Source organism: Lissotriton helveticus, chromosome 5_1, assembly GCF_964261635.1.
Source record: "Lissotriton helveticus chromosome 5_1, aLisHel1.1, whole genome shotgun sequence".
NCBI classification, from domain to species: Eukaryota; Metazoa; Chordata; class Amphibia; order Caudata; family Salamandridae; genus Lissotriton; species Lissotriton helveticus.
The window spans coordinates 255,918,639-255,990,727 of NC_136065.1; the positions used below are offsets into that span (position 1 = coordinate 255,918,639).

Sequence of the window (72,089 nt, forward strand, 5' to 3'; positions counted from 1 at the left end):
CAAGGGCATGTGATCATGTATACCACATGACTGGTATTGCAATTCGTGTGGCATCTCAGCTCCCATTTGAAGTCGGGTCGCAATTGTAGCTCTTTTGTGGCTCTAGTCAGGCTGCATACTGAACACGACCCGCATGGATAATGTCCCTTTACCTGTGGATTACCCCACGGGTTCATCGTATCTCTCGATTTTTTTGGAGCAGGTCTCGTGTGAACCAGAATGTTCTTTAGGTTGCGACTTCTTTTATTCGCGAACCTGGGTTTGGGCCAGCTTAAATCGCCTGATGTTAGAATTCTCCAGTTTTTGTTTATCATTTAGCCTCAGATATACACATGTTTTAAGGACTGTCCGGCTATAGCAGTTTTTGGGAATGAGTTGGAATGTCTCTAGTGGATATTTTAGGCCTCCCAATCCAAATAAACTTGGCCTTGATAATTTTTGGTTTTTCTAACCAGGTTACAGGACTTGCTAGATCCTTCCTATTTTATGCTATATTGTTAGCTAGGAGGCAAATATGTAAGCAATGGATAGAACCCACACACCCCGGCACTCCGACTGGCTGGCTTCGCTCTTTGAGACATCCAAGATGGACTGGTCTAGAGCATGCGGCAGAACATTTTTTGGGGAACTTTCTCCTGGGGCCTAATCCCTAGGGAGATATAGAATGATCTAAACATCCATATAAGTATCAGTGGGTCCTATGATTATGTCTCCATGGTCTTCGACTGCGTTGGGCAGGTCCAATTATCCCGTTGGCCAACGATGATAGTCAACAGGCTCATTCGGGCTCTTTAATTGTGAGCGCAGTGCCCGCTTAATGAACACCACACTCTGCAATGCAATAAGTCTCACTTTTTATAAAGTTTGACCTATTGGTATTGTAAAAGACAATGCCTTTTAATATTATAAGAGGCATTGCCATTTACAATGCCAATAGCTCAAAATCTCACAACTGCGAGACCTACTACATTGAAATGCTGGTTTCATTTGGCAGATTTAAATGCCACATTACTTTAACTTTATGTGGATCAATGCATCAACATAAAGCAACATGTTTCTCTCTTCCACTTGAATTTTGTTAAAGAACGGCACAAAGGAAGAAAAAAAGCAGACTAATGTTATCTTTCTGCTGTTAAATTTAGAAAAGTGACAACGTTTGATTGGAAAAATGATAGGATTGAATGATTTTTGCATTTTGTTGTGGACCATTCAGTGGCCATGTTGGATGGTAGTTTCCCCCTTGTGGGTGGGTGGGGGGCATATTTTAGCATTCACCATTTCAGTGCTTCCCTATAACATCTGAAAATGAACTGTGGAACTACACAGTTTTACATAACTTTTTTTTTATTTTAAATAAAAACTTTTTAAAAAGTCCTTACCCTAATTAACACTCAGCTAGAAAAATGTTCACTTATGCTCTCTTCAAGGTGTCTGAAATTGGAGAGAGACGCGAAGAATATATAAACAAACCTACAAATTATAAAAAGATAACCTACAAAGTATCAACAAAAATGTGTTTGACTAGAAGCTTCAGGTGGGTTTTAATTAATCAGATCAAGAATGGACTGTATTTCCTAGTGGTGTTTCTAGAGGGAGTGCAATTGTTCAAATTGTCTAGCTTCAGCAATGGACACTACTTACCTCCTACTGGACTTTGTTCTTCCTGCCGATGAAACACCCCCTGGCATCTTGAAACTCCAAGCATGACACATTTAGCGTGGTAATGATTTCCGCGTTGTCTGGTTCCTGGATACATGCAGAGACAAGTTCATTCCCACAGCCTCTCGATTTCAGCTTTGATGTCTCTGCAGCCCAGTAATAAACTTGTTTTGTCATATGCCTTTAGGTTATACACGGTTACCATTAATTATTTTGTACTTCTTAATTATGATCAATTATTGCCTCCAGATTCATTTGCATGCCATTGACCGTTATTTTTTATAACAAAAAAAACATAAATGAAAAAGTGTCCTGTGTCTCCTTTTCAACCAAACTGCAAAACCATTAACACAAAAATGCATACGCAGAGTAAAAGCCTACCCATAGCTATACATGCTGACCTGCACTTCTCATCTCCCTACAGTTTTGTTACATGTACCTGCCCCCACCATATGTGGTTATCCTAGTCATGTCTCTTCCATGCTTACATTGTCGCCCTCCATACCGCTCTCCAAAGCAAGAAAGCGCCATTCTTTCATCTTCAACTCTCTCGCGCCAAAAATAGACCTAGAGAACTGTTCAACATCATTAGAAACCAAACCAAACAAACCCTGAACCCCTAACCCGGTGGCCTCCAATAGCAAATGCGAAGAAATTTCCAACTTTTTCAATGGAAAAAAATTGCTAAAATAGACCACGCTTTCCTCGTTACTCCACCCTCGTTCACCCATGATTGCCACTCTTCTTCCCCCTCTCTCCATGAACACCTCCCCCACCCCCCCCAGAACCCATTTCCCTTCCCCCTAAAAGAAACCCTCATGGCTTAATTTCACCCTGTAACTGAACAAGAGGTCTACAACATTTTAACCAAATCCAAACCTTCCTCCCACACTAAAGACCCACTCCCTTCCGCACTCATTCAAGATTTCTAACATGTCATCGTCCCCTACTGGACAATCATCATCAACGCATCCCTCTCATCAGGGTGTGTGCCCATCTCCCTTCAACTCTGGCAAATCACTCCCATCCCCAAAAATCCCAAAGCTGACCCCAATGACTAATAATCTCTGCCCCATCTCCAACCTCCCCCTCCTCTCCAAAGCCCTGGAAAAATACACCCGCCTCCAACTGGACAAGTCAATCACATCAATGCGTTTGACCTACTTGACCCCCTTCAATCTGGCTTTCCCCAAAGGGTGCAGCACGGAAACTAAGCTTCTCAATATTGTTGATTATATTCACCTAGCACTGGACAAGGGCGAGACCTTACTTCTTATCCTTCTTGACATTTCTGCGGCATTTGAGACTGTTTACCACCTAACCCTTCTCAACACCCTCAAAAATCGCTTCGGCCTCAGTGACATTGTCCTTAATTGGTTCACGTCTTACTTTCAGCATAGAGCCCAACAAATTAAAATTCAAAATTGCCTCACCCGAGGAAGAAAATATATATTTTGATCAAGCCACTCCTGCCAGCATCAAGAATGGGTACAATCAACGATTTTAGATGTGGCTGGGCACAGGGATGAACGTGTGCCCTGGAAGCAGGAGGAGAGCTCACCTTGATAGGAACTAGGTGGGGCAAAAATGTAGTTGGCCATCTATGTAGAACCTGCCACTGCATTAGGCCAATCTTTGGATTGGACCACAAGTGATTCCAAATGTTTTGGTGAATCGGGCTTTTAAATCATAAATGGTGGACCCAATCTCTCCACGAAAGGAAATTAAACTTTGAGGTGTTAAAATCAAATACCAGGCAATTCCACTACATAGCTGGATGATGGATAACATGTGGTTAAATAACATTCAAGCTGAAAAATTGAACGGCCATTTAAATTGAAAGGGACATGGATTACCGAATGTTTAGGTGTAAACCCTTCACCAGTGCAGAGACACTGATCATTATATCAAACCATAAGCACAGATGAAACTAACAAGTCGGAGACTCATCAATATACTCACAAAAACCATGCCTTCACAGAATCCACCCAGCCATTCTGGTCATCCTCCAATGGCCAACACTGAGCTGGTTTCAAATGGGGGTGGGGTCGCACACTACTCATACACCGGCGGTGTCGCCCCTAAGGACTCTGGTCATTGTAGTAAAGTGTTCGCGATGCATCATCTGTCGATCTTCTGCTATCTTCGCTGTCTTCGCCATCCCTGGACACGTGTTTCGGGGTATTACCCCTCATCAGCAGGGATAGGCCGTGTACTAGGGTTGCCGATGGCTGCCAATATCTGCCAGGTATAGTACCACTCAGGCGCGTAGGTGCGGGATCCCAGGCTCGTCAGCCCGCTGCTCAAGGGAGCTTTAAAGTTACAAATGGGGGTGGGGGCGCACACTACTCACACACCGGCGGTGTCATCCCTAAGGACTCTGGTCAATGTAGTAAAGGGTTCGCGATGCATCATCTTTCGATCTTCTGCTATCTTCGCTGTCTTCGCCATCCCTGGACACGTGTTTCGGGGTATTACCCCTCATCAGCAGGGATAGGCCGTGTACTGGGGTTGCCGATGGCTGCCGATATCTGCCAGATAGAGTACCACTCAGGCGCGTAGGTGCGGGATCCCAGGCTCGTCAGCCCGCTGCTCAAGGGAGCTTTAAAGTTACAAATGGGGGTGGGGTCGCACACTACTCACACACCGGCGGTGTCGCCCCTAAGGACTCTGGTCAATGTAGTAAAGTGTTCGCGATGCCTCATCTTTCGATCTTCTGCTATCTTCGCTGTCTTCGCCATCCCTGGACACGTGTTTTGGGGTATTACCCCTCATCAGCAGGGATAGGCCGTGTACTGGGGTTGCCGATGGCTGCCAATATCTGCCAGGTATAGTACCACTCAGGCGCGTAGGTGCGGGATCCCAGGCTCGTCAGCCCGCTGCTCAAGGGAGCTTTAAAGTTACAAATAGGGGTGGGGTCGCACACTACTCACACACCGGCGGTGTCGCCCCTAAGGACTCTGGTCAATGTAGTAAAGTATTCGCGATGCATCATCTTTCGATCTTCTGCTATCTTCGCTGTCTTCGCCATCCCTGGACACGTGTTTCGGGGTATTACCCCTCATCAGCAGGGATAGGCCGTGTACTGGGGTTGCCGATGACTGCCAATATCTGCCAGGTATAGTACCACTCAGGCGCGTAGGTGCGGGATCCCAGGCTCGTCAGCCCGCTGCTCAAGGGAGCTTTAAAGTTACAAATGGGGGTGGGGTCGCACACTACTCACACACCGGCGGTGTCGCCCCTAAGGACTCTGGTCAATGTAGTAACGTGTTCGCGATGCATCATCTTTCGATCTTCTGCTATCTTCGCTGTCATCGCCATCCCTGGACACGTGTTTCGGGGTATTACCCCTCATCAGCAGGGATAGGCCGTGTACTGGGGTTGCCGATGGCTGCCAATATCTGCCAGGTATAGTACCGCTCAGGCGCGTAGGTGCGGGATCCCAGGCTCGTCAGCCCGCTGCTCAAGGGAGCTTTAAAGTTACAAATGGGGTGGGGTCGCACACTACTCACACACCAGCGGTGTCGCCCCTAAGGACTCTGGTCAATGTAGTAAAGTGTTCGCAATGCATCATCTTTCGATCTTCTGCTATCTTCGCTGTCTTCGCCATCCCTGGACACGTGTTTCGGGGTATTACCCCTCATCAGCAGGGATAGGCCGTGTACTGGGGTTGCCGATGGCTGCCAATATCTTCCAGGTATAGTACCACTCAGGCGCGTATGTGCGGGATCCCAGGCTCGTCAGCCCGCTGCTCAAGGGAGCTTTAAAGTTACAAATGGGGGTGGGGTCGCACACTACTCACACACCGGCGGTGTCGCCCCTAAGGACTCTGGTCAATGTAGTAAAGTGTTCGCGATGCATCATCTTTCGATCTTCTGCTATCTTCGCTGTCTTCGCCATCCCTGGACACGTGTTTCGGGGTATTACCCCTCATCAGCAGGGATAGGCCGTGTACTGGGGTTGCCGATGGCTGCCAATATCTGCCAGGTATAGTACCACTCAGGCGCGTAGGTGCAGGATCCCAGGTTCGTCAGCCCGCTGCTCAAGGGAGCTTTAAAGTTACAAATGGGGGTGGGGTCGCACACTACTCACACACCGGCGGTGTCGCCCCTAAGGACTCTGGTCAATGTAGTAAAGTGTTCGCGATGCATCATCTTTCGATCTTCTGCTATCTTCGCTGTCTTCGCCATCCCTGGACACGTGTTTCGGGGTATTACCCCTCATCAGCAGGGATAGGCCGTGTACTGGGGTTGCCGATGGCTGCCAATATCTGCCAGGTATAGTACCACTCAGGCGCGTAGGTGCGGGATCCCAGGCTCGTCAGCCCGCTGCTCAAGGGAGCTTTAAAGTTACAAATGGGGGTGGGGTCGCACACTACTCACACACCGGCGGTGTCGCCCCTAAGGACTCTGGTCAATGTAGTAACGTGTTCGCGATGCATCATCTTTCGATCTTCTGCTATCTTCGCTGTCATCGCCATCCCTGGACACGTGTTTCGGGGTATTACCCCTCATCAGCAGGGATAGGCCATGTACTGGGGTTAACGATGGCTGCCAATATCTGCCAGGTATAGTACCGCTCAGGCGCGTAGGTGCGGGATCCCAGGCTCGTCAGCCCGCTGCTCAAGGGAGCTTTAAAGTTACAAATGGGGGTGGGGTCGCACACTACTCACACACCAGCGGTGTCGCCCCTAAGGACTCTGGTCAATGTAGTAAAGTGTTCGCGATGCATCATCTTTCGATCTTCTGCTATCTTCGCTGTCTTCGCCATCCCTGGACACGTGTTTTGGGGTATTACCCCTCATCAGCAGGGATAGGCCGTGTACTGGGGTTGCCGATGGCTGCCAATATCTGCCAGGTATAGTACCACTCAGGCGCGTATGTGCGGGATCCCAGGCTCGTCAGCCCGCTGCTCAAGGGAGCTTTAAAGTTACAAATGGGGGTGGGGTCGCACACTACTCACACACCGGCGGTGTCGCCCCTAAGGACTCTGGTCAATGTAGTAAAGTGTTCGCGATGCATCATCTTTCGATCTTCTGCTATCTTCGCTGTCTTCGCCATCCCTGGACACGTGTTTCGGGGTATTACCCCTCATCAGCAGGGATAGGCCGTGTACTGGGGTTGCCGATGGCTGCCAATATCTGCCAGGTATAGTACCACTCAGGCGCGTAGGTGCGGGATCCCAGGTTCGTCAGCCCGCTGCTCAAGGGAGCTTTAAAGTTACAAATGGGGGTGGGGTCGCACACTACTCACAAACCGGCGGTGTCGCCCCTAAGGACTCTGGTCAATGTAGTAAAGTGTTCGCGATGCATCATCTTTCGATCTTCTGCTATCTTCGCTGTCTTCGCCATCCCTGGACACGTGTTTCGGGGTATTACCCCTCATCAGCAGGGATAGGCCATGTACTGGGGTTGCCGATGGCTGCCAATATCTGCCAGGTATAGTACCACTCAGGCGCGTAGGTGCGGGATCTCAGGCTCGTCAGCCCGCTGCTCAAGGGAGCTTTAAAGTTACAAATGGGGGTGGGGTCGCACACTACTCACACACCAGCGGTGTCGCCCCTAAGGACTCTGGTCAATGTAGTAAAGTGTTCGCGATGCATCATCTTTCGATCTTCTGCAGTCTTCGCTGTCTTCGCCATCCCTGGACACGTGTTTCGGGGTATTACCCCTCATCAGCAGGGATAGACCGTGTACTGGAGTTGCCGATGGCTGCCAATATCTGCCAGGTATAGTACCACTCAGGCGCGTAGGTGCAGGATCCCAGGCTCGTCAGCCCGCTGCTCAAGGGAGCTTTAAAGTTACAAATGGGGGTGGGGTCGCACACTACTCACACACCGGGGGTGTCGCCCCTAAGGACTCTGGTCAATGTAGTAAAGTGTTCGCGATGCATCATCTTTCGATCTTCTGCTATCTTTGCTGTCTTCGCCATCCCTGGACACGTGTTTCGGGGTATTACCCCTCATCAGCAGGGATAGGCCGTGTACTGGGGTTGCCGATGGCTGCCAATATCTGCCAGGTATAGTACCACTCAGGCGCGTAGGTGCGGGATCCCAGGCTCGTCAGCCCGCTGCTCAAGGGAGCTTTAAAGTTACAAATGGGGGTGGGGTCGCACACTACTCACACACCGGCGGTGTCGCCCCTAAGGACTCTGGTCAATGTAGTAAAGTGTACGTGATGCATCATCTTTCAATCTTCTGCTATCTTCGCTGTCTTCGCCATCCCTGGACACGTGTTTCGGGGTATTACCCCTCATCAGCAGGGATAGGCTGTGTACTGGGGTTGCCGATGGCTGCCAATATCTGCCAGGTATAGTACCACTCAGGCGCGTAGGTGCGGGATCCCAGGCTCGTCAGCCCGCTGCTCAAGGGAGCTTTAAAGTTACAAATGGGGGTGGGGTCGCACACTACTCACACACCGGCGTGTCGCCCCTAAGGACTCTGGTCAATGTAGTAAAGTGTTCGTGATGCATCATCTTTCGATCTTTTGCTATCTTCGCTGTCTTCGCCATCCCTGGACACGTGTTTTGGGGTATTACCCCTCATCAGCAGGGATAGGCTGTGTACTGGGGTTGCCGATGGCTGCCAATATCTGCCAGGTATAGTACCACTCAGGCGGGTAGGTGCGGGATCCCAGGCTCGTCAGCCCGCTGCTCAAGGGAGCTTTAAAGTTACAAATGGGGGTGGGGTCGCACACTACTCACACACCGGCGGTGTCGCTCCTAAGGACTCTGGTCAATGTAGTAAAGTGTTCGCGATGCATCATCTTTCGATCTTCTGCTATCTTCGCTGTCTTCGCCATCCCTGGGCACGTGTTTCGGGGTATTACCCCTCATCAGCAGGGATAGGCCGTGTACTGGGGTTGCCGATGGCTGCCAATATCTGCCAGGTATAGTACTACTCAGGCGCGTAGGTGCGGGATCCCAGGCTCGTCAGCCCGCTGCTCAAGGGAGCTTTAAAGTTACAAATGGGGGTGGGGTCGCACACTACTCACACACCGGCGGTGTCGCCCCTAAGGACTCTGGTCAATGTCGTAAAGTGTTTGTGATGCATCATCTTTCGATCTTCTGCTATCTTCACTGTCTTCGCCATCCCTGGACACGTGTTTCGGGGTATTACCCCTCATCAGCAGGGATAGGCCGTGTACTGGGGTTGCCGATGGCTGCCAATATCTGCCAGGTATAGTACCACTCAGGCGCGTAGGTGCGGGATCCCAGGCTCGTCAGCCCGCTGCTCAAGGGAGCTTTAAAGTTACAAATGGGGGTGGGGGCGCACACTACTCACACACCGGCGGTGTCGCCCCTAAGGACTCTGGTCAATGTAGTAAAGTGTTCGTGATGCATCATCTTACGATCTTCTGCTATCTTCACTGTCTTCGCCATCCCTGGACACGTGTTTCGGGGTATTACCACTCATCAGCAGGGATAGGCCGTGTACTGGGGTTGCCGATGGCTGCCAATATCTGCTAGGTATAGTACCACTCAGGCGCGTAGGTGCGGGATCCCAGGCTCGTCAGCCCGCTGCTCAAGGGAGCTTTAAAGTTACAAATGGGGGTGGGGTCGCACACTACTCACACACCGGCGGTGTCGCCCTTAAGGACTCTGGTCAATGTAGTAAAGTGTTCGCGATGCATCATCTTTCGATCTTCTGCTATCTTCACTGTCTTCGCCATCCCTGGACACGTGTTTCGGGGTATTACCCCTCATCAGCAGGGATAGGCCGTGTACTGGGGTTGCCGATGGCTGCCAATATCTGCCAGGTATAGTACCACTCAGGCGCGTAGGTGCGGGATCCCAGGCTCGTCAGCCCGCTGCTCAAGGGAGCTTTAAAGTTACAAATGGGGGTGGGGTCGCACACTACTCACACACCGGCGGTGTCGCCCCTAAGGACTCTGGTCAATGTAGTAAAGTGTTCGCGATGTACATCTTTCGATCTTCTGCTATCTTCGCTGTCTTCGCCATCCCTGAACACGTGTTTCGGGGTATTACCCCTCATCAGCAGGGATAGGCCGTGTACTGGGGTTGCCGATGGCTGCCAATATCTGCCAGGTATAGTACCACTCAGTGGTACCGGACCTGAGGATATTTTTTGGCAGCCTACGCAGCACCCCTACATATATGCCTATTCCCTGCTGACGAGGGGTAACAACCTCGAAACACGTGTCCAGGGATGGCCAACGCGACAGTGATTTTTTGCTCAAGACCCTGGCAGAGGCGCACCCGCTGATGCTTACTTCATGGACCACAATGCTTTGGGGCAACACGCTGATAGGACAAGCAGTGTGCGACCAATTGGATTTTCTTTTGTATTCAAGCTCCCTTGAGCTGGTGGGGCTGACGAGCCCGGGTTACGCACCTGCGTGCCACGAGTGGTACCGGACCTGAGGATATTTTTTGGCAGCCTACGCAGCACCCCTACATATATGCCTATTCCCTGCTGACGAGGGGTAACAACCTCGAAACACGTGTCCAGGGATGGCCAACGCGACAGTGATTTTTTGCTCAAGACCCTGGCAGAGGCGCACCCGCTGATGCTTACTTCATGGACCACAATGCTTTGGGGCAACACGCTGATATGACAAGCAGTGTGCGACCAATTGGATTTTCTTTTGTATTCAAGCTCCCTTGAGCTGGTGGGGCTGACGAACCCGGGTTACGCACCTGCGTGCCACGAGTGGTACCGGACCTGAGGATATTTTTTGGCAGCCTATGCAGCACCCCTACATATATGCCTATTCCCTGCTGAGGAGGGGTAACAACCTCGAAACACGTGTCCAGGGATGGCCAACGCGACAGTGATTTTTTGCTCAAGACCCTGGCAGAGGCGCACCCACTGATGCTTACTTCATGGACCACAATGCTTTGGGGCAACACGCTGATAGGACAAGCAGTGTGCGACCAATTGGATTTTCTTTACTGAGCTGGTTTCTACCACTTATCTATGCGAACAAATGGCTACCTTGTAAAAGTGTAAAACGGTTAATCTTGCATCAACTGCTGGAGACCTTTGTCCAAAGTACATAAAACTAAGACAAATCTTAATTTTGGCATCATTTAGATCATAGGCACACCTTGTATAGTTCTGGTTCGAATTAGCTTGAACATCAGTTTCACCTTGCTTTTACTCCAACCTCTGTTTTACTACCCTTCTGATATTCAGTGTAATTGTACATTTGCTATGGTGTTCGGGCTTATTTTGAGCATGGACCTATTTTCCAAATATTTTTCTTTAAATGTTAAAATACACATCGGACAAGATTTAGCTTAAATGCACTCATGTAGGTTTGTGCTACAATCAAACTCATGTTTGTGTGTGTTCCCAATATTCCAGCACTATGCTCCATACCATTTACAATAGGTTTTATTGATTTTGTTGAACTGTTCTAGTATAAGCAATGTGTACGCTCCTGTTTCTTCCCTGCAGAATTGACTTCATTTAATCATTTTGGGGGGCGGAGGGGGGGGGGGGGCGTTCTGTAGTAAGATAGCAGCTCTGTAAACCATCTGCTTTAGATAATGGCCTGAATGTATTTATGAATCTAAATCACTAGAAATCAACTCCCCTAAGCGAGACATGTCAGAAATTGACAGTTAGGGCTGATTATCGCTACTGCAGCAGGTCTAAGACGGATTGGTGCATGGCCTGTGTCCTTTTCTGGAGTTCCATAATAAGCAAAAGATGATGGATCGCAATCAGGCCAGAGTGACTGACTGTCAGTCGCTGAGATCAATTCAGGTATCCCATTCTGTCACTATTTTGTTTTTCTACGTGGCACACCCCAAGTGTGACCGGTATGGCCAGATGGCAGGATGGGGGTGCCGTGTTCACTTGGCCATTGGGCTCAGCCTGCACCTCACAGACAATGCTGAACATGGTCTGTGTTTGCGTGCAGTCCAGCCCAAAAATGCTTTGAATGTGGTTGGTCACAGCTATGGAACAAGCCCAGCAGGTGCGAAACATTTTCTTCAAAGGAGCTGTAGGCTAGACATTCCAGCTTTGCGGCAAGGGCAAAGGCCGATTTACACATTTCTTGTACTGGTCCAGGATCGTAGTGAACAAAATAAATAATGAATGAATGTTGTACTGGCTGAACACCCGCAATCAAAATCCAATCATGTTTTTTTGTCTGTCAATTTTGGACAGCAACATTTTGGTTTGGACCCTACATACAACTCAAGTTGTGTGTCCTGGTATGCATGTTATCTGTGCGGTGTTAACTCATATCTGGCAAATCGGCTCTGGTATTACCCTGTATTTTCTTAGGACTGTATTAATCAAAGTGCCATACTAAGATATTCCAATGCATCAGCTCTTTTGACATGCAACTTACCTGCAATATGTCGTCTTTGCTTGCCCATGTGTTTGCATGCCCTGTAGACTCTTTGATCACCTGTATTTATCTAGTGCCTGAACTCCTTTAGAATTTGCATTTTTATGGCTTCAGTAGATTTCTGGAATCAGACCTCAGGTAATGCCCATTTGCGGTAGATTGCTGGCAACCCTAAACTTTTTTAGGATGTTGGTTCCATGGTGAACCTATATGGCTCTGAAGGTGTAGAGGACCTTGAGACAGCCTTTACTTGTTGTAGTGTGCTTAAGGAGCTATGCAGTTCCAACTTTTACAAAAAGAGAGACCATCTGATCTACACAAAGAAAATAATTTCACATTGCACAAAAACCTGGAAACTTAGCAGGTCTTAAGATTTATTCAGGCAAAAATTGATGAGATGTGAAAACAATCTGTGGAAATAAATGGAATTTGAAATAATTTCATGACTAAAGGCAGACTGCAAAAGAAAACAACCCAAAAAAACCACTTTAAACATCTCAAATTCTATCACTTGTTCTCAAAACAAAATGGAGTTTCTGGTTTGTTTTACACTGAAGAGGTATTTTCAGCATGTCCATTTAATCATATAGTTTCACTTAATCCATTGGACTTCGATTAAATTGCCTAGATACGAGAGCAAAGCCTTGATAGGTCTTTAACCTGTAAGATACTGCGGTGACCTTACAACGCGGTGACAGTTTGATTGCTCATTAAAGTAGATTGCATTAAAATGTATAAAAAGTCTGAATCCCCCCTTCCTTATTTTGATTGGGGGGGAGGGGGGGAAGGGGATTCCATCGGTAAAATCTGAATCTTGACCATTGTTTGAAGAGACAATTGAGAATAAAAAAAACTAAATGATCCATAGCATTACAATATGAAATGGCATGAAATATTGTTAGATGTTAGGTCTTAAAAATCCAACTTCAGCCGCTCTGTCTTGTACCGGTTCTCAACAATCAGTGCAGCAAGTTCACTTTGGTCACTACTTGCTTGCAACCCATTATAGAATAGTGCTTCTCCCCTAGTGTGTAATATTTTAATTGGCTTGCCATGTTCTCAATGTTGCCGTTATCTGGATAGTAACCTTCCCTCAGCATCTCGTCCAAGAAACAGTTGATAATATGGCTCTTCTCCAGGAGGATGAACGGAACGATCTTGGAGCGATCCCAGAGAGGATGATGCTGCCGCAACGAAGATTCTATAATACTAACAAGCTCTTTCTGATTCCTGTGCTGCGACAAGTCCTCATTGGATGCATTCTGAAGGACATACTTGGTGATCCCGTTAGAACCAATGTTGCTAATCAATATGTAGATGGCATTAAGAAACTCGTTGCTCTGGTGCGGCTGAAAGTACCCATGGAGCACGTCAAGTAGAAGTGGAGACATTTTTTCCATCTCATCTAGGATGAACACTGGGATCTTCTCCTCTATTTCTGCTCGAACCACCATATCAGAAACATTCCCAGATAGGTCGATTTGGCAAGAACGCACATCTGTTTCAGCGGGGCAGTTGTGCCCAGTATAGTTCTGAAGCACAAACTCACCACCTATAACTGAACGAAAGTGCTTGGCCAGAAGCCGCCCCATGTGACTCTTTCCAACGCCACTTGGCCCATTTAGTGACATCACCAGTGGCTTGTTGTGAGTATGAGTGGCAAGGTAATCCTTCAAAAGGTCCATAACAGTGTCCACTGCCTGTTTCTGGCCAAATATGTCCCGATGCATGGTCTTCTCAAGACCATCCAGGTCATATTTCTGTACATTGTCGTCCAAGTTTTCAATGGCATTTAAAATTTGAAAGATGATAATGCCAATGAAGAGAAGCAGGCATCGTTTGGCCTTGCTCTTCTCTTCAATGGGAAGGTACCTTCGTGAATTACCTGGATACAGTACTGTTCTGGACTGCTTTCGTTTCTGTTTACGCTTCGGCTTAGGCACCGGCAACTGTGACATCTGCTCCAAGCTTGGGGTATCAAAACTAAAATGTTGTGACTTTTCAAAGCCAACAGTGTTAAAAAATGATGTTTTGTCCTTAGAGATTTGCTTTTGAAGTAGTCTTGCTTGCCTGGTCTCTAGTGACCTTCCCCCGGAGAGGTCGAGGTGAAGCTTGCTTTTCTTCAAATTCCTAATCTGGCGACGCAAACGGACCACAGGTCTTACAGGGTACGAGGCCAGGGACATTTTTCTGGAGCTTTCGGGCGCATCCGTGCAGGGCAGAACTTCCTCCATGTCTACGTTGTTGCCGGTAATTACAAAAGAACTGGCTTAGCTAGAGAAAAGTGTCAGAAAAGAGAAGTGTTACAAGTTGATCAGAAGTAAATACACCTTATATTCATTCATGCATTGGTTTTATCACATTTCAAACCACTTAAACAAAGTTGTCATCCCCCTAAAGCTTGAAACTAAGGTTTGGATTGGGTTAAATACAAAGCCACTGGAATTATGCCATTTTGCGGCATCTGCGTTTTCTGCATAGTTATAGAGTTGCTGCATGCTACTCAATCTTTCATTTGGTGCACAAACGTAAGCTTTACTTAAACAAGCATTTGCAATGCAATAGGTCTCGCATTTTTTTGATTTACAGCTGTTGGTCTTAAAAAGGACGATGTTTTTTACTTTTCAATTTTTTATTTGCAGTTGAGTAATTATATTTGCATAGTGCTATTGGTATAGAAAAGCAAAACTAAAAAACATTGCCATTTTTAACTCCAATAGCTCTAACTTTAATAAATGCGAGACCTTTTGCATTGCAAAGGCTTCTTTTCCAAGCCATGCTGCAGGGTGCAGTACCATATGTGGCTAAAAGATTCATATGGATTTACAACATAAATATGTCAGTTATTACAGTGTAAAAGAATGTAACTGCATATTTATAAAACACTGCAAAGAAAAGAAATAGATAGTGTAACCTAAATGGTTAGTATAACACAGATGACTTTTGGTACTGGGTGTTATAAAAGACAAATCACATATTACAGAACACACACATTATACAGCACCCCCAAAACCAACATTGTGCAGAATAAAGAAATATATATTATATATTCACATATAGATATATATATATATATATATATCGTAGATCCAACACGCTTCCGTTTACGAGAAACGTTACACGTACTCCAGGGGTATAAGCGGCAAAGATTTATTTAGCCCACAAACAAAGTGTAACAAACGCGTTTCGGACCAAAGTACTTCGTCAGTGTTTACAGTTTTAACCGCCTGACAGCATTATATATACGTCATCGGAATGTAACTGACAACGGACTAATACAGTAGTACATGTAAGTATGGCGGCCATTTCTAAATGGTTAACAATAGAAGTTTCACTGTTCCTTTCATACCATATCGAATATGAGAGCCGCCATTGCCGGTGCATTTTTATAGATATTGCCGTGTATCGGCATGTCACGGCATAATGCACGCACATCATTAATTAGCCCATTAATAAATACAGTCAGTTTAATGAGCACCCACACAAATGACTAAGCATGTGTATATGCAACAGCAGCAGGAATTAAATGGCTAAGGATATTCTCTAAATCATAGTCACAGGGCATTTGCTTTTTGTTATGCGCTGTTGACTTGATGCCACTCAGCCAAAAAAGAGAGAATAATGCTGTGTATTGGCTTTTTAAGAGAAACATGCCACAGTGCCTTCATCTTAATCATAATTACAAAACATTAAAATTCTTAGAAATTCTTTTCACCACTTCCTACAGGGCTGGAGAGGAAAAAGGGTTAACATGATTATTTTCATACGTTATGACATCATACAGTTCATTCAAAGTCTGGAATCCACTACAGGTCATAACCTTCCACACCATACCACATCGACAGGAACCATCAGCCGGACATAAGTTAAGCTAGATCGGACATGAATGCATTATTTGAAGTATACATTCCCCTTAATGTATGCTGATTCTACCTTCCTAAATGGGCAGTGAGTTCTTCCCCACTATTAAGACCCAGTGGGTGCTTTGTCTGCATATCGATAATATAACGGGACTCAAGTCTGCGGAGACTTAACAATATATCCCCCCCTCTGGGATTTTGGGGTATGTGATCCAGGCCAAAGTATTGTAGCAGCTCCCTGTTACTTTGATGTACTTTGGCAAAATGTCGAGCTACCGGATATGCAATATCTTTGTTCATAATGGCTCTCTGGTGTTCCAGGATACGCAGTTTCACATTTTTGATAGTGCTCCCGATATATTTGAGTCCAAAAGGACAGACAAGACAATATACAACATAGGGTGTTGTGCATGTAATAAACTCCTTAATGGGCTTCAGTTGGACCATTCCTGGAATCTTATATGAGAGTACCCGCTTGCTGTTTTCGCAGGCACGGCATTTCCCACATGGAAAGAATCCCTTCATGTCCTTAAGTGTCCCACTAACTTTTGGTTTTACTGGTGCAAGGTGGCTATGCACGATTTTGTCTTTGATAGATCTTAATTTTCTGAAGGTTATTAAGGGTTTCTGGGGGACATCATTCCCAATAACTGGATCAGTGCGGAGGATATGCCAGTTTTTTTTAGAGTAAATTTCTTAAGATGTTAGCTTGATCTGAGAAAGTCGTAATCATACGAAACTTATTGCTAATCTCAGATGATTGGTCTTTCTTACTCTTGCTCTCTAGTAATTGTTTGCGGGTCTTCTCTAACTCTGCCTGATCGTACCCCCTTACGCGAAATCTCATGACGCATTCTTCTGCCGCCTTTGCAAAATCAGAGTCTTGTGAGCAATTGCGTCTCAACCTGAGAAGTTCGCCGTAAGGTATACTCCGGATCAAACTTGGAGGGTGGCTGCTTTTAGCATGAAGTATGCTATTCCCGGCTGTCGGTTTTCTATATAGGGCCGTCTCCAACCTCTCCCCGTTCACGAAGACCCTCAAGTCTAGGTAGTGTACCTCCGTGGTACTGATGTCAGCTGTAAATTTCAAATTTAGATTATTTCTATTCAAGTCACTAATAAATACTTCAGCCAGTGCGGAGGAGCCCCTCCACACTAGGAAAAGGTCGTCGATATATCGATGCCATGCCACGATGTGTTCTGCCCACTTGGTGTTGTCTCCCGCTAGGACCACCTGCTCCTCCCACCAGCCAACGAAGAGATTTGCGTAGCTGGGGGCGAAGCAGGTTCCCATCGCGGTTCCTGAGGTTTGCTTAAAAAGCTCGTTCTGGAACAAAAATATATTGTTCCTGAGACATAACTCTAAAAGCTCAATCAACATGGTACTGTGTTCCATATACTTTGCGGGTCTTTTATTCAGGAAATACCTGACTGCCTCTATCCCTTGAGTATGCTGAATACAAGTATAAAGACTTGTGATATCTATTGTTATGAGCACATACGTGGTATCCCAAGTTATCAATTCCAGCTGTTCTATAAAGTGCTTGGTATCCCTTACATAGGACTTCAGGTCAACAACAAATTCGGATAAAAAGCAATCAATATAAATAGATAAGTTCTCCGTCAGTCCTCCTTTTGAGGACACAATAGGTCTCCCCGGGGGACAATTAAGATCTTTATGAACCTTGGGGAGCTGGTAGAATGTCGGGTTAACAGGCTCAGGATTACGAAGAAACAAAAATTCATTAGTGTCCAACATTAGTTTGTTGCGCCATTTAGTTAACAAATCATGGTAAGCTTTGATGCTAGACTGATATTCTTCTTTATTAGTTTTTAGATAATTCTCCACATCCTCCAATTGGCGTAGAGATTCACAACAATATTGCTCCCTTGTCAAGAGCACAACATTACCCCTTTTATCGGAGGGTTTTACGATAGTTGCTTCTTTTTCCGAAATGTTGGAAAGTGCAATGGATTGTCCCTTGCTTAAATGGTTTTTCATCTTTGATTTCTTGTTTTTTGATGTTGATGTAGTCCTGAGGTTCATGAGATTTTGAATGACAGCATCTGAAAAAGTATCAATAGCCTCATACTGTCATGTATTCCTATAGGTTCTGAATCGATCCCCCTATTCCTGACCCTATTCTGGTTAAACTAACTATCAAGTTAACTAACAGTCAGCCCATGAGGCAAGAACAGCCCCCATGATGCAGATACCGTTATCTGACGCAGTCACACTACTGCACAGGAACGTGTTATCTGATTAGGTCATAACGCTTGAGATCTAATTAGACAAGCGACATTCCTCCAGCCCCTGATAAGGCATACGACGTTCTCATAACAAATCAAACCTATGACAACCTGGAAAATCCGTGCGGCCATTGTTTTGATTTCACAGAGAACTTTAGTAAAGAATGTGCTAACGAGCAAGTCGTATGACATCTTTATTGACGTATCTATGTCCATCCTTACGTCAATCTCGGCACCTTTAAGGTATAAATATTGCCGATCTTGCCCTATGCAAACACACGCGTGGTGACAAGACGGAGCAGCCCTACTTGCCGAAGCCGAGAGCAGAAGCAGACCCCGCTGGCAGCAGCCCCGCCTTCCTGACGCGCTGAGAGACGCGCTGCTATCTCAAGCCGAGAGACCCAGCACCGGCGTTTCTGGGCAGCCCTCGCAGGCAGCCTGGAATATCGAGAGCAGAGAAAGAGATACCATTCCTCATTCATCCTAACTTCCAGGTACAGAACTGAATAACCCCTCACAGAGAATTCTTTAGTTATTCACTTGGCAAAAACAAACTTAACTTAAACTGTAACTTTCTATTCCCGCCCACGCATTAGACTTAGGTCAGGTACACGGGGTAGGCGTATTTAGAAACACCAGTTGAGTACGTTTAGTCAAATGTATATGTGTATGTAAATATATTTTAATCATTTTAAACATCATATGGCTCAGAAACCATATCAATGTTTTTACAGTATTATTTTATACTATTGCTTTTAATGTATGCACTTTACTTAACTATAAGTATTGCAATAATATCGATCCATTTCTCATGTATGAGAAAAGAGACTGATCAATAAATAACACCTTTTTATTGAACACGCCCGTCTCTTCCTTTTCTCTACAATCTGATGAGACTAAGAATGCACGTACTGACTGAGTAAAATAATTGCCTTGTGCTCACACGACTCTTGAGATTGACTCTTGATTAGGGGAGAGCAAAGTTGTCATGTTCTATGGTTGTCAGAAACTAAATCCCTTCTTGTCTAATCAGGGAAGTTAATTCCTCCTTGAACATTCGAGAAAGTTTCTAGCGAACTCTGAGCTACGCTGGCAAACCCAAAAATTAAGTCTAGTATCGACAGTAGTAGACCTAGTTAACGTCTGGTCTAGGCCTTTACTGCTGTAGGTATTATTCCAATGCGCAGAGCCTATTGGGAAAATAGGAGCTACACTACATGGCGCCCAACGCGTTTGGAAAGGGCGATAAAACTAACGTAAGACATTTAGAGTAACTCAGTCGTGCTTTCTCACTCAGACCCCTTTTTCCATTATACTCCAAAGACGTCTGGAGTGGGTGAAAGGTAATATCCTCCAAAACCTCGCAGGAGGGAACTCCTATGTATGGTTCTTGGTATAGTCAACGTTGAAGGATAAAAACATTCCCAAAATATTGTGCATCTAATCTCTGTTTCCATAAAGAAACCTGATCTGCAAACAAACATAATACCATCCTGTCTGTATAATGGCAGAGAGTGATGATGAAAGAGAGGCAGTTAGATTAGCAACTGAACTCGCAGATGCTGATGCTACCATGCAAGCAGCAGACCCGAATATAACACTCATTCCGGTCATTAAAAGGAGATCTATAACCTTAAAACTTATAGAAAATGGACTGACACCTAGAGGTGGCACAGTCATATTCGTAATCGAGGCACACGAATATCGGCAGACAGAGGTATACTATTCATGGATACATTTTCCAGCAGCAAATGCTGTAACAAAGTACTTCCACTATTACAAAGTAGAGGAACCTCCTGAAACGTACACTCCTTTCGAGGAGGTGGAAGTACCACTCAAATTCCAAGAGCATTTGCTCTTATTTGATGGCGCCCTAATACATAACAATCACATTACAAGGCTCGGTCCTTTAGGAAGACCAGGAGCAACGTGGCCGGTCTTAGCCGGATACACACCACATCCAGACATCGAAAGAATGCCTGCAGCAGAGCTGTTAATACAGCTAAAACAACTACTAAAAATTCATAGACAATTAGTTCAGTATGTAATGCGGACTTCAACAATTCAGCCAGCGATTAAACTTCCACAGCTGACCCCTCACCAGGGGAACACAAATAAAATTACACCACAGAACATCCAATCCTGCCTAGGTAAAGTTCCAGCTAAACGGGAACAGATACCATTCTGGTTGGCACAGAAAATTACCCAAATAGAGGCGGTGTTTCCTGACACCACCCCATTAGAAAAACACAGGATTCTGACTATATGTCTCCCAATGGGAATCGCACCACACATTGAGGACTGTGACACTTGGGGTACAGTCTTTGCTTCCATCTACACAAAAACGCACGGTGTTCCATCCATTTCGGTAATACCAGATGTGCTAAAACAAATTCAAGATGAATACGGTCCAGAACCTGCTTTAACCCTTGGTATGAAATTACTAAAAGACTTCAAGCAGGTCTCGGCTATATTATTAGCCAACATAAAAGGTGAGGCAGCAAACGTGGCGATCCGCCAGAGGTTAAAAGAGACAGATATAGCAGACCAACCAGCTGAAATTGCCAGAATCATAGAAAAATCCTATGAAGAACTAGGCAGAGATAGTCTAGGTGGAATACCAGTAAAACCGCAACTGACTACAAGTCCAGAAAAAATATTTTTTTATAATAATTCACCAAAAAAGAACTGGGATGGAAACAACCAATCCAATCCTAAAGAAAAGAAATTCCAGTCCCGAGGGAGGTCTCCCAGGCGAAGAGAGAAATCTCCAAACCAAAGACAGAGGTCACCGCAGAGTGACCCCTCTGGGAATAGATATAACCTTAGAAATAGGGATAATATTAAAAAACCTGATAGATATCAAGACATTGATACACGTCCCTCTCAATCTTTTCAGACTTCCTCGCAGAAATCGGAAAGAAGAGGACGATCAGAAGAGCACGCCAAGTCCAAAGACAAGGAACCTGCTCAGCCAAAAAAGAAATTACAATTTCCAAAAAAGAAGGTAGCCAGTATCAAGGTAGTTAAAAATGCCGAGAATACTGAGGACACAACTGAAAAACGGAGAATGGGCTCAGACAATGCTAGACAGCGCAGCAGAGGTGAGCATAGCTCGCAAAGTCCTTATGAATCATCTGGAGACAGTGGACACGAATGAATACCTTCAAGTGGAAACTGCAGACACCAGAGTTAGCAAGCCCCACAAGATATACGAGATAACATTACGTATAGAGGGAGATAAGACTAGGAAAATAAGGGGACTATTTTGGGATAACCTCTCCAAGGGCTATGATATCCTTCTAGCTGAAAAAGACTGGCCACCAGAGTTTGTCAGGGAGTGCCCTCATGGCGAAGAAGTAATTATGCCTGCCTTCTCGAATCAAATCCCGATTCATAAAAAATACACACTTGCTAGAAAGTGGGCAGTGGCCTTAGCACCTGCTTTATATAAAAATCATGTAGGATGGGATGAGGACTCCCCTCCTCACAAAATCCAGTTAAAATCACAACCTACTGCACAAAGGCAGTACCCAATTAAGCAAGAAGCTAAAAAACAGGTAAATGAAATACTAGATCAGCTAGAATACCAGGGGGTGATTGAAACTTGCACCTCACAAATGAACAATCCTTTGTTTCCGGTCTCCAAACCAGACAATTCATATCGTCTAGTTTTGGATTACCGACACCTTAACACATGTTGCAAAACCTTTGCAGTGCAAAACTCACACAGTGCTGCACTAATGAATAACATAGTGCGCAAAAAATACAAAACAACCTTGGACATCTCCAATGGATTCTTTGGTCAAAACATAGCACCAGAGAGCAGATATTTAACTGCATTCTCAGTAAATGGCACTCAAAAGCAATTCTGTCGGTTAGCCCAGGGGTACAAGAACAGCCCGGGGGTATTCTCAGCGAGAGTAACAGAATTACTACAACTATATGATGATGAAGCATTATCTTATGTCGATGACATTTACTTAACAGATGATGACTTGGAGACTCACTTGAAAAGGGTGAACACCATAATACTTGGGTTCGCTGCAGAGGGTTACAAATTCAACGTTAAAAAGTCCAGAATTGCCCATCTGACGGTCCTATTCTTAGGATATGAGTTATCAAGTGAAGGCAAAAGCTTGGCTGACAATTTCCTAGAGAAATGTGCCGTAATCCAAGCTCCTAAAACACTAAAAAACCTACAGTCAATTCTAGGTTTCCTAAATTTCGGAAGAACATACATTGCAAATTACGCAGAAAGGGTCAAACCCCTTTATGATCTAATTAAACCAGACTTTAAAAGATCCAATTGGACTCAAACACACACAGAAATTTTGAGATCCTTACAAACAGACATGCTAATTAAAACAAAATTAGAAACACGTGATAACACACGCAATCTTGTGATTCGAGTCATCCCAGGGAGATGCGGATTCACATACCTGACCTCTAATGAGGGAGAAAAGGTACCAATTGCATTCAAATCACACTTGTATACAGAAGCTGAACAGAAATTCAGTAATACAGAAAAAATCATTCGTGCAGTTCAAACCGCAATAGCTAGAGAAAAAGACATAGCTGACGGTAGACATATCACAGTCAGAACAGCAGAATCAGCCTTTGAGGCACTAACAACACCGTGTAATTTACCAACAACAACATTGAATCAGGAATGGATACAATGGGTGAATTCAATCACAACGGACAAAGTATACTACTACTTTGATCCAGAACTAGAAGAATTAAAAAATCTAAAATATGAAAAGACGTATCCTCTGCCAATCGACATTCTGCCTCTACGACATTACGCCTGTGTAATCTATACAGACGGACATGCTCAACCCTCCGTTTGGGGAGAACAAGCATACAACCCTACATGTGAGATTACAAAAGAAGTGTGGCGCGGAGGTAAACTAAGACCTCTATTAACAAAATCACACTCAGTAGAAACTAATTCAGAACTACAAACTGAAATAATAGCTTTAAAAATGGCGCTAGATAATGCGGATCGCGAATTCCCGACACTTATAGTGTCAGATTCATATTACTGCGTCAAAGCATATAACAAGGATTTGCAGACATGGATTCAGAACGGTTACAAAGATGACACAGATGCACCAATAAAGCAGAAACTGCTCTGAGAACAAGTAGCTCTTTTGAAAAAAGAACTACCAAAGACTCACGTGACACACTCACTGAGTCATCAGCGTGATGGCGTTCACGTTGTGGGGAATTCATTGGCTGAAACAGCCGCAGCGGCAGCCACTAAATCGGCTCCCGTAGATCGAAAAAAGCGTACATTAAAATACATTGACGGTGAAACAATGCTGGCGGTGAAAACGTCATCAAAAGGCGACTGCTCAGCGTTACCGATCAACTATCCACTCAATTATACATACATAATCGATGCGAACTCCGTCCCTTTTGCTCGAATCCCTGGAGTGGGGGATAGAGTGATTCCAAACATGGACAGGAGAAGCTTGTTAATCGCAGACGCACACATGGGCGAGGGTCTCAGACACCTTAAATTAAAAGATTCTCTGGAAGAATTACAATCACGGTACTGGTGGCCAGGCATGAGCCTGCACTACACCATGTTTGTAAAAAACTGCCCAAACTGCAACAGAGATCGCAGTGGGGAGAGAAACAGTTTAATACCTCGTCGTATCAAGGCAGATAATATTACCAGCAAAAAGAATGGCTTGCGATTAACATATACAGGCTAGTTTCCACTTATAATGTAGATCACCAGCACTCGGCTGACGTCCGGACTATTATACAAGATTTGCGAGTCTAAATGGCATATACGCTAAGAGCATGTTACGTTTGACCATTGTTTTCACTCAGGCATACCAGCCTGGGGGGAAACATGGCCAAATGAGCACAGTCCAGCGGGAATCTTCTCACTTCCTTCCTGAGGGTACTGGATGGTGTAAAGAAAAAACCAAGGCAGAAAGCAATCTATAATGGAAAGGATATTAGGTTCGGGAGCTGGGTGGGTCAAACATCTAATAAGTGTCCAACGTAGTCTAAATAACTTGCCAAGAAATTCTCTGAAGGGATTCAGTCCGTACGAATTATTATTCGGAACTAGGATGTTGATCTCTGACCTTGATAGTCAGACTTCAGTGGTTAAAGAAAAAAGCTTTGATGTCAAAGACCGTTTGGCTATTTTGCAGGACTTAAACAAAACAAGAAAAGACCTGAGCAACATACAGTTGAAACAACAGCCAACGACCACTGAAGAATCACCACCTGTCCCAGCAAGACCTGTCTGGATTCCAAAAGTCGGGGATCTAGTCAGGGAAAAGATCGCGGTAAAGAAGGAATTTGGGCCTTCCTACAGAAAAGCAGTTCCTGTCTTGTCTGTCAACGGGACAAGATCAGTTGTACTACCGCCACTTGCTGGTAAAAAGGAGAACCGAGTTGATCTACAAGTCGCAAGGACGACTGCAGAGATACATACATTATTATCAACTAATTCCCCCGTACATTTCGCGGAAATCCTGAGCGAAATCTTAAATATTTCTGATACCAATGGGATCTCAGGGGTATTTAAGACAGTATTTTCGATGGCATTAACACCATTCAAAGCCATACTGGGTATTTTTCCAGATTTCGTCCATTCGATTTTTGGCGGACTTCCCCTGATCCTGGGACTAATTGCAGGAATCCTATTCTTAGTCCTTATTTTTCGTTATGGCAACCCATGTCACAGATCAAACTCTCGCGACAATGGAAGATGCGATCCTAGCCATTGGATACCGGGACCGGATATCAAAAATCCTGGGACTCTCCCGGCTTAGAAACCTAAACATGACTTGGTTTCTATCATTTCGACCAATGTGGCAAAGGTGTGTTTTACCTGTACTAAGGTGTCTGCTATGCGGAGAAGAATGCGTGTTAGACACCTGTCTGACGCTACAATCGGATGCGCCAGTGGATGCAGATACACTGTTGGTTCCTACCAAGGTTCACGCTTTGTGCTGCCCTCAAAGGCTGCCAATCCTGATGACGGCATTCCTGGAATCTTCACCACTGCGATTGAAGAGTAGTGAAGTTCAAGATGAAAGCAGCATCGAACAGGTACGACCTTCTGTCAGCAATGCGAATCAGAATGTCAATGCAGACAATCATGCGCATGAATGCATGGTTACCCCTATTTCCGACTTAGTGGAACTTTCCCATGAAGCTGTTGACAGTTTTTTCGAAAGCCTGAATGATATGATGTTCTCTCCAGAACAGAAATAGAGACTTTTGAGCAAGCTCGCACACGGCGTTCCCTGAATTTGGCCTTCAACTTTAAAAATAAAGTCACATGAACAATTCTTCCCACCAGTTCACGGACAACAATTTTTTAGCAGCCGCAAATTATTTTTCACAAATTTTTCGGGACACTTATCTTCTGCTTAAAGTAAGAAACTATTCCTAGAGAACTAAGATTTCTATTTTTAGATACTTTATAAAACTTTAGTTGCCCGCTGGGATGTTCACAAATATTTTATTATGTGATGAGATGGTCTCGAACTTCCTTTCTGTATAGCTATATTAAGAGCCATTTCATGTGTATTTTTCAAATACCAAATTAGCAATAATGCATACAAATGCGTGTTTACTTTTGCATTTAATTCATAGCTTAAGTGCATACAATATATATGACTGCAATTTTTCAGTATATTTGAAAATTTCAAAATGCATTTATGTATTTTGGGGTGGTAAGGTATACACTATACTCTATAGTATGTTGTACTATGTTATACTATGCATAGATTAGTAAATATGTCCATAGTTAGCGTGGAGTGGGTGTCATGTATTCCTATAGGTTCTGAATCGATCCCCCTATTCCTGACCCTATTCTGGTTAAACTAACTATCAAGTTAACTAACAGTCAGCCCATGAGGCAAGAACAGCCCCCATGATGCAGATACCGTTATCTGACGCAGTCACACTACGGCACAGGAACGTGTTATCTGATTAGGTCATAACGCTTGAGATCTAATTAGACAAGCGACATTCCTCCAGCCCCTGATAAGGCATACGACGTTCTCATAACAAATCAAACCTATGACAACCTGGAAAATCCGTGCGGCCATTGTTTTGATTTCACAGAGAACTTTAGTAAAGAATGTGCTAACGAGCAAGTCGTATGACATCTTTATTGACGTATCTATGTCCATCCTTACGTCAATCTCGGCACCTTTAAGGTATAAATATTGCCGATCTTGCCCTATGCAAACACACGCGTGGTGACAAGACGGAGCAGCCCTACTTGCCGAAGCCGAGAGCAGAAGCAGACCCCGCTGGCAGCAGCCCCGCCTTCCTGACGCGCTGAGAGACGCGCTGCTATCTCAAGCCGAGAGACCCAGCACCGGCGTTTCTGGGCAGCCCTCGCAGGCAGCCTGGAATATCGAGAGCAGAGAAAGAGATACCATTCCTCATTCATCCTAACTTCCAGGTACAGAACTGAATAACCCCTCACAGAGAATTCTTTAGTTATTCACTTGGCAAAAACAAACTTAACTTAAACTGTAACTTTCTATTCCCGCCCACGCATTAGACTTAGGTCAGGTACACGGGGTAGGCGTATTTAGAAACACCAGTTGAGTACGTTTAGTCAAATGTATATGTGTATGTAAATATATTTTAATCATTTTAAACATCATATGGCTCAGAAACCATATCAATGTTTTTACAGTATTATTTTATACTATTGCTTTTAATGTATGCACTTTACTTAACTATAAGTATTGCAATAATATCGATCCATTTCTCATGTATGAGAAAAGAGACTGATCAATAAATAACACCTTTTTATTGAACACGCCCGTCTCTTCCTTTTCTCTACAATCTGATGAGACTAAGAATGCACGTACTGACTGAGTAAAATAATTGCCTTGTGCTCACACGACTCTTGAGATTGACTCTTGATTAGGGGAGAGCAAAGTTGTCATGTTCTATGGTTGTCAGAAACTAAATCCCTTCTTGTCTAATCAGGGAAGTTAATTCCTCCTTGAACATTCGAGAAAGTTTCTAGCGAACTCTGAGCTACGCTGGCAAACCCAAAAATTAAGTCTAGTATCGACAGTAGTAGACCTAGTTAACGTCTGGTCTAGGCCTTTACTGCTGTAGGTATTATTCCAATGCGCAGAGCCTATTGGGAAAATAGGAGCTACACTACAATACGGCATTTGTGGATTAAATTGTGAGGGTGCCCGGAAGTTTGTAATGGGGGATTGTTGCTCTATTCCTCTAAATTCACTGATAACGGATGGTGACTGCGTTTGTTCAGCTCTTAAATTGTCCAACGCATTGGCCGCATCTAGGTCTCTAATTGTCAATACATCCGTGGAGTATACCCCTGTCTTTTTTCCGGTTTTCTTTATTTCTCCAGTCGTCGGTTTTAATTTATGGAATTTATGCAATTTTATCTTTTTTGTCAATTTGAAGAGATCGATTCGCGTCTGAGTATACTCGATTTTGTTATTCGGACAAAATGTTAATCCCAATTGCAGAGTCTCTTCTTCTGCTTTGGTAAGTGTGTCTTTAGTCAAATTAATGATGGTTAGATTCTCACTCATATCTACCATCTGTTGCCCTTCTTCTTGCGAGTATTGTAGTTGGATGTCTTGGCCTTTCCTCTTCCTCTTCCAACCCCCTCTCCGGGTTCTTCGTCGCCCTCCGGCGGTTTGACCTTGCCCCCTCTGAGCCATGTTTTGCGGATAGGATCGAATTCCTGATGAAAAGGATTCTTCCGGTTCTCATTGGTCATGATAGGTCTCTCATCCCCTGATGGTTCTTCATCTGTTGCGCTGGATTTCGATGTAGCTGGTTCAACAGTTGGTGTTACATCCTTCTTCTTTTTCATAGCTGCTCTGGGGGCGTCAAATTTCTTTGCGAAAGTAAGTATCCTGCCAAGAGCATAACCCCGCTCGTCGCGCTCGAACCTCTCTTGTTTTCTCTGTCTTATCTTAAGTTCGTATTTAACCAGTCTTTTTTTCATTTCCTCTCGAAGATGTTCTTGTTTAGTTATATCAGTTTCCTTGGTGATCTCCTTCTCAATGGAGGCGATTTCATCTAATGCCTTCATCCGATCACTCCATGCGAATTTTACCAGGAGATCCAGCATAGCCTTGCATGATGCCGCCGTGAGTTCAGCCCATTGTTCCAACAGCATAGGGTCGGGGCTTTCATAGGCTGGGACAGTGTAGATTCTAAGCCCCCTTGGAACACTGTTGACGTCAATATAATTTTGCTGGGAGGTGGCCTCCCACCATTTTCTTATTTCCCTCTCGCTGCATCTCTCCAGTTTCATAAATAAATTCACCAAGGAACCTTGTGGTGTCATTGCCCCTCCACCTGTGTCAGGTGCGGTGGTTGAAGTGAGTGCTCTTTTTTTGAAAATATCCAATGCCGCCTCGCGGCGGTCCCTTTCGTCACACATCGCGTTTGTGGTTTATTCACTGTACACGGGAACACTCACCGTGTCAAAGTCAGCTTAACCCCCACGCCTTGCTAGGCAATAGGACAGTTCATAGATACTTCGCAGGGTAGAAGATTACGGATAGGCTTACCGGTGATGGACGTCGTGTGCCTCGCCTCCCGGCAGCTGCAAAATCATCTTCAATTCGTCCCTCCTCCTGTCCTTGCGTAGCGGTGCCCCGGTAAACAATAAGTCAAGGCTCCAGGTTTGCATCAGCAATCCTGGGGCACGCCCAGGCGGGTGCAGATTCCCGCGCTGATACTCGCGGTGAAAATCGTAGCTCCAACTCGCTTCCGTTTATGAGAAACGTTACACGCACTCCAGGGGTATAAACGGCAAAGATTTCTTTAGCCCACAAACAAAGTGTAACAAACGCGTTTCGGACCAAAGTCCTTCGTCAGTGTTTACAGTTTTAACCGCCTGACAGCATTATATATACATCATCGGAATGTAACTGACAACGGACTAATACAGTAGTACATGTAAGTATGGCGGCCATTTCTAAATGGTTAACAATAGAAGTTTCACAGTTCCTTTCATACCATATCGGATATGAGAGCCGCCATTGCCGGTGCATTTTTATAGATATTGCCGTGTATCGGCATGTCACCGGCATAATGCACGCACATCATTAATTAGCCCATTAATAAATACAGTCAGTTTAATGAGCACCCACACAAATGATTAAGCATGTGTATATGCAACAGCAGCAGGCATTAAATGGCTAAGGATATTCTCTAAATCATAGTCACAGTGCATTTGCTTTTTGTTATGCGCTGTTGACTTGATGCCATTCAGCCAAAAATGCGCAACAGATGAAGAACCATCAGGGAATGAGAGACCTATCATGACCAATGAGAACCGGAAGAATCCTTTTCATCAGGAATTCGATCTTATCCGCAAAACATGGCTCAGAGGGGGCAAGGTCAAACCGCCGGAGGGCGACGAAGAACCCGTAGAGGGGGTTGGAAGAGGAAGAGGAAAGGCCAAGACATCCAACTACAATACTCGCAAGAAGAAGGGCAACAGATGGTAGATATGAGTGAGAATCTAACCATCATTAATTTGACTAAAGACACACTTACCAAGGCAGAAGAAGAGACTCTGCAATTGGGATTAACATTTTGTCCGAATAACAAAATCGAGTATACTCAGACCAGAATCGATCTCTTCAAATTGACAAGAAAGATAGAATGGGATAAATTCCATAAAATAAAACCGACGACTGGAGAAATAAAGAAAACCGGAAAAAAGACAGGGGTATACTCCACGGATGTATTGACAATTAGAGACCTAGATGCAGCCAATGCGTTGGACAATTTAAGAGCTGAACAAACGCAGTCACCATCCGTTATCAGTGAATTTAGAGGAATAGAGCAACAATCCCCCATTACAAACTTCCGGGCACCCTCACAATTTAATCCACAAATGCCGTATGACGCTATTGATACTTTTTCAGATGCTGTCATTCAAGATCTCATGAAGCTCAGGACTACATCAACATGAAAAAACAAGAAATCAAAGATGAAAAACAATTTAAGCAAGGGACAATCCATTGCACTTTCCAACATTTCGGAAAAAGAAGGAACTATCGTAAAACCCTCCGATAAAGGGGGTAATAATGTGCTCTTGACAAGGGAGCAATATTGTTGTGAATCTCTACGCCAATTGGAGGATGTGGAGAATTATCTAAAAACTAATAAAGAAGAATATCAGTCTAGCATCAAAGCTTACCATGATTTGTTAACTAAATGGCGCAACAAACTAACGTTCGACACTAATGAAGTTTTGTTTCTTCGTAATCCTGAGCCTGTTACCCCGACATTCTACCAGCTCCTCAAGGTTCATAAAGATCTTAATTGTCCCCCGGGGAGACCTATTGTGTCCTCAAAAGGAGGACTGACGGAGAACTTATCTATTTATATTGCTTCCTTTTGATCCGAATTTGTTGTTGACCTGAAGTCCTATGTAAGGGATACCAAGCACTTTATAGAACAGCTCGAATTGATAACTTGGGATACCACGTGTGTGCTCATAACATTAGACATCACAAGTCTCTATACTTGTATTCAGCATACACACAGGATAGAGGCAGTCAGGTATTTCCTGAATAAAAGACCCGCAAAGTATATGGAACACAGTACCATGTTGATTGAGCTTTTAGAGTTCTGTCTCAGGAACAATATATTTTTGTTCCAGAACGAGCTTTTTAAGCAAACCTCAGGAACCGCGATGGGAACCTGCTTCGCCCCCAGCTACGCGAATCTCTTCGTTGGCTGGTGGGAGGGGCAGGTGGCCCTAGCGGGAGACAACAAGCAGAGAAGCAGCCCATCAACTGAGACCATCGGAGAAGACCCTCCTCCATGCAACGAACGGCACACCGCCTTGCAACTCAATCCTAACGACAAAAGAAGGAAAACACTCACCGGACCCTCGGGCAGGTACAGCCTGAGTCGCGCGAGGAAGAGGAGCTCAGCCACATCTAACGACAGCGGAATCCCGCTGGTCCGACAGATGACCGGCACCTCCATCCGCCACACCCCCCGACACCAGGACATCCACCGGATCTGCAGTTGAAGCATTCTCTGCACAGCGAGGAACAACCACGAACCACGAACAGAGGACCGAGAAAGCTGAAATAAACGCGGACCCCGACGGTCCCCATCTAGCTGCCCCCAAAATGGCGCTCAGGCCAGGACAACAACCAGGAAATGCCTAGCAACCCTGCCAATAAGCAGTAAGAGGGAGACTTCGACTATCCCTCCACCGGATATACAGAAGAAGCAATCTCGCTGTACGCGGATAAACAATTAAGGACAGAGAGAACCGGGAAAACACCACGGTCCACGACGGTGTCCATCTAGCCTGTCCCCAGGATGGCGTCCAATCAAGACATTGCCCCAGAACTTTCCAATTAACTCTATCTGCCACGAAATAACAAAAGTGGTAAAGAACCTTGCGCCTACCCCCCACCGCCATTAGGCAACCCACTGCAAGCTCCACAATCTTCCAAAGAAGCAACAACATTTCGTGCCCGTCATCCCCCCTGCCCGACCTCAAGATGGCGCCGTGAAAGAACACCCTGCCCGATTCCACCAGCTCAATCGACGATCCCGACACAGGAAAGAAACCCCACCCGCACCTACAAACAGTAAAAAGACAAAGAGCCCCATCGGATCTACAGGAGAAGTAAGTGCCACACACTAATGAACAAGCAAAATCCCGAAGATGCAGCTAAAGCGCGGACCCCGACTCTCCCCATTCAGCCTGTCCCCAAGATGGCGCTAAAGGCAGAACATCGCCCCGGTAATGTCCAGCAACCCCATCGGCCAATAAACAGCAAAGGGGTAAGAGTCTTCGCCTATCCCTCATCAGCATTAAGCAATCAAGTGCAGGCTCCACAATAACTCTCAAAGGGAGCTACTGCATAACGTGTCCGATCTCACCCTACCTGACCCCAACATGGCGCCGTGAATGAGACACCCCATTCGTACCCTTTGGCATAAGAGATGATCTCGACCTAGGAAGGAAGCCTAAACAACCCACCAACACCCTCAGAAGGGGAACCTAAAACCCAACACCCGAATTGACTGAGTCAGAGGTGACTCGCACCACGACCGGCCCCTCCCTCTCCCTTGCCTGACCTCAAAATGGTGCACAAAAAGGGACATCCACCATGAAACGACCAGAACTACCCCAGGCCACAATCCAACACAAGGGAACGGCGCCTACACCTGATCATCCCCCCTTAACATAGGGGCACACACTCCCGGACCCCTAGAGAATTTCCTCAGTGGAGCAGAAATCAGTGGAAAATTCCGGGATATAGAACAGAATCTGACTCCCACCCGGACTGGCCCCAACATGACACCCACTGAAGACCTTCACTCATAAAATACCCATTGCTCAGGAACACAAGAAGCGCCACCTCGAGAAGTAGAACCATCGGCTCCTCAAGCAGACCCACAGGCTCTAGGTGAGACCACCCCCCCGTTACAACCCTAGGTAAGTTGCCCACCAACACTAGACACCCACAGGGGTGTCAACTCCTAGCACTCAGCCCCCCCCATCACAACGACAGAGCGACCCCCTCTCGCTTGACCTCGACCCCCTCAGCCAGCGCTCAACTCCTGGTTACCACGACCACTGGTCCCTAGATCCCTTCCCCCCACCCATCTCCCCCACTGCTAACACACTCAGCCCTCTGTCAATTCTGCAGCCCTAAAGAGTGACTAGAGCTTCTACCCAGCTCCGCATAAATCACTCCTCCGAACCCCCCTCTAACACCACCTTCCACCATGACCATCGACCTCAACCCCCTGTCCTCTCCCCTCATAAAACGTCACGGGCCCAACTCCTTCTCCATCACCCCTCCACCCACCCTCACCCCCAATGCAAAAAAGTCCCTCAAACACAAACTCTTCAGGCAATTCCCCGAATCCCTCTTCGCAGATGTCTACCACTGTCCCTCAAAAGGCCAAACTAAAATGGACCTCATCTTTCACACAGCCAGACCAGGCTATTGGATCTCAAACCTTAGAAAAAAACACCGTATCACCAAAACAACCAAGACGATCCATAGTTGCAAGCTCTCTTTCCACACCCCGAATCACCTCCCCAACTTCGGGACCACCTCAGTGACCATTTACTCCAATGGCACAGTCCTGATCCAAGCCAACAACGACATTCTGGAGGCTTTTGACCGACTATTCCCCTCTCTACTTGCAAACTCTGTCACACATGAAATCCACCAAGACCACCAACCCCATATGATGTTCAACCCCCCAACCATACCCTACGGGAACACAACCCCACCCTATGGGAACACAGTCACCCCTACACTTCCCTTAACCCTCCCCAAGCCCCACAAAATCAAGGTCACGACACAGGCCCCCATCACATCCCACACTCCAGAAGCACTCCCGATGCAATACACCCCCCTAGCAGCTCCAACGGTCAACAAGACCAGCCGCAAACCCCCCCACATCCTACCCCAACTACCCCTCAAGGAAAACCGGAATCATCACCCCAAGCGCCACACACCTCCCCCCCATGATCCAAACAGTCGTCTCAACTCACCCAGATCTCCCAAGCGACCCAAAAACCCAACACAATCACAACACCCCCCATAATCAACACCCCCACCAGCAGGAGAGACCACAATGCCGCCTCACCCGTATCGAAAACCAAATAGACACCATAATACAAGGCCTAAACCTTATCCTCACCAACCTCTCCACTCTCCACAACCCCCATCCTAAGACGACCCAACCCACCCCCAGCTACACCCACGACACCCCCAGGCCAACCAACCCACATCTCCTCAGCAACACACACCTCTCCCCCTCGACCCAAACCCGGAGACCCAACAGAGCACCAAAAGACATGACTGAGGAAGAGGCGCTCGAACTGGCAGCCGCCTACACAACCCCCGCCACCATCCTCCCTCAGTCCTCCATACAGGTTATCACCAGTCACAGAAAGGAGAATCCCCTCCGTAAAACCCCTAGACCACCGACCTCCCTCGTCACCATCCCGACCGATCCTATAAAGAAAGACTCTGTCCGGAACAACTGCATGCTCATAAACTGCAGATCTGCCTCCAAACACTCTACAGAGCTAGCAGAGACCATCCTCAACCACAATATAGACATAGCATTCATCACTGAGACCTGGCTTAACGACTCCTCCACTCCCACGCTAGATATGCTTGTCCCACCAGGCTACTCCATCATCAATAAGGATAGGATAGATTAAAAAAAAGGCGGAGGCGTGGCAATCATTCACAACAACAACCTTTTGGTGACCGAAAGCATCACCTTTGACTACAACTCCTTTGAATGCCTTACCTCTAACATCAAAATCACCGACAACCATCCACTGCAATGCCACCTACTATATCATCCCCCAGGCAACAACGCCACATTCACGGAACAACTTTCAAACCTGATCGCCAACTGCTCTCTCAAAGAGTCCAGCTACCTCATTCTAGGGGACCTTAATCTACACTGGAACAATGAGAACAATGACACTATCAAAGCCCTAAACGAACTTCTGCACGCCAACAACCTTGCCCAACATTGCACAAAAGCGACCCACAACAAAGGAGCAATCCTGGATGCCATCATCGCCCGGCACGATGCACTCTCCATCGATCACATCCTCCCGGTAGATTGGTCAGACCACCACCTAATCCTATTCCAACTCCAGTAACAGATCCAGTCTCACCCACCCATCGCAGCCCTCCCCCACATGGTCCAGGAACCTATCACAAATCAACTCAACTGAACTAAAAGAAAAAATAGCCTCTGCCCTGCCAATCCCTGCAGGAGGACTCTCAACCACCGAACTCACCGCACATTACAACACCATCACGTCCGACATCCTAAACCAATTGGCACCCCTTAAACAAAAAAAACCCAGAAACATCCCATCCAGAACTTGGTTTAACAAGGACATCAACGAGGAAAGGAGACTTCTCAGAGCCACAGAACGCCATTGGAGAAAAAAAACCTCCTCCACCCGTCGCGAGGAACTCAGGGCAATGAGAAGGAAGTACAAAAATCATGTCAACAGCGAAAAAACAAACTTCTTCTGCAATGCGCTTGACAAGGCAAAAAACAGACCTAGAGAACTCTTCGACATCATCAAGAAACAAACATCCAAGCCATCCACTATCCACGCCCAACCCTCCAAAACTCTATGTGATAACTTCGTCACCTTCTTCAATGAACAAATAGCCAAGATCGAACTATCTCTAGCAATCAGCCCTCCCCCGACGGTCAACTTTAACTCAAATGCAATTGATTCCACCCACAAAGACTCCCCCCCTATCGCCTGGTCCTCCTTTGACCCCGTCCAGGAAGCCGAGATCCTCAACCTATTCTCATCCTCCAAGCCCTGTAAATGTAAATGTAAATGTAAATGTAGTATACTTGTAAAGCGCACAGCTGCCCCAGCAACGGGGCGTCCCGGCGCTGTATAACTCTGGGGAACCCGTCCTGGCTTTCCCTGTGGGATGGTCCCTTGCTGGGAGTCCCCAAGGTGGAGCCAGGCATCCCTGGAATTGGTGGGGCCGTTGTGGAGATTAGGAAAGCTAATGCCCAGAGTTGCCGAGTGGAACCCCTGATTAGAGTAAGCACCGAAGCGAGAATTATCGAGTCCGCTGACCAAGTTCCACGACCCTGCCGCGTCGGGAATTGAACCCTGGTCCCGGGCTGACTTCTGCTCTCAGGCCTGCCGCCTCTAACCAGTGAGCCGCCCTCATCCCACAACCTCGATCCCATCCCCTCCCAAATGGCCAAAGTCCTCAAATTCACCCTGGCTCCACTCTGGTGTGAAATCATCAATAGCACCCTAAAAACTGGCATCATCCCGGACTGCCTTAAAGTCGGCCAGGTTACTCCCCTCCTGAAGAAACCAGGCTTAGACCCCAATGACCTAAACAACTTCAGACCAGTCTCAAGTCTGCCCTTCCTAGCTAAAATCCTAGAAAAATGTGTATTACGCTAACTCAACAACCAGCTGGACAACATCAACCTTCTCGATCACAACCAATCAGGCTTCAGAAAAGGCTATAGCACAGAAACCGCAATCCTGAACATAGTAGATGACATCCGCAACTCCCTTGACTCAGATCAGTGCTGCCTACTCATCCTCCTAGACCTGTCAGCGGCTTTTGACACGGTTGACCACAATCTCCTCATCAAGGCCCTCAAGGAACGAGTAGGTGCAAACGATGTGGTCCTGCAATGGTTCGACTCTTTCTTTCAGAACCGCTTCCAAAAAGTCAAAATAAAATCCTTCACCTCCGACCCTCTCCCTGTGACCAGAGGGGTCCCCCCAGGATTCGTTCTTTCCCCACAACTGTTCAACATATATATGGTACCCCTCACCATCATACTGAAGAAAGCCAACATCCCCTTCCATCTCTACGCAGACGACACACAGATCTACATAGAAACCACCTCCTTTAACGACATTCTAAGACTCAACAACACCCTCAAAGAAATCCAAGACTGGCTAGGGACGAACCACCTCAAACTCAATCAAGAAAAAAACGAAATCCTCCTCATCACCAACAAGGAAGAGAACACCCAAATAACTGAATGGGTGAAAGCTATTGACGCTCTCAAAGGAAGCCTTACCCTAACTAACTCAGTAAAATCACTGGGAATCACCCTTGACCACAAACTATCAATGACGAGCCACATCAAAAACTCCGCTAAGAGCGCCTTCCTCAATCTGAAACTCCTCAACAAGATCAAACCTCATATCCCACAGAGGGACCTCCAACAAGCCACTCAAGCACTGGTGCTATCCAGGCTGGATTATGGAATCGCAACCCTAACCGGCACAGCCCTATCCCACCTAGCGCCTCTAAAAACCACCCTTATTGCAGCAGCCAGAATGGTCTCAGATGCAAAGAAATTCGACCACATATCCCCCGCACTCAAAGACCTAAAATGGCTCCCAGTGGAAATGCGAGCCAGTTTCAGAACGGCCTGTCTTACACACAAAGATTTGCACACAGGAAAACCGGAATACTTAGCCTCCAAACTCAAGAAAGCGGGACAATCCAGAAACCTCAGAAGTTCAAACTCCCTACTACTCATCCCCCTCAAAACCCAGAAACAAAAAACCGCAAGTCGCTCTTTTGCTGGCAACGCCCCTAAAATCTGGAACTGCATCCCAGTGGACATCAGAACTACCCCTTCCTTTCCAGATTTCAAGATCCGCCTAAAAACCCTCTACCTCAACCGTGCATACCCGAACTCCTCATCTTCTTACTGTATTGTTCCATAATTGTCCTCAGCTGCTAATCCTGCATCTCTAACTACCTCTGGGTTTCTACATCTAAGACGCCCATCAGCAGCAAAACAAATCTGTTAACACTTGAATTTGTACAATTATTCGTCTTTTTACTGTATTATGCCTCTACTGCCCCCTCCAGACCGACTGTAAAGCGCTCCGATACCCTCGGGTCTGGCCAGCGCTATAGAAAACTCCAAAAATAAATAAAAATAATAAACAACACCAAGTGGGCAGAACACATCGTGGCATGGCGTCGATATATCGACGACCTTTTCCTAGTGTGGATGGGCTCCTCCGCACTGGCTGAAGTATTGATTAGTGACTTGAATAGAAATAATCTAAATTTGAAATTTACAGCTGACATCAGTACCACGGAGGTACACTACCTAGACTTGAGGGTCTTCGTGAACGGGGAGAGGTTGGAGACGTCCTTATATAGAAAACCGACGGCCGAGAATAGCATACTTCATGCTAAAAGCAGCCACCCTCCAAGTTTGATCCGGAGTATACCTTACGGCGAACTTCTCAGGTTGAGACGCAATTGCTCACAAGACTCTGATTTTGCAAAGGCGGCAGAAGAATGCGTCATGAGATTTCGCGTAAGGGGGTACGATCAGGCAGAGTTAGAGAAGACCCGCATGAAGGTAGCTAGGATACCCAGAAAACAATTACTAGAGAGCAAGAGTAAGAAAGACCAATCATCTGAGATTAGCAATAAGTTTCGTATGATTACGACTTTCTCAGATCAAGCTAACATCTTAAGAAATTTACTCTAAAAAAACTGGCATATCCTCCGCACTGATCCAGTGATTGGGAATGATGTCCCCCAGAAACCCTTAATAACCTTCAGAAAATTAAGATCTATCAAAGACAAAATCGTGCATAGCCACCTTGCACCAGTGAAACCAAAAGTGAGTGGGACACTTAAGGACATGAAGGGATTCTTTCCATGTGGGAAATGCCGTGCCTGCGAAAACAGCAAGCAGGTACTCTCATTTAAGATTCCAGGAATGGTCCAACTGAAGCCCATTAAGGAGTTTATTACATGCACAACACCCTATGTTGTATATTGTCTTGTCTGTCTTGTGGACTCAAATATATCGGGAGCACTATCAAAAATGTGAAACTGCGTATCCTGGAACACCAGAGAGCCATTATGAACAAAGATATTGCATATCCGGTAGCTCGACATTTTGCCAAAGTACATCAAAGTAACAGGGAGCTGCTACAATACTTTGGCCTGGATCACATACCCAAAATCCCAGAGGGGGATAGATTGTTAAGTCTCCGCAGACTTGAGTCCCGTTATATTATCGATATGCAGACAAAGCACCCACTGGGTCTTAATAGTGGGGAAGAACTCACTGCCCATTTAGGGAGGTAGAATCAGCATACATTAAGGGGAATGTATACTTCAAATAATGCATTCATGTCCGATCTAGCTTAACTTATGTCCGGCTGATGGTTCCTGTCGATGTGGTATGGTGTGGAAGGTTACGACCTCTAGTGGATTCCAGACTTTGAATGAACTGTATGATGTCATAACTTATGAAAATAATCATGTTAACCCTTTTTCCTCTCCAGCCCTGTAGGGAATGGTGATAAGAATTTCTAGGAATTTTAATGTTTTGTAATTATGATTAAGATGAAGGCCCTGTGGCATGTTTCTCTTAAAAAGCCGATACACGGCATTATTCTCTCTTTTTTGGCTGAGTGGCATCAAGTCAACAGCGCATAACAAAAAGCAAATGCACTGTGACTATGATTTAGAGAATATCCTTAGCCATTTAATACCTGCTGCTGTTGCATGTACACATGCTTAATCATTTGTGTGGGTGCTCATTAAACTGACTGTATTTATTAATGGGCTAATTAATGATGTGCGTGCATTATGCCGGTGACATGCCGATACACGGCAATATCTATAAAAATGCACCGGCAATGGCGGCTCTCATATCCGATATGGTATGAAAGGAACTGTGAAACTTCTATTGTTAACCATTTAGAAATGGCCACCATACTTACATGTACTACTGTATTAGTCCGTTGTCAGTTACATTCCGATGACGTATATATAATGCTGTCAGGCGGTTAAAACTGTAAACACTGACGAAGGACTTTGGTCCGAAACGCGTTTGTTACACTTTGTTTGTGGGCTAAATAAATCTTTGCCGCTTATACCCCTGGAGTGCGTGTAACGTTTCTCATAAACGGAAGCGAGTTGGAGCTACGATTTTCACCGCGAGTATCAGCGCGGGAATCTGCACCCGCCTGGGAGTGCCCCGGGATTGCTGATGCGAACCTGGAGCCTGGATATATATATATATATATATATATATATATATATATATATATATATATACACACACACACACACACACACACTCTAGAGTAGAAATGGGTTTTATTTTAGCAAAAAAACAATATATTACAGAACTAGGACGTAACAAGCTTTGGCAAAAATAAAGGGAGAATGGTTCCAACTTTGAAGCTGGGGATTAGTTTGAGTATTGCTGTGGTCCCAACATCCTGTGATCCTGAGCAAATCAACGAGTTTCCTTATATGTAAAAACATATGTTATGGCCTTAACTGTTGCTATTTGAATTCACTTTACTACGTTTGGGTGATTTTTTGTTATAAAAGCAGGTGTTAATTATTAATTGCTGTGGTGTGCACCATAAAACCCCGGCTAAAATTGAGCACTAACTTAAAGGCTAAAATGGTTTAAAACAAAACGCCATGTTACACAGCTCTAAATATATATATAAAAAACCAAACAAAAAAAACACTACTGTGCAGTGTCACGGGTTGCACAAGCAAAACATGTGTTGTGCAGCCTACAACAACAAACGTGGCGTGGCCTAACAGCATGTGTGTTTGGGAAAATCCTGTAATGTATTGGTCTGTATGTAAATGTATTATGTCCTTAAGTGAAGTTTAAAAAAGTGCAAAATCTTTAGGTTTAATAGACATATTTGCAGTATGGATGGTGCAAATATTTCGCAGAAACCTATAGTAAAGTGCAATTGTGTTTTGAAAGCAGGATGTTAATGTATCTAGCAAGGAAATAATTTAGCCATTGGCTGAAAGTTCACAAACTGTGAAATGAGTAGCATGTGGTAAAGTGCATGTTCTGTTTACTGTCTGGGTGCAAAGTAACCATATATAAAAGATGGCGATGCTGATAATTATAAAAAGGCCTTCTGATGCACGTGGGAAACAGGATGCTTAATGGCTTGTGTTTAGAAAACAAAAGAAGGAATGCCATGTGTTCACTGTTGACTTAAAAGGCCATCCAAGCCAAACAAAATATGATTGTTGTACATTAAATATGAAAGAAAACATTATTTAACCAAAGAGACAGAATATTTATTTATTTTGTATGTAAGAAAATGTATTATAGTATTAAGTGGTATTATTTAAAATTACTTTCAATACATTTGGGTGATTTTTTCGGTATGAAGTGCAGCGGGGGGCACTGGAAAACCCAGGCTAAAACTAAGGACTAATTTAAATACAGTTAATTTCACTGTGAAATGTGTCCTAGGGAGAGGAGTGTAAGAGAGGGAGGTGGCAAAACAGATGAGAAGGAAAGAAGAGGAGAATGGGAGAAGGAGAGAAAGTGTGGAGAGCGCGGCTAAGAGGCAGACGAAATAGGAGTAAGCGAGGGCAAAAGTGGGGATAAATTAGGAAAAGAGTGGAAGAGAGAAGGAGAAAATGTTAAAAGGAAAAAGTGTAAAGGGGTAAGAGCAGAAAAGAAGGAAAGGATCAGGTGAGATAGGTGAATCAATGTGCTGTAAAGAAGAAACAGAAGGTGTGAGTGAAAGGTCATTGTGGAGAGGATGTGGCATGAGGGAGAAAGATGACAATTCTATGGTGGGGGATTAAAGTTTAAGTGGAGCCAATAATTCTATTTACTTTGTATGTATGTAAATTTATTATGTAAAAGTGGTGTTATATAGAAATCACTTCAAAACCTTGGGGTGATTTTTTTTAGCAGAGTGGCGTGGAGCAAAGCAGAGTGACGTGGAGCAAAGCAGAGTAGAGCCGAGTGGAGTCAAGTATAGTGGGGCAAAGCCCAGTAGAGTGGGGCAAAGCCCAGTAGAGTGGGGCAAAGCCCAGTGGCAAGGAGCAGATTGGCATTGAGTGGAGTAAAGAAGAGTGGCATGGAGTAAAGTATTTTATTGTAATTGCATTTGTATAGTGCATACTACCCCCGACGAGGCGTCAAAGCGCTTTTTTGGCAAGTAGCACACTGCTCCGGAACTCAAACGATTAGTGGTGAATTAGTATAGCGAAATATTAAAGTAATTTGAGTGGTTGATATGTTAGTCACTTATTTGGATTGGGAAATGATAGTGGAGGTATAGAAGAGGAAAAAGGTTTGCATTTATATAGCACTTGCTACCCATCATGAGGTGTTGAAGCGTTTTTGCTGTGAGTAGCACTCTACTCCTGAATCCATAAAGCACAGTTACGTGGAGTAAAGCAGAGTGGAATTAAATAAAGTGGAGTGAAATAAAGGAGAGTTGATTGAAGCAAAGCAGAGTGTTGTTGATAGGAGTGGAGTAAAGTAGAGTGAAGTAAAGTAAAGCAGAGTTGAGAAGAATGGCGTAAACCAGGGGGGTTGAGCAGAGTAGAGTAAAGCAGAGAGGAGTAAAGGAGAGTAGAGGAAAGCAGAGAGGAGTAAAGGAGAGTAAAAGAGAGTAGAGTAAAGCAGAGAGGAGTAAAGGAGAATATAGTAAAGCAGAGTATAGTAAAGCAGAGTGGAGTGCACTAAAGGCCAGTGATTTGGAGTAGAGTGAAGTGCAGTGAAGGAGAGTGGAGTGGAGGTGTGTAAAGCAGAGTGGCGTTGCACAGAGTGGAGTGGAATGAAGTGAAGTAAAGGAGAGTGCAGTAAAGAAGAGTGCTGTCCATTGTAGAGGAGCAAATTAGTGGTGTGGAGTAAAGCGGAGCAAAGCAGAGCGGCGCAAGGCACAGCTGGGTGGTGCGGAGTGGAGCAAAGCAGTGTGGTGCTGCATGGAATGGAGTGGCGCTGTATGAGAGTGGGTGTAAAACATATACAAAGAGGAGGAGAATGGGAGAAGGAAAGAAAGTGTGGTGAGAGCGGCTAAGAGACAGAATAGGAGTAAGTGTGGACGACTATGGAGAGAAATGAGGACAGGAGTTTAAGAGAGAAGGAGGAAATGTTAAAAGGAAATGTGTGAGGGAGTAAGCGAAGAAAAGAAGGAAGGGATCTGGTGAGGAAAGTAAATGAATGTGCTGTAAAAAAGGGATCTGGTGAGGAAAGTAAATGAATGCGCTGTAAAAAAGGAACAGAATGTCTGAGAGAAAGGTCATTGTGGAGTGTATGTGGTGTAAGGGAGAAAGGTGCTGAATTGGAGAGGTTTGAGATGAAAGTTTTAAATTTTGCAGTGGCCCCAATATCCTGTGATCCTGGGCAAATATTTGATTTACTTTGTGTGTACGTAAATGTATTATGGATTTTAGTGGGTTTATTTAAAAGCTCTTCAATCAATACTTTTGGATGATTTTTGTATTTTAAGAGCATGTGTTACTTATTAAGTGCTGTTGTGGGTACAGGAAGACCCCAGCTGAAATTAAGCAGTAGTTTTAAGTCTCAAATTATTTATATAAATGAGTGGGCGCACATTTACACCCAGTACTTAGTTAAAAAAAGAAGATCTTAAGTCAGATAAACAGTGTGGATGGTAAAAATACATGCAACTCAAATTTGTTTTAGATATTAAAGTGTAAAAATAATGTAACTGCATATTTATGACACAGAGAAGAAAAGCAATATAGTGTAACCTAAGTAATATATATAACGATGATGACTTTTAGTACTGGGTGTTATAAAAAACAAACAGGATATTACATAACACGCACCTTATACAGCATGCACAAAACCAACATTGCGCAGAAGAATATATATCTCTAAACTAGAGTAGAAATTAGTTTTATTTTAGCAAAGAAACAGTATATGACAGAAATAGGATAAAAAAACTAACCCTGGGCGTAGTGTGCGGAGTGGGGCTCCGCGGAGCTACGCGAAGTAGGCGCAAAACTACGCCCACCCGTGCACTCCGCGTAGCCCCACTACGCACCGCCCGCCTCCCTCCCGCCCTCCCTAAATATGTATATAAAAGGATAGAAAGGTTTTAAAGACACTTACCTTGTCCGCCGCGTCTGCCGCGTCCCCGGGGCTCCCTCTCGCCGTCCCTGGATTCGCGCCGCCGCCATTTCGGATACTAATGCGCATGCGCGGGTGCCCGCGCATGCGCATTTCTCATGAGAAATGCGCATGCGCGGCCGCCCGCGCATGCGCATTAGTATCCGAAATGGCGGCGCGAATCCAGGGACGGCGAGAGGGAGCCCCGGGGACACGGCGGACAAGGTAAGTGTCTTTAAAACCTTTCTATCCTTTTATTTACATATTTAGGGAGGGCGGGAGGGAGGCAGGTGGCGGCCGGCTACGCACCGTCTGCAGAGCGCGCGTAGTGCCGCCTGGCTACGCCCGCTACGCAAAATGCGTAGAAGACGCACTACGCGCACTCCGTGCACGGAGCGTAGCTGGCCGCCCACGGTTAAAAAAAACATCGGCAAAATAAAGGGAGAAAGTTGAAGACTTTGAAGCTAGGGATCAAAGTTCAAGTGCGTACAACTGTACATAGATAAAAAAAAAAAGTGCACACCCTCAAAAGTTAATTTTAGCCACTATACAATGACACCCAGTGCACTGAAAAAAAATCGATTCACAGCATATTTATTACATATCGCGAACAAAAGCAATATTTTGGAAAATAAATAAAAAATATAAACACAGATAAGTTTCACTTCTGCATGTTATAGACGACAAACTGCATATTATGTAACATGCCCGTTACAAATCACAGTCTAAAAAAACATTGCGCAAAATAAAGAAGTTTGAAAACTACAACAGAAATACGTTTTAATTTAGCAAACTAACAGCATGTTAGCAACAGAAATACATAATTGTGAATAAAATCCTAATTGAGATTTCCTAGTAAAGGAGTCTTTTAAAGAAAAAAAAATAGGAGGGAAGTTATGGATATTAAGTGTGGTTACAGCATAATCACTCCAAAGCAGGGAAAGCATAGTGTGTACTTTCCACACCTACTTCCTACTCGTCTCAGTATAAATGTCAAATTGTATTGGTGCCTCTAATTAGTGCCACAGAATATTTCAAATGTAAAAGAAAGGTGTCAGCACTTGACAGAAACCAGGACTTGTTTATCAGGGCCGGACTGGCTGTAGCGGGCACCGGGCAATCCCCCGATGCGCCGCCCGGGTGGGGGGCCGGTTTGGGGCCCCTGGGGGTCGTTTTTGTTACAGTGCCACAAAATCGGCCCTGTAACAAAATCGCCCGAAAACCGGCCCTGGCAAAGAGCTCGGCGGCACCCTCCCTCCCCCCCCAGAGGGAGGGGGGGCGGCCAAGCACCTTGTCAGGGCCAGTTTTGGTTCCCATTCTGGCCCTGTTGTTTATGATGCTCATCTGGCAGCACAGCCCTCCATCTTCTCCACTGGGCGGAGGCAGGCCCCGTGACCAACTGGAAGGGAGGGGGGAGGGAGAGTGAAAGCGAACCAGCGTGGTGCTCTGAAAGAGCGCTGCGCTGATAGAAACTGAGAGCTCATAGAACAAGCATTAGCAAAGCCAATAGGTCTTGCCAATGGTTTGTAGCCATGCTGCACAGCGTCCGCAATGCTGTGCAGCATAGCTATAGAAAAATGTTTAAAAAACTTTGCGTGGCTGCCAGCCTCATTGTGTAGGCACAAAAATGCCTGGACACTTTCTGTTTTTAGATACTGATCCAAGTAAGATCTATAATCAAAAATAAAACGTGCAAAAGCGTTTAATACTTTTTAAAGCAATCAGGGAAATAGAAACAACAGGGAGAGCACGGGGTGAAGCAACATGGGGAGGGCAGGGGAACCCAGCAGCAACACGTGGAAAAGGCCGAGGTACACCAAAGCAACAGGAGGATGGCAGAGACGTAACAGAAAGTGTACATGTAATATTGTTGAAGAACATGCATGGTGCGTACACAATGAGGCTGGCAGTCCAGCAGGTGGGTGCCTGGATTGTGCATGTCTTAGGGGCTTCATTCAAATACAGTCCACTCACACAAGCACAATCTTTTTTCAGTTTTTTTAGCAGACATACTCCTTATGCCTCAAGCAGCACAGTATACATCTGCACCAATGTGACAGTCAGGGTGCACAGCAGTCCCTCCCCAAGGCCAATGAGCTGCACTGAGCACTATGGGAATGGATAGCCAGCACTGTCCCAGAATCTGATAGGACTGTGGTTCCAGTCCTGGGGTCTTCTTCTGAAACCTGCCCATGCTGCTCTGTCTGTCTCCACGTTAAACATCATGGCTTGCTAGCTCCTATGACCAGCATGATTCCTGCTTAGCTGCTGCCTTGAAGCCTTTGATTTATAATAAAAGGAAGAAAGGCAAGTTTAACCCTTTGGGTGCGGCTGGAATCCCCCCACGGTGCGGGCGAATTCCACCCGTATGCAAATAGGACAGCCCCTGGCCGTCCGACGCACACACCCCCGTCCGGGGGCCGTCTGACGCATGCAGGGGGTAAAAAAATAAAAAATAATAATCTGTGTTACTTCTCTGTGTATGTGTGAGAGATTGAGAGAGAATGAGATTGAGTTAGAGTGTGTTAGTTTCATGTCTTTGGGAAACTTTCGCTCATTGACAGTCACAATCAATGAGTGAGAGAGTGAGTATGAATAAATGTAAGTGATGAGTGAGCGAAGCAGTATAAGTGAATTAGAATGAATGAGTAAAGGAGAGATTGAAAGAGGGAGTGGGAGTGAGTCAGGGATGCCCATATCAATGGTGCAACAGGTGTAGCTGCACATGGGCGCATGGGGTGTATATATTGAAGAACCGGTTAAACCCACTTACTGGGTCTCGGCGGCGGGAGAACCGCCCTAGTCTTCCATACCTTCCATACTTAGTAAAAGGAGACACAGGAGCCTTCGTCTGCAGGAGGAACCCAGATTTATTTCAATAGCCCGGGCTATGAAACAGAGTCCCAAGCTAGTCAGAGACAAGACAGAGGAGGCTGCTACTTCACTCTGTAGCTTACAAGCCTTTTATACTTTTTCATCCCAGTCTGTTGGCTGTTAGTTCATTGTTTAATCAGGGCAGTGTTTGCAGTTGATAACCAGATCCAGATGACGTTTGTAGATGGTGACCTGGTCAAGGCTTGGTACACAAATCATTGTTCACTCGGCTTTCATCAAGGATTAGTCTTTCCAGGTCATTGTTCAATTGCCTTGATCAAAGCCCCGTCTTTCAAGTCATTGTTTAATCACCCTGATGAAGGTCCAGCAGTCAGACCATTGTCCAGATAACCTGATCACGGTGTCAAGGATGTTTACCAGGCTGGGAGCAGGAGATGGAGAATAAATCATTTACTCAGGGTGAGTGTCTTGTGGCTTTCTGGTGAACTGCAGAGAACAGGGGGGTTCGGCGTGTGACAGTTCCTGGGCAGAAATGCAGGCTGCAAGATGGTTTTTGTCGTGTCAGTTAGAATTTTCCTCAGGCATCAGCAAAAACGACCAGGTGGGTCGTGTGGAGGTGTTTGACATGAGATGGCAATGAAAAAGCAATGGAGTCCCGGTACAAATGATGCCGATCAGAAGAACACTTTTCCTCAGACCCTCCTTGTGCCATTGAGTGGCAAATACTTTAAGAAATGTCAATGTTCATAAGGCCATCAGTTTCTTGTTGGAGTATCATCATCATATTGGTGTTGTGAATGTTAGAGGGTGGAGGCTTGATGGTCTGGACACACATTGTACAGAGCACTGGCAGACACTGGTTGGGGGATGCCACCAGCTCCAGAGGAGATGTAGAGTTTAAAGTTTTTGTATCACACGTACTGGTACCATCTTTCTTAGTCCTTAGGCCATGAATGCAGAGACGGCCTTGCACATTTATGACATTCACAGTGTCTCATTCATCAGGCAGTATCCTTCTTGTGCGGAATCTGGAAAATGTTCGTCGATTAGTTGAGTTTGAATACTACCATCTCACCGAGTTCATCTGATGGTAGTAGCATTGTGGATGAGCTGGTCGGGCAAAAAGGAGCATTGCCATGGCCGGATCTGTTCTGCCAGAAGTCATCCCGAAATGTTACAAGGGCAGAATTGGCAGTACCATTGACAGTGTAGGCCTCCTGCATCAACATCCACCATGCAAGACAAGACCCAGAGATGGAAAAGGGGGTAGGGAGAGAATGGGACAGGGTGTATCACGGAAGGCGGCATCATTCCACACACCCAGCAGTTGGAAGTGTTCATGATCAGCTGGTGATGATGCAACATTCGGATGAAGGTGTTGTTGAAGAATTCTGCATGGCGGGGTAATTCGTGGGCTGGCAATGTGTAATACTGGTGTTCTGCAGCAGTCGGGGTAGGAGTTGGTGAGGTAACAGGATGGTAGATTAGCAACAGCCAACCAAGGATAGACAGGATGAGGGATACAAACAGCGTCACCACGGTGGCCATGAAGCATTTACTATGTCGGAGGCTGACATCTGGTTTCTGGATTCGGGCGTTTTGGACGGCTGCCATTGTGCTAAGCCAGGGACCTCTAGTGGCTGTCTGTGATTGGTGGTTGCTTCACTGGGCGCAGGTGCCAAGGAGCCCTATGGCATGCCTTAGTCTGACACACCAGCACTACTCTCATCTGGGAAGATCACAGCCCTACAGCCTATCGGCATTTGGCGATGTCAAGGGCAAGCCTTCCCTTGGTGGCGCAAAACAATTGTTCTTGGTGTTGAGCAGAGTTAAGGGAGGGTTCCACCCATCCTTTCAGTATGCTGTCACTCTCTGCTTCCGTAGATGTAGAATGCAAACTGGTATCTCTGAATGGGACATACGTCGGGACTGTTTCTGTAAAGAGTACGAAAGGTATTAGTTAGACTGTACAGACAATCAGTTTTTATACCCAATGCTGTACAAACATATTCGTAGTGTGGGACTGAATATCAATCACGCTCTGTACTGTGTTTTCAACCATGCCCTCGTCTGCCACCCACCTAGCGGGACCTCGTACATACATTCCTTCCCTTTTTCTAAGAGCCGTTTGTCTGGCCATCTGGTCAGCCAGGGCATTGCCTTTCCCAACATCATCTGTCACTTTCTTATGGGCCTTACATTTTATGATGGCCACCTTTCTGGGGAGTGTCGGGGATTCTAACCGTCGGTGAATTAGGGGACCATGTTGAATCTTGGTCCCATGGGAAGTAAGGAAATTCCTTTCTTTCCACAACCTCCTGAAGTTGTGGGCCACCCCAAAGGCATACTGACTGTCAGTATAGATATTTACTGTTATTCCCTTGCTTATCTCACAGGCTCTAGTGAGGGCCACTAATTCTGCTGCCTGAGCAGAGTACTGCGGAATCTGAGCTGTTTCTACTACTTGCCCCAATGTCGTGAGGGCGTAGGCGGCTGAGGTGTTACCATTTGACCCTCTGAGTCATGATCCGTCCACATACAGTGTATCTTCTGGTTCTGCAATCAGGGTATCCTGTAAGTCAACCCGTCCCTTCGTCTCCTCCTCTGTCCTCAATATACAGTCATGTGGGTCTAAGCGGGAATCCTGAGTATCCAGTGGGAGTAATGTGGCGGGGTTTAGTGCAGTGCATCTTTTGATGTTAATGTGGCTGGCAAAGAGTGTCAGTTCAGATCCTGTAAGTCGTGCGCTAGTGAGGTACAGTGTCTTGGTGTTATTAAGGAGGGTATCTACAGAAGGGGGGGCCATCAGAGTCAGGGGGGAGTTCATGACGATTCCCGCACTCTGACGGACCATGAGGGCGGCCGCAGCTGTCACCCGTAGGCATCCTGGGAGAGCCCTTGCAACAGGATCTAAGGTGGCTGAAAAATAGGCACATGGCCGTTGGTGACCTCCAAACATCTGGGTCAGGACAGCGCATGCACAGCCGTCTGTCTCATGTACAAAAAGAAAAAATTGTTTGCTATAATCAGGAGTACCGAGGACTGGAGCAGTACACAGGGCCCTCTTCAAATCTTGGAAGGCCTGCGCATGCTCTGTAATCCATGGAAAGGAACTGTCTGATATGTCTTTAGTGGTGAGGGCAAGAAGAGGTTTGACCATGGCCAAAAAATTGGAAATGCACTGTCTACAGTATGAGGTTAGGCCTTTGAAGGCTCGCACCTGCTTTTGTGTTCGTGGGGCTGTCATAGCATGGATAATGGCTACACGATCAGCGGTGAGCTGCCTTCCCTCCTTCGAGAGGAGATGACCTAAGTAGGTCACCTTCTCTTGACAAAACTGAAGCTTTTTCAAAGAGACTTTGTGGTTATGGAGGGCAAGGTGGCGTAACAGACAGAGAGTAGCTTCTTTACATGTTGGGGCAGAATTTGCAGAAATGAGGAGGTCATCTACATATTGTAATAGTGTGGAATTATCAGGGAGTTCCAAGAAATCTAGTTGACTTTCTAGGGCTTGACTATAGATACTGGGGCTCTCGGTGAAACCTTGAGGAGCGCGGCAGAATCTAAAGCTCCGCCCACCAAGGGAGAAACCAAAGAATTGTCTGCTGTCAGGATGTATAGGAATGCTGAAAAAAGCATTCTTCAGGTCTATGACAGAAAAGTGCGTGGCGTCAGAAGGGACCATTGTTAAGAGGGCTGTAATGTCGGAGACAACAGGGTATTGGGAGATTGTTATTTTGTTAAGGGCTCTCAGGTCAATCACAAATCGGTATATTTTAGGGGAGAGAGCATCTCCATTGGTCTTTTTAAGAACAGGAATAATGGGACTGTTACAGATATTGCCACGTGTCTCCTCCACTACGCCCTTGTCCATCAATTCAGATATTATTGTCAAAAGGGCCATTTCTCCTTCCGCGGGTAGTCGATACTGCCGGAGGCGGGGGAGAAGTGCACCTGGCTGGATGCGTACCACATGAGGGGGTATGTTGAGACACCCTACATCAGTGTCTAATGATGCCCAGAGGGAGGAAGGTAAAGACTGCAACTCTGGTGGGAGGGGACCGGACAGGTACATATAGGAAGTTGTGGTGGGAGAAATTGTTAGGGATACACCTTGGGGACTACATGATATGGTCGCATACAGAGATTTCAGTAAATCCATGCCTAACAAGTTTTCACTGCAACCTGTAGTAAGGACCAAGGGAGCGTCAACATGTGCAGGGCCAATATCGAGAGGGAGGAGTTCAGAGACAAGGCTGGTTACAGGTGTTCCTGCAAAACCCACAGAGACATTCATATTGCCAGAAAGGGGTGCCTCCGGGACTGACAGACGTGCAATATAAGACCTGGTGGCCCCAGTATCCAAAAGAAAATTCTTATCGTTCCTCACAACTGACATTTGACCATACAGGCCCCTTTGATCCACTGGAATTTGCACTCTGGTAATACCCCTTTCCTGGCTGTCCTATGCTTGGTAGGATCCTGTCTCATCAACTTCGTCATAATCATCATTGTAATAAGTGTGTGTTGCTTCGTACCCATCAAACCTATTGGCCGGGCGCGGCCGGACGGGAGCGTCATCCCTGGGCGTATGTTCTTTATCCTGTGGATGGGGCAGGCCATGGTCCCTAGTCAGCCTTGCTTCCCTAGGAGCGCGAGGCCGAGTCTTCCCTGTTCTTATGTTTTCAGCTAACACGGGACACTCATCTATCCAATGGCCGTACCACTTACAATAAGCACACTGATCCTTGGAGGGCTCCCGTACTTTGAGGGCTGGAGGGGGTAGACTGGCGAGCCCTCGGAAGGGGTTGGAGTTGAGGTCTAAAATTTCTGCGGGCATCGGGACTTCGTGGAGGGTAAGCCTGCTGTAGAAGTGCCCTAGTCTTAAGATCCCTAACCTTCTCACTTTCCCTGTCTCTATCTTCATTCTCCCTATTCTCGTGATATTGTGCCATGGCCAAGATACCAGTCATAGTTTGGGCAGACCACGTACTTTCAACTTTCTTAAGCCTGGCGGAGATCTCAGGAGCAGGTTGCCGCAAACTTATTGACAAACACTGGGCCAGAACCTGGGGTCCGGGGATCCAAACCACTATGTCCCTTGTATTCTGTCTCAAAACGGGTAAAGAAGTCAGCCACATTCTCATCTTTTCGCTGCCTACAGGCGTTTATTTTATCCCAGTTAATGACAGTTTCCGGCAAAAGTGTTTTCATAAACATCATTATGTTACCGGGCAAAGTCAGGATGGCAGCTTGTGGTTTAGTCCCTCCTACCCTTGCTTCTTCCATAGCCTCTAGGTCAGCCCATTTACCTCCCAATGCCACTTCATGGTCAGTATGTCGAATCTTGTCCCAAATGTCAGTGGGGACAACCGTACCAAAAAGTAAATCTATATCCTCACGAACGAGAGTACCTGCAGATATAATCTGACCTAATTCTCTGTAAAAGGCAGCCGGATTCTTCCGGGGATCTGGTAATTGTCCTTTTAACTACATTACTTCTGACCTTTTCCAAGGAACATGAACCCAAAGCTTGCGCCAGTGTGCTTCAACAGCCCCTCGGCCATTATTTTGGGCATCGGTAAGTACGTTAACAAAGACAGGGGCCGCCTCTCTCATTGGCATAGCTGTTTCTAGAGGGGTGTTGGACAAAGCTGTCATATGACCATAAGCCATTAAAGCAGACATAGCGCCAAACATCCCCTCTCCCTGAACATCGCCTCTTTTTATTTGCGACCTAAGGTCCATTAATCCGGTGGGTATCTTCATAAGCGCATTCTCAAATTTTTGCATGACCAAAGTACACATATATTCAGCCCAGGTGGTCTGTTCCATAATCGTCCACTGAGAAAAGGTGGACCATATTTCTTTAAAAGGTATAAATATTCCCGTTATTTATCCAACATTCACACTGTTGCCTCTGTAGGTCATTTTCTCGAAGGGACGAAAAGCTGACTGCAGAGCACAAGGAGGCCAGTCGGGGGGAATTCAACAATTTATATAAATCTTGCTTAACTGTAGACCAAGGGGAAGTAGGAAAAGGGCGGGTAGGGGTAAAGCCGCAGGGGTTGGGCGGATAGAGACTTGTTGTCATTCCCGCAGTGAGGACAGGGTTAATGGGTGTGGTCGGTGTCATAGGAAAAGTCGGGAGGGTCGGTGTGACAGGGAGAACAGTAGGAGGGGCAGTGGGGGCAGGAGTGGGCGGTGGTGGGGGGGACATGTGGGGTGGGAGGAGTCAGGGCAGGGTACATTGGGGCATATGCAGGAGGACTTTCTAGCATGGTATCAAGCAAAGAATCATCCTCTTCTCCCCCTTCCATGTGACCCTTTCCTTTCTCCTCACGAGCTGGATAAGATTTTTGTACCCGAGCCCCATGCTCCCTATCGGCTAGTTCTACCGATTTTGTCATTTGATTTTGTAAATTTTCTCTAGCATGGTCAGCCATTGACATACGTTCCAGTTTCCTTTCTTGGGCCTTCTGCTTTCTAGCTCTCTGCTCTATCTCTTTCTGCCAAAATCGGACGGATTCAAACATAGACGGGCGCATTTTTCTTTTCATTAATTGTTCCTCTAAGTTGGTGAGAACTTGGGAATTAAAGGAGCCATAAAGTGGCCACTGTAATTCCGCGTTACTTTGTTTGGTGTACTTTACCCAAAATGAGGAAAACATTATGGCAGAAGGGCCATGTTTTACATACATCGTATGGCCAGTGGTCCCTTCTGGAGGAAGCGGACAGGCCGCCTTCAGTTGGGAGTCCTGCGTACACATACAACAACATAATTTCTTGTACTTACTACTGACTGGCATGCTTGAAAAGAGATAACAGACACCAGCGGGTTTCTAAAACTCACCTTGCTTGCTTGGCTTTTGCAAAAGTCAATAACAGCAGAATCATACAGAACAGACACCAGAGGGTTTTTAAAACTTCACCTCGCTTGTTTGGCTTTGGCAAAAGTCAATAACAACTTGGCTTTTGCGAAAGTCAATAACAGAATAATACAGACTTGGTGAATAATCAGTCCACCCTTACCTTACAGGGGTAGTTCTCTTCTGTAGACGTAGGGCTGTGTCCTGTTCCAGAATTTATTTGCTAGGGGACTCCAGCGAGGACGCGGTCATGTGGCCCAGACCGGGTTGGGAGGGACAGCGGGCGAGACGTTCGGTCTACCGGAATACAGGAATCCCTCGGGTAGGGCGCCTCCGTCAGAGTCTCTTCGTGCACCTCCTCACATCCACCGGGCCTGACCTTCGTGCTCGTGGAGTCCCTGTTCAGGCGCCATTTGAAGAAACGGTTAAACCCACTTACTGGGTCTCGGCGTCGGGGGAACCGCCCTAGGCTTCCATACCTTCCATACTTAGTAAAAGGAAACACAGGAGCCTTCGTCTGCAGGAGGAACTCAGATTTATTTCAATAGCCCGGGCTATGGAACAGAGTCCCTAGCTAGTCAGAGACTAGGCAGAGGAGGCTGCTACTTCACTCTGTAGCTTACAAGCCTTTTATACTTTTTCATCCCAGTCTGTTGGCTGTTAGTTCATTGTTTAACAGGGCAGTGTTTGCAGTTGATAACCAGATCCAGACGACATTTGTAGATGGTGACCTGGTCAAGGCTTAGTACACAAATCATTGTTCACTCGGCTTTGATCAAGGCTTAGTCTTTTCATGTCATTGTTCAACTGCCTTGATCAAAGCCCGGTCTTTCAAGTCATTGTTTAATCACCCTGATGAAGGTCCAGCAGTCAGACCATTGTCCAGATAACCTGATCACGGTGTCAAGGATGTTTACCAGGCTGGGAGCAGGAGATGGAGAATAAATCATTTACTCAGGGTGAGTGTCTTGAAGCTTTCTGGTGAACTGCAGAGAACAGGGGGGGTTGGGCGTGTGACAGTTCCTGGGCAGAAATGCAGGCTGCAAGATGGTTTTTGTCGTGTCAGTTAGAATTTTCCTCAGGCATTAGCAAAAACTACCAGGTGGGTCGTGTGGAATTGTTTGACACGAGATGGCAATGAAAAAGCAATGGAGTCCCGGTACAAATGATGCCGATCAGAAGAACACTTTTCCTCAATATATATAAACCTACCTGAAGCACTGCCCGCTGAGTCCCTCATTGTTTTCTTTCGGAGGCAACCTGTTTTGATATATTTTGTGAAGCCACAGCGCAAGAGAGGTGACCCGCCCTGATAATCCAAGCTCTAATGTGGAACAATTTTTGGGAGGCAGATCGAGGTATCAATAGGGCGTCGGTTGCTACATGCCCCGGGTGTTCGGACTTCAGACCTGCACGGGGAGGACCGGAGTATTGCCACGGCGCCTCATGGATTACGAACACACTGGAGGCTGCAGAAGGTGTTGGGTGGTGCAAGAAGGCGTTTACAGCCCCAGAGAATTTTTTTCCGATTTACTGGCAGGTTCTTCTGACATCGAACAAGAGGGATGCTGGGACATGCAGTCAGATGGTGTCCTCCAATGGGAAGGGGGTATTTGACTTCAAAAGCGGGACTGCATCTAGCGCCAGTACAGGGAGTGAAGGCATCTGAAGAGGGACGACTTCCTAAAACACGTCATGTTACACAAGAACTGCTGCATTAAACCTACCTGAAGCACTGCCCGCTGAGTCCCTCGTTGTTTATATATATCTATCAGTGAGTGCAAGGGTACAATTGTCCGTGAGGGCATCCAAGGCAAATTCTGAAAAGAAAGTGAACCAGTGGCTGGTATTACGTCCCACGACTTTCAGGCATCACCAGCAATCACTAAATCAACTATTGAGTTGTTGAGCAAGACTACTGAGAGAATATGGTGAAAAACAAAAAGTGATATTAACGATCTGGTTTATCTACTTGAGCAGAGAGGATTGTCATATCACTATGTGCTTACGGAAGAACCCGATCTTTAAAGTGCCTATTGCTTCATATATTCACCTTAAAGGTAGGTATCTTACAAAAGTAGAGGGGAAAGGATGCAGCCTTATGGCTAGAGCGGTCAAACCTGAAGCTGAGGAACCAGGTTCAAGTCTCGGCATCAATGCTCAACATCCTATGATTCTGGGAAAATTACGTAATCTCCCCTTGCCTAACAAAAATGAATGTGTACATCTGTAACGAAAATGGTGCTCATGTAAAGCACTCTGATACCAGGTATCTTTGGGCCTAGTTTGCGCTACATAAATCTAAAAAAAAAAACAAAGTAGGTTTAACCCATACACACTTCACATGAAACACTTGATTGGGTCTACTACTGTGTGAGCGGGCCTTCATCATGGCAAATAGGTCTTCACAGGACAGCAGACACATCAATTCTATTCGCCCCTCAATGCTAGCACATTGCATTTTTCCCTCTGAGACTATAATCACTTTACCTATGTCCACTCCTCTCTCCTGGGTGTGCAAGTATGTGATGGGATGAACCACTAACTAGATGACAAGGTGTAGGGAGTGATCTGCCATGCCTTACAGTGAATATAGTCCTTGCCTCCTTCACCCGTGCAATAAATCTGACGGAGGAAGGATATGTCAGCATGCTGCTACAGTTTTATTGGGATGCTCGGGGCTTGGTGAAAATGGGGGTTAAAAGTAAAGAGATGGATTTGAGTTGAGAGTTGAAAATAAGAGTTGAAAATAAGAGGGTGCCATACAGGTCACACAAAGGAGGCTAAGCAATTAGCAGCCAGTCCAGACACTGCAGATGCACGGTGTGAATGTGAACTGAATGCCTTGCAGCAGGTGAGTGTGGTTGGTAAGAGGTAAAAGTAGGACTAGTTCTTCTCCCGTATGCCTCATGAAGCTTTGTGGAAGCAGTCTACCGCAGACCGAACTGAATTGTGATCACATTACCATGCTAAGTCTTTTGACCCTAACAAATTAGAATAAGCAAATTGTACTCCATAATAAAATACCTCTAGCATACCCCAGTCACACTTTCCACATCTGTTGGGATGGAAACGTCCCCTGCATGGTTTACAGCCATGTCTCCTACCCTGCTTGCCCACCTGTTAGTATTTGGCACCCTGTCTTTTTGGGGATGTTTAGCCAGTCTCATGCTAATCCTCCATGTGTGTCAAGGCCTAGGCCTGCCTTGTGACAAGAGTTTTGTCCTGGCCCTAGAGTGAATACCAAGTTTTCCCTTGAGACACTCTCCCTCAGCCTATTAACACACTCAACATGGTACAACAACTCACATAACAAACACTCAAGAAGGTCACGTGCTCATCTTTGTCTTCTCAGCATCACCAATGATCCAATGCAAACCACCCATACCCCTGCAATAGATCCTCATGTGCCTTCTCTGTGCCTTATCAGCAAACCAAGGTCAACCCAAAAAAGAAGACTAAACCTTCAGACCCCTCAAGGTTTTCTCCATAGAAAAACTACTGCTACAACTCCTCTCACCCCATCAACTCCATGACTGATAGCAACCCAATTCTAAACAACTTCAACCCTTTTCTGGCAAACTACATAAAGATCCGCGCCCAAATAAAAAAAAAACACACACAAGCGGAAGCCAAAGCCTTTGGCACTCTAAAGATTTGGCTGACTATAAACGATCCATCTGCAAAGAGGAAAGAAAATGGTGGGAAGCAAAACTAAGGATGATCTCAGGATACTGTATTCCCTTTGTGTATAATGCAGACCACTCATCAAATCAGCCAAACCAAAGTACTATACCTACCTGCATCATCAATGCAATGACACTAACATAAGTAAAATGCTTTTCAAAACAATCAAGCAATGCATCAGCTTCCTGCCGAACCCACCCATTCCTTACGCCACAGAAAAGTGCAATGCCATCTATCATTTCAATACAGAAGATCTGACACCACATCAACAACAGGCCTGCTTCATCTATTATACCCAGCCCTTTCAAAAGAATCCCACAATGGTCATCCTTCACTAACCTAGCTCGTGAAGGACATGACTATATATTCCACTCCCTCAAAGTCACTTCCCAAAGAAGAGGTCCTACCCTCAGCCTTAATCAAAGGTCTCTAGAGACAAACTCTCTACCCGGCTCATAATGATCATTGCCTTACTCACTCAAGGCATCTTACTTGAAGCTCTGAAGACAAGCCAGATCCTTCCACTTCTAAAGAAACGAACACTAGACTGCGATGACCTCACCAACTACATTCTCATCACTCACCTACAATTAATTGGGAAGATCATTGATAAAGCATTCAACAGCCAACACCAAGTCACATTAATGCTAACCATCTTTTGCACAACTCACTGTCTGGCTTCAGTTCACACTGTAGCACAAGACCACTGCCTTACATAATGCCGTCCTGACAAAGATGAAGATAACCTCCCGATTTTATTAGACCTCACAGCGGCCTTCACCACAGTTGACCATCCCACCCTCTTAAGCACCCTGGATTGTCAAATGGAATTCACTGGACATGTCCTTCACTGGTTCTCTGCCAACCAACACCACTTTGTTCACATGGGTATCTCCAGGTTCCAAAAGAGCCCCATCACCCGAGGAGTCCCCCAGCATTTCATATTGTCCTCCGTCATCTCCAACCTATAAAGGGAGCCACATGGTGCTCCACTCACAGATATCAGCATCAAAATTCAACATTAGGCCAATGGTACATAATTATACTTAAAAGTCTAAGACCTGGATGTCCAGGGCATACCTTAACCCAATCAAGCCAGAATTCCTTTAATTTGCCAAGAACATCATAAGGTCTAAAATGAGAACTGTGCTTTTTCCTTCCGATTTAGAGGCATGCTCTCTAACAAAATCAACACAATATTTAAGGGGACAAATCCTCAGTGAACATGCTCTTGATGGGAAATGCAGCTATCGCCTGGAATTAAACGAGTTTCTTGATTCTTATATTAAATGCACAAACCTACTCATTCCTCAAATCAATATTACTGCAAACATGTTTAGCGTCCAGCAGGCAGAAAGTTTCTGAAAATAAAACAAAAAAGCACATAATTTTCACCTTCCATCAACCACTCTTCACACTTCAGGGCCAATCAGTGTTTCTCACTTTTGGAAAAATCTTAAAATCTACCTAGAGAAGAGAGATCCTGCTCTCTGGCAACATATCCTACACAGTAACCCACTCTAAGCAACTTTCTTCAAGCTCAGGACATAACGGAAAATATAAAATGTTCTACTCTTGTATTGATCAGCATTCTAATATCTTGCTTTGACCAGGTTTATAGAAGCAACCAAAGCACACATACTTACTGTGTAACCTTCAACTATGGTCTGATTCTCATGTAAAGCGCTCTGATACCCCCGGGTCTAGCCAGCGCTATATAAAACCTTTCAAATAAATAAAATACGTTTAGCTTCTGCACAACTTGTAACCATCAAGCATGTCAACAAAAAATGGGCATGGAAGAACATAGTTCTCAATACATGCCATAGAATGCTAGAACCATACCTTAAAACTTCCAAACCAATCACAAGAAATCAGCTTTTTTTAAACAAAGGCCAAAAACATACCTCTTAGCAGTCTTGACTGCACTACATGCAGTTGTGGATTTTGTGTCCATGTATACATCATACATGGACACAAGATACACTACTGCAGGTCTTACAGTTGCCAGATGACTGCCTTACTACTCAGGGAAGGGAGTAATATAGTGACAGATTGCAGAACAAATCAATCTCAATATCCGTACAAAATCTACTCTACTGCAAGCAAAACAGCCACTGAACATGTTTCATGCTCACATCACTTGGTAAACGACTACAGTGCTAAAATCTAACCAACAGTCAATTAAATATGTTTAACATCACGCCAACACCTCATTGCCTTGGGACCATCTCACCCAGACTCTTCTCAAACTTCCCTCCTTCATGTATCCTCCACAGCATACATGCCAAAGCAGATTTCCCCATCAAACCACATCACCATGGCTAACCCAATAATAGTACTAAACCACACCTTGCATTTTCACATTGTGGCATGCTTACATTCTCATCATCACAGCATCAAGGGAAAAGTGACGATTAAACACCAAACATGCATCTCAACCTCTTGGTCCTCTCCTACCAGAACAACCCAACCTGCCCTCAGGCATTCTCACAAGATTAGCAACTCACTATCATGTACCTGCTCATCAGCATCACGACTGCCACAGTGCCAAAGCCAAAATTGGCAATAAGTCGCTGGAAGATCAGTCCTGCGATATTCTGTCCTAGGTCTCAAATACAGCACTCATGTTCACGTTACCCTGGTTAAGATGCAACTAAGAAAGGAGTGGCCATGTAGATGCTCAATGTGCCACAGCCAACAGACAACTCAGGCAAGTTCAGAGCTGCAAGATGATGCAAGACAAGCCTTGCAGCAATGAACGACTCAAACATGTCCAGAACAAGCGGGATGCGTAAAACCCAAACAATCTGCGACTAAAGGTTATAGAAGTGCACCATTGAGTCTCATTCTGGAATGTTTTTTTCATTCATTGAAAGTAATTTTAACCAGATAATGTGTACTCTTATACTGTACCCACCACAGAACAGCAACACGGACTTAAATTGAGCATGTGATCTTATAGAAGCATCGGACGTGCTTCATTTTATGAAGGATAGGCAATGGTGTGTCATCTTTTCTTAACACATAGGTGTTCCTGCATTATGCACTACTAGCAGGTTAACTGTTTGTAATATAAGCCAGAGTGGGTGTGGATTGTGTGGAGGGGACCATGTGGTAGAGAGAACAGTCCTGGGGTAAGAAAGTGAGTAATTTATTAGTGTAGATGTACAGCCGAGAAAGAACATGGTAGATGCCTGCAGGTGCCAATGGAGCTCTTCCATTGCCTCCGTCCATAACAAGTGCTTAGGATCACACTCAAGCCACTTGGTGTGGGATGATTTGCTTAGAAAGGTGACGTCACATGATATGGATGCATAAAATACCCATCACATGTAGAGAAGCCAGAGCAGTCAGTATTCTAAGTTCATCATTTGGGATAACTTTTCCAAGAACAGACACCCGGAGAGAATGACAATGATGTCACTCTACAGCTGATCTGTGGCATCAAATGTCACTATTTTACCCTGCAACAGCCAATGAGATCCTTTTAACTAGTCTTATGGAGACGGACAATGCTGGCAAAAATGCACGCAACTGAGATCCCCGGTTGGTCCCAGACAGTTCATAAACTGTGGCAACCTGAATACTGCCCTGAGGCTTGAAGGTATAATACAGTTATCATCTTGAGTCACAACTGATGTTGCTGAACCTCATTGCTCAATCTCCTCGAGCGTTAAAGGTGTGAGTGCACTTAGTAATCTATTTAATATTTTGAATCGTTGTATAGAGAGAGAGAGAGAGAATATTTGTTAGAAAAATGTGGAGCCAAGAAGCACCTCCACGTGTATTTTAACCCTTTAACCGTAGCGGAAATTCCGCTACGGTGCAGGTGAGATAAATGGTGGGTGTGGTTCGGACACACCAACCTTGACATCAGACGTCCGGGGGCCGTCTGATGCATCGAACGGGTTCATTTGTCAGTTTTTTAAATAAATTGAATATGAAGAAGATCAAACAATAGAACTCAATCCCTCCAGAAATACTGGAAACAATAATTTATCAACCAGTTCTCTTGCCTGAAGCAACTGCAACACTGAACCTACACCAAACAAAATTAACTGACAAGCCCAAAACAAAAAAAATGTAAAAAACAAATAACGTATAGTTTCTTACCGGTCGGTGTAGTTTTGCAGCTTGAAGACTTTCTGGATGCACTATGCTGTGCCTTATTCTGCCATCTAGTGGTTGGGTCTGGAATCAAAGTCTTTTTTTCTCTTTTTTCGTAGCCCAGGTGGGCGTCAACATACCACCATTTGGTGTCCTTCGTGACGTTGACATGCTTCCTCCGGAAGCTCCCACCATTGGCCGCCATCTTCGCATTGTTTTTTTCTCTTGTGTTTTTCTTGTTCTTCCTCTTATTTTTAATGTCTTGTGCATTTTTAATCCCTTTCCTCCTGTCTCTTCTTTCTGGCGGAGGAGGGTGGGTTCGCTAGTGAATCCAGAAAGTCGTCAAGCTGCAAAACTACACCGACAGGTAAGAAACTATCAGCCTGATTCATGTACGGGCCGTTTTGCGTGTCCCTAATAGCGATTCATAGCGACTCGCTATAGAGGAAACGCAAAACGGCATTCATGTACTTTTCGGGGAAAAAATAGCGACTCGCACGCGGGCGCTAAAGCCGTTAGCGACCAACTAAAAACGCAGAAAAATCGCTATTCCCGGCTACCTGCGATCGGGATTGCGACTCGCAATCCCGTGCGATCGGGATTGCGACTCGCAATCCCGTGCGATCGGGATTGCGACTCACAATCCCGTGCGATCGGGATTGCGACTCGCATTCTCGCGCGATCGGGAAAACGGGAAGACGCATTCCGAGCACCGTGATGACATCACATCCAGGAAGCAGGCAGTTCCCACCCCCAAACACCACAGTGACGCTATCCTACGAGTGAGCACGTCGGAAAGCAGACGCCTAACCAGCGATAGCGACTCCAGAAACGCCTGAAATAGCGACCGCCATGTCTGAGGAACCTGTCCCTGGCCCCAGCAACAGCGCAGGACGAAAGCGCAAGCTCAAGTTCTCAGAGCAGGAGCTCGAGAACCTAATTGAAGGGGTGGTGGCCAACCATGACCGGCTCTTTGGTACCAACTCCAGAAAGGTCCCAGAGCAGGACAAGCGGAGGATCTGGCTGGGTATAGCCGCCAGCGTGAACTCGGTGGGTGTGGCCGATAGGTCCTTGGAGGAGCTAAAGAAGCGCTGGTACGACCTCCGAGGTCGTGCCAAGGAGAGGGTGGCGGAGCGCCTTGGTGAGGCATCGGGCACTGGAGGTGGCGGACCGACAGTCCCACCCAACACACCCCTGGAGGACCAGGTTGAGAACACCTTGGAGAGGGAGGCGTGCGTTGGCGTGACCCCTCTGGACTCCTCCCGCCCCACTCAAGACACCCAAGGTAAGTGGCATGCGACTGCGACCCTGTCCCCTATGACCGTCCCTGACCAAATAGGCTCACTCATTGGCCCTTAGTCATGCCTATGTTGTGCATCAGGAAATGCCCTGAAGCATTGTGGGAGATGTAGTATGTCCACAATGTAGTAGTACCACAATGCAGCCAGAAAGGTTCCAAAGTACGCAAATCCACAGCCATCCAGGGAATGTCACCCAGCATGCATGTAACATCTGCACGTCTGACAGTCACATGCAACTAATGAGTATCCACTTACCCTCACAGGTGGCGCAGATAGCAGCGACAGCAAGAGGCTGCAGATTGATGAGGAGGCCCAGGAGGAGGACTCACAACCCGAAACACAGGCACCAGCCCCTGCCGCTGCACCAACACCAGCAGCCAGGCCCCCCACCATACCTGCTCCTGCATCTGCCGCTGCACCAACACCAGCAGCCAGGCCCCCCACCGTTGTGGCCCCTGCAACTAGCATCCCACCGGCAGCCAAGGCCAGGCCCCCCACCGTAGCTGCATCTGGATCTGCCGCACCACCCGCAGCCAAGGCCAGGCCCCCCATCGTAGCTGCATCTGGATCTGCCGCACCACCCGCAGCCAAGGCCAGGCCCCCCACCGTACCTGCACCTGCATCTGCCGGCCCACCGGCAGCCAGAGCCAGGCACCCCACCAATGTGCCTCCAGTTCCTGCCGCACCAGCAACACCTGCTGCGACACCACCTGCAGCTCGTGCAACGAGATCTGGGCCTGCGACAGCGGCAACACAGCGGCCGATCAGCAGGAGGGGCAATGGGCATCTCCATGCCTGTATGAGCGTCGAGCGGCGCATGCTCAGAATCCACCAGCGCCAGTCGCAGCAGCAAGGAGCCATCCAGCTCCAGCTGCACAAAATTGGCCGCAATGTGGCGGGAGTTGGAGACAGGATGGACCGCATGACGGCGGCCATGTGCCGCATGACAGCAGCCATGGAGGATAACACTGCTGCGCTCATCAAGCACCGCAGTGTAGCAAGCAGGCGCCACCACCAGCTAATGAGCCGGCTGTCGTCCTATAGTAGGTCGAATTATGTGGCAGCAAATGCCACCACCCAGTTGTCGCGGCGCTCTCTCACCCAGCAGCACCAACTGGTCCAGTGCTGCGAGGACATAACACGGGTCCTGGAGCACCTAACCACCGCCGTGACGGCACTTCACACACCTGTGCTACCGGCCACTGTAGGGGGAGACGATGCCAGTGAGGGTGCCTCCAGCGTGAGCAGCCAATCTGCCACGCAGGTCCCGCCACCTAGGCGCAGCACCAGGGCAACGCCTGGTACAGCTGCCCAGGATGAGGATGAGCCTCACAGGCGCCTGGGCATTACGCGCCGGAGGCGCCTTTGACACTGTCTGAGGGACACTGCCACAGGCTGACGCTAAGCCTGCCAAGAACCTTCTTCACACTGCAGTATGCAGGAATACTGTAATTTGTAAATAGTTGAAACCATAACCTTTTTCTTGTGAATGAAACAAATACATTTATTTTGCTGCACACATTAGCCTTGTGTAATCATTACATTTTGCATGCAATTGTGATATGTGGGTTGGGGGAAGAGGGTGGGCTAGAAATTGTTCGCTGTGATGTGGTTGCGACGTCTGTGGCCTTCAGCTGGGTTCTCCCCGCGTGCATGGTGCGCATGTGCTGGTGGCCGGTCGTCCCCCTCAGATTCACTGCCTGAGATGTCAACAGGTATCCGGCGCTTGGTTGCAATGTTATGAAGCATTGCACAGACAGCCACAATGCGGCAGCACGCTGCAGGACTGTAATACATCGCCCCACCTGTCTTGTGCAGAATACGGAACCTGCTCTTGAGCAGGCCAAATGTCCTTTCTATACAGTTCCTTGTCCGGATGTGCGCAACATTGTAGCGCCGTTGCTGAGGTGTGGCAGGGTTGAGGTAAGGGGTCAGGAGGTATTCCCGTAGGGCATAGCCACTGTCACCTGAATGAGAGGAGCAGATGTTGATTACAATTGCAGAAACAAATGTTAGTCATGGGCAATTGGTAATAAACATCACCACGTAAGGAGTGTGGTCGACCTTGCGTAGCTCACCCCAGAACTAGAGGCAGGCTGTCAGAAGATTTTTCACTGACAACCATGTGTGTTGTCATTATTAAGAAAGGGAAAGGCGCTGGCACGGGATCATCTGATTACAGGCCCATGGCTGCCAGAGTCCTGCGCTGTCAATTCTTTCGTTGATGCTTCGCTCTCACTAGCTCATGCGGCAGCGCTGGGTGTCTCTCTCCTGCAGTGACTGTTTTTCATGCAGTGCTTTCTTTTCCCGCCCCCTGGTCTTGGGACAGAGTTAAAACTGAAGTCAGGCTGCAACTTGTGAGCTTCGCTGTGTACAGGACGGGCCCTCCCCCAGGAAGCGCTGGGCATGTCACTTCCCCTCCTCCTGTCTCTGCACTCTCGCCCTCTCTCCTCTTGCATCTCTCCACCCTCTTTCTTCACCCAGCCTGTCTCTCGCTTTGCTTCCATAGATTTATCTCAAACTTATTTTTTTTATTTTATATATACGTTCTGTTCCTTACCACTTTTCTTTCTCCTTTCTGCTCTTCCCCCCACCGCCCTCTAGTTTTCTTCACAGCTCGCCACATTTAACCTTTCTCCCCTGTCACTTACTCTTTTCTGTCTGGACTCTCCACCTTTCTCCTCTGTTTGCTGTCCAATTGCTTCTCCTCTTTCCTACTCACTTGCTTCACAAAGGTCCAACCTGAACAAGGGTTTGGCAAAGTCAAAAGGCCTGGCCTTGGCAAGGTGGGGCAATAGTTAGATGGTTTTTATTTCAAGCCTATGCCACACACACAAGAAGGAAGAAACATATCACCCCTTAATCATGCCAGCCACATGCTTGCAATAAACATTTTAAATAAAAGAAAGAAATAAACTCTGCATTTTAATAGAATGGTACATGCGCTTCTTAGCACCACATGTTTAGAAACCCTTTTCAGCTTTAACGCACATCATAAGAAAATAGAAATCTAATGGTGCAGACAAAAGACATTACTGTATCCTGAAGACCTAGCTTAAACACATCAGAATGCTCAAAAAATGTTAGACTGAAACGAAAAAAAGCATTGGCAAATTAAAGTTTTGGCCCACCAGTGTTGATGTGCACTTCTATTCAGGGAGGTCCGCCCATAGTCTGCAGCCAGTTTACAGTTTTTTACCGAAAAAGACATGCATAATATATATAGCAGCATCGCATAGCAGGTCTTAATAGTAAGTACAAGATGGCATCTAGTTATACGGCATTGACGAGCTGGAGCATAGCATTATAACAGACAGAAACAAAACAAAACAGCACCGCCACCAGCGTAATGCTGCCCTAGATCACACTGCGCGACCTAGCTATGCCTCACATGTGCCATAAAACGTGAGCACAACACAACTTGAAGTGGATTGTGTCTCCGTCCGAGCTCGCCCCCCCACCTCCCCGGAAACGGGGGTGCATCTCCCCCTCTGTCTCCAAACCACCTTCTTAGTACATGTCTCCTCTGCGGAGTGGGTGAGGCGGGGGGGGCTGGGTACATCTGCTGTAAATGGAATGAGAGGAGAGCTTGAAGAGTGGGCAGGGCCGCAGGGAGAGAACGAGAGGCACGAGTGCACGACACATAGAAAAGGAGGGAATTGGCATTGCTAAAATTATTTTCCCGCTAAAGAAAATCTAAAGACTAAGTGAAGCATAAAATTATTACCCAGGCCAGTGCAACCGTCCGGGTCTGTCCGTCCGTAGGCTGTAGGCACAAAAGTCACGATGAGGACGAGTCAGGAGTCACGCGCTCCCCTCTGACTGACTCAGATGGATGGATACTACAGTACTTTCACTATCACTTTTCGTGTTGTTGTGGCACTGGTGCGCCACGCGCGGTGACGTCACTGAAACTTACAGGAATGGCCAATCACCTCGACATGGCTCATATGTGATTGGCCATACTCTGACCTGAGCAGCCAACACCCACGCGCGGCACCATCCCTGACCCTGCTGCAGTGTGTCTACTCAGCCAATCCTGGCGCAGCCTTAACAGCGCCATTGCGCCAGGATTGGCCTCGAGCAGGGTAACATCTGCCCATAATGACACCGGGGCCCCGGGTCCCTGCCTGTGTCTCAGGGCTGTAGGGGGGTAGGAGGGGGGAGGTCAATAGGTACTACGCATGCGCAGGCCAGTCTACATTATCACTACTCCTGGCTGTCACATGCGCAGTCACCCGACCCCGCTCTCATCTCAGTGCTCTGGCTGCCTGCCTCTGCGCTGTCACTCACTCTGCCGCAGCCCCGCCCCCCACGGCCCACTTCCTAAGCAATGCCTGATTCTGTTGGGCTTGTCCCGGGCCAGCGCCGAGTCAGTGCGCTTAGATTTATTTTAAAAAATATGTTTCTAAAACTTTTCTTATTATGCATGTTGGTACAGTGACGGTCGTCCATGGCTTGTGGGGCAACGCCCCAACGCCCCCTATGGACGCACCGCCACTGGTGGAACGCCTAATGCTGCTGCTGAATGTCCTTATGTGTGATTGGTCAGGCCTGGACCTGTTGGTGATTGGCCAACAGTTTTTCAAATTTTACTTAATCATGGCTTTTATGGTTACCACCTGCTTTGAGTTGTCCTTAAATTGCGCCGCGCAAACGTGCGAAATTTGCGCTTTTTCGCTATTGTATTTTTTTCATGAATGCCGATTGAGACAATATTGCGTTTCGCTATTCATTTCGCAGATTTTCGCAGCCATTGCGAGCGCTATTTCGCTTCATGAATCAGGCTGTATACGTTTTCCAGCATGAATCTATCTGGATTCACTATGCTGTGCATAGACTTTGTAGCTGTTTGTCCTTATTGTGGTGGCTAGGTGAAAGATGAGCACTGGTTACTGAATATGTGCTGCAAGACCTTCTGTCCCACTTGCGCTGCTTTGTTCAATTGGATAGCTTCGCAGTAGTGCTTAGTGAACGTGTGCACTGAAGACCATGTTGCAGCTTGGCAAATGTCTTGAATCGGTGTGTTGGCAGAAAAGCAATTGTTGCTCCTTTCTTCATTGTTGAGTGAGCATGAGCTGCTCCTTGTAACAGTTGCCCAGCTTGTTTGTGGCATAGTTGAATGGATTGTGCAATCCACCGTGCAACAGTATTTTTGGTAACTGGTCATCCCAAAAAACTGCTTGCGAAGGAAACAGAGTTGCTTTGTCTTTCTGCACTCCTTTGTCCTTTCTATATAGTGGATCACCACCCTCCTGGCTTCAAGTGTGTGCAGCGCTCGCTCTGTGTTTGGTTTTTGGGAAAAACTAGGTATTTGGATTGTTTGGTTGATGTGGAACCGAGACACCACCTTTGGCATGAAGTGTGGGTCTGTTCTCATTACAATCCTATCACTGTGTATCTGCAGGTAGGGCTCTTGAAGGGTTAACGCCTGCAACTCACTTACTCTTCGCAGTGATGTGATAGACACTGAGAAGGCCGTCTTTAGCGTGAGCATGTACAGTGTCGCCTTATGAATCTGCTCGAATGGTACCTTCATCAATTGGGCCAGCACTACATTGAGGTTCCATGCTGGTGCTGGCCTTCTGTTTGGAGGTGCAATCCTCTTTGCTCCTTCTAGAAATCTTTTTACTACTTGGGAGGTGAAGAAACTTTTCCCCGTTTCTCCTAAGCCACAATCGCAGCTAAGTGTACCCTTAGGGATGTGTAGCTGAGTTTACTTTGCAGTAGGTGTGTTAAGTATTTTTGTACTGGTGACTCCCTTGTGATCTTTCTTTGCAGATTCTCTCTAATGCACCATTCTGAGAATCTTTTCTATTTTGCAACGTAGCATTTCCTTGTGGTAGGCCTTCTTGCCTTCCCATCGTGCCCGCCGGAAGTTTGAGGTGTGCGAACTCTAGGTCTTCAGGAGCCATGCCGTCAGGCTGAGACTCTCTGGCTCTGGGTGTAGCACCCTTCCGTTCTGCATTGTTAACAGGTCCCTTAGTTTTGGGAATCTCTGTGCTGGTGCTTGCGCCATCTCCATTATTTGTGAGAACCAGGACTGTCTGGCCCACTGAGGTGCTATTCGTATCAGTGACATGGGAGTACCCTGTGCATCAGTGGTATCGGGGGAAAAGTGTATGCAAATGTCTTTGGCCAACTTATCCATAGCGTATTCCCTTGTGATCGATGGTCTGGTGGTTTGGTTGCGAAGTGTTGGCATTTTGCATTTTGGTGTGTTGCAAATAGGTCTATTTGCGGTGTACCCCACTTCCGGAATACTTTTTGTAATTCCTGTTAGTTGATCACCCATTCGTGGGATGCTTACATCTGCCTGCTGAGTCTGTCTGCCTCCACGTTGTCTGTTCCCTGGGAGATGTATTGCTAGTAGGTCTATCCTCAGTGAACTAGCCCATGTCCATATCTCCTGTGCTAACTTTGATAGCACTACTCGGTGGGTTCCTCCTGGCTTGTTGATGTAGAATATGGTCGTGGTATTGTCTGTTTGGATCAACACCCTGTGTCCGTACAGCTCCATCTGAAATGCTTTTAAGGCTAGGAACACTGTTTTAGTTCCAGGTAATTGATGTGCTTAACCGCATCCTGCTGTGACCATAGCCCTCTTACCTTGAGCTTGTTCATATGCGTGCCCCACCCCAGCTGAGAGGCGCCGGTCTTGATGGTCACTGTTGGCAGTTGGTTGTGTGAATGGTCTCCCCTATGATACGTTTTGTTTGTTCTACCAAGCTATTTCCTGATGCACTGCATGTGTGACAACCACTAGATCTTCCCAACTCCCCGTTGCCTGTGTCCATTGCTGCTGTATCCATTCCTGGAATGGCCTCATGTGTAGCCGAATATTTTGGGCTAGGTGAATGCATGACGCCATCATTCCCATCAGCTTTCTCACCGTCCTTACTGTCAGAACTTGCCCCCTTGCGGTAATGACGTGTTTCCTTCAGTATCACCAATGTTCTCTTCTTGCTGGGGACCACTTTGGCCTGTATGGCGTCCATCTCAGAGCCAGAACAAATCAAGATTTTATTTTTTTTGATAATCAAATTTTAATCAAGTTTTGAACACAAGGAAATTCATTCGCAATAAGTCACATAGTCCCTTAAAACACCCCTGATTCACCCACACGACATCACAAAGTAGATCAACATGGATAGAACGAGTCTTTGGTTCCCAGCGACCACAACATAATATCAGAGTCTTCACGGCGATAGTACACCAAACCATTTGCCCCATATCTTGTTAAAGAGTTCCGGGCAACCCCTCGCCTCAAAAACGGATTCCTCTTGAGTCCCACACCAGTCCACCCCTCTCCTCCATTTCGACAAGGTTGGTGCCTCCCTCTGAGACCACTTACCTGCGAAGTCCCGTTTTGCCACCGCCAGCGCCGTACCTAGAAGGCGCTTATCGGCCCGAGAGCCGTCCAGACCATCGAACACTCCAAGAAGCAAATGTCTCGGGTCATGCGGAACCACCCAACCCAGCACACCCGTGAGCTCCCTCTCCACCCCCCTCCAGAATGACTCCAGGGCCAGGCAGAGCCACACCACGTGGGAGAAGTCCGCTGGGGTACCAGCGCATCAGGCACATGTCGGGGAGGGCCGCACACCCGCACGAAAGAGACGGACCGGCGTCAAGTAGGCCATGTGGAGGAAGTAGAGCTGGACCAGGCGTAGTTTTGAGGATGTGGTTAGGGTTCTGGGCGCCATAAGGGCGTTACGCCAGTCCACCTCATCCAAGGGGCCCACCCATTCCTCCCATTTCTCTCTAAGGTGATCCAAAGATGCAGGGGAATTATTAATGAGGGCACGGTATATCCAGGAGACCCTTCCCTTCCACAGATCTCCCATTATGACCTGGGCCTCCAGGGGACTAAACTCCAGAAGGGAAGTGGGCATGGGGAGGTGAATGTGGAGGGCATTGTAAGTACTTGTAGAATTGTGAGTGTAGGAGGGAGTGACGCTGCTGCAGGTCAGCGAAGGAGCGTATATGGTCCCCCACCCAGACGTCGCCAAGCAGGGTTATCCCCACCCGGTCCCATCGACGGAACCCCTCCAGGGCCGCGGCCTCGCCCAACCAGGTGCTGCACCAAAGGGGCGTCTGCCTAGTCAGTTTCCGGTCCCAACGCACCAGGCGAAGTGCGGCATGCCAAGCCATAAGGACCGACCTGGTCACGGAGGGCATGTCTTGGGGCACCGGGGAGCCGTATAGGAAGCCCTGCAGGTGTGTGAACTCAAGAACGGCAAGCTCCACCCGGTAGCCGGGGTCAGACCACCCACCCGCAAACCAATCATGGATCACGATGTGTTTGGTGGCCAGGTAATAGGCGTAAAGGTTGGTAACGCCCATACCACCATTGTAGGGGGGAATGCGGGAGTGAGAGAGTGATAAGCGGGAGCGTCCCCCTCCCCATAAGAATCGAATCAACATACTATCTATTTCCCGGAACCAGCCGCTCGTGAGGGGGATCGAGGTATTTTGTAGGATATATAGGAAGCGTGGGAGGATCATCATTTTAAAAAGGGCACTGCGTCCCAGCAGGTTAAGGGGGAGGGATTGCCAATTACGGAGATCAGTTTTCATCCGGGTGACTAGGGGGGGGGATGTTGAGGGTCCACTCTAGTTCAGGCAAGAGGGTTATCCACACACCCAGGTATTTAAATGACAGTTTCCAAAGGGGGATCACAGCCTGCCAATCAAAGCAGGCTCGGGAGGGGTGGAGGGGAACCAGGGTGGACTTTGCCAGGTTAAGGCGGAGACCGGAAACCCGCTCAAAGGCCGCTAGCGCTCTCAGGGACCGGGGGCCAGAGCACTCCGGGTCAGCCAAATAGAGCAGCACGCCGTCCGCATATAGACCAATTTTGTCTGTTTCGTTCCGATCCCATTGCCATACCCGAATCAAGGGGCTTGTCGTATGAGCGCCACCAGGGGTTCCATCGCCAACGCGAATAGGAGTGGGGAGAGAGGACACCCTTGGCGGGTGCCCCGGCGGATGGGGAACGGGGCGGAGAGCTTGCCGTTAACGAGCACCCGGGCTCTGGGACCATTGTAGAGGACTTGGATCAGGCGGCGAAAGGGAGGGCCGAAGCCCAACCTCTCCAAAACATCGCCCAGGTACCCCCAGTCCACCGTGTCGAATGCCTTCTCGAAGTCAAGAAGGAGAAGGGCCAGGTAGGGGGAGAGCCGGCGATGATGGGCCAGGGCAAGGTGAAGACGATGGATGCAATGTCGGGTGCCTCTGGTCGGCATAAAGCCGCATTGATCAGGGTGGACCAGGTCAGGCAGGAGAGGGTGGAGCCTCTGGGCAATGGCGGCGGCGAATATCTTAATTTCAGTGTTAATCAGGGAAATGTGCCTAAAGGCCGAGCAGTCCAGGGAGGGTGGATGTGTCTTTGGGATGACCACGATGGTCGCCACGTCTGATTCAGATGGAAAGGACCCATGTTCCACCACCGGTCGAAAGATCTCCGTCAGGTGGGGTACCAGATCATCTCGGAACGCAGAGTAGTATTCCTGGGGGAAACCATCCGGCCCAGGCGTCTTGCCGGAGTGTAGCAGGGTGATAGCCCCATGGATTTCTTCCGAGGTAAGCGGGCCGTCGAGGGTGTCCGCTACCTCCTTCGGGAGGCAAGGCAGAGATATTCCGGATTCTGCCATCAGGCCTGCAAGGGAGGCACTGGGGGGACGCGCAGCGTAGAGGGCCTCGTAGTAGTGGGCGAAGGTTTGT

General features: G+C 46.6%; 1 protein-coding gene across 2 annotated transcripts; it reads right to left on the bottom strand.

Annotated features, from left to right (window-relative positions):
• Window positions 1-12,336: 12,336 nt before the first annotated feature.
• LOC144753086 (torsin-4A-A-like) lies at window positions 12,337-59,590 on the bottom strand. Of its 2 annotated transcripts, none has more exons than XM_078640874.1 (2): window positions 59,475-59,590; window positions 12,337-14,260 (listed from the first exon to the last, which is right to left on the bottom strand). In XM_078640874.1, the coding sequence occupies exon 2, from the start codon at window positions 14,218-14,220 to the stop codon at window positions 12,946-12,948; it is 1,275 nt and encodes a 424-aa protein (XP_078497000.1). In that variant the 5' UTR covers window positions 14,221-14,260; window positions 59,475-59,590; the 3' UTR covers window positions 12,337-12,945. The 2 variants fall into 2 exon arrangements, with proteins under 2 accessions (XP_078497000.1, XP_078497001.1); XM_078640875.1 differs by lacking the exon at window positions 59,475-59,590 and adding an exon at window positions 58,601-58,640.
• Between the last annotated feature and the right edge of the window lie 12,499 nt (window positions 59,591-72,089).

Excerpts from the sequence above, each read along its gene's own strand:
- LOC144753086 (XM_078640874.1), bottom strand. The coding sequence starts at position 14,220 with ATGGAGGAAGTTCTGCCCTGCACGGATGCGCCCGAAAGCTCCAGAAAA.